We start from the raw sequence: 72,089 nt of genomic DNA, 5'->3' as shown, positions 1-72,089 counted from the left end.
GGGGTCCCAGCACAGGAAGGACGTGGAACTGCTGGAGTGAGTCCAGAGGAGGCCACCAAGTTGATTAGAGGGATGGAGCACCTCTCCTATGAGGAAAGGCTGAGACAATTGGAATTGTTCAGCTTGGAGAGGAGAAGGCTTCAGGGTGACCTAATTGCAACCTCTCAATAACTGAAGGGAGCTTTACAAGAAAGATGGAAAGGGACTATTTGCAAGGGCATGCAGTGACAGGACATGGGGGAATGGTTTCAAACTGAAAGCGAGCAGGTTTAGATTAGACACTAGGAAGAAAATCTTTACTGTGAACAGGTTGTCCACAGAAGTTGTGGATGCCCAGTCCTTGGAAGTGTTCAAAGCCAGGCAGGATGAAGCTCTGAGCAACCTGGCCCAGTGAAAGTGTCCCTGCCCATGGCAGGCAGGTTGGAACTAGATGATCTTTAATGTCCCTTCCAGCTCAAGCCATTCTGTGATTCTACAGCTCTGTGACACCTAAGCCAGCTGGCCAGAATCACTTGGGTGCACCATGGAGGACAAACACTGCTGTCTACACAACTCTCATACATGTTGATTTCTTTTGGATTGACTACTTCACACTGACTGGGGCATGTGCTGAACATCATCCTTTAATATGGACAGTGCTGGAGCAAAATGCCCAAGACTTGTGGTTCTTTTCATCTCCTCTATGAATATTTCATTAATGCCTTTTCCTGGTCTTAAAATCAAGAGGCATACACGGTTAGAAGGGGAAAAGGGATTTTACCTTGGTATTTATTCTTAAGGATCCTTAGGTGTACATGTCCAAGTCATACGCATTGAGATGTACCCCACCGAGTCTTTCCCTGTGTCTCTGTGTCTCTCTCCTCCCGTGTGTCCCCCCCAACATTGGGTATATCATTATAGGCTTTTCTAATTAGCATATCTATCAAAGATTCCCCAATGAGAGGTTCAAGTGAGCCCCCCCTCCCCAAGGAACCTTCCCCTGGATGGTTCTATCTTGGTTTACAGAATGTGTTCTGGAGAGGACCTTGGGGTCTGGGGCACACTGATCCCTAGCTACGAAGCTTCTAAGATGTTTAGTCTCTTAGCTTGACAAACAAGTCCAAGAATGTAGGCAAAAGCACTAGGAATACAGAAGCTGTAAAAAGGTATAACAGGGGTATAAAAGAAAAGGCAAAAATCTTCATGGCATCACATGGCTCCAGGTCTCTGTCAGAATTAATACTGCAAGTTTTTCCTTCTTGCTATCTCTACTGGGTTTGCACGGCCTGGTTTTTGGTAGCAGAGATTTTTGGTAGTGCAGGGGCCACAGAGATGGCTTATTTGAGAAGCTGCTGGAATGCCAAGCAGAGCCAACCCCTGGCAGCTCCAAAGACAGACATGCCATTGGCCAAGGCTGGCCCAGTTAGAAATGGTGATAATGCCTCCATGATAACATAGTTAAGAAGAAATCAAAACAAAAGTGGTGGCACAGTTTTAATTCCAGCCAAAGAAGAGCAGAATGAGAACATGTGAGAGGAACAACTCTGCAGACACCGAGGTCAGGGGAGAAGGAGGGGGAGGAGCTGCTCCAGGCACTGAAACTGAGATTCCCCTGCAGCCCCTGGTGCAGGCCATGGTGAGGCAGCTGTGCCCCTGCAGCCCAGAGCTCCAGAGAGAGGGCAGAGATCCATCCACAGCCCATGGAGAAGCCCCAGGCTGGAGCAGGTGGATGCCTGAGAGGAGGCTGTGACTCCATGGGAGACCTGTGGAGTCTCCTTGAAGGACTGCAAGCCATGGAAGAGTGACCCACGCCGCAGCAGTTTTGGGAGGACTGTTGCCCGTGGGATGGACTCACACTGCAGCAGGTCACAGAGAGCTGTTGCTTGTGAGATGGATTCATGTTGGAGAAGTTCATGGAGAACTGTCTCCTGTGAGAGGAACCCCACGGTGCAGCACGGGAATGACTCCTCTCCCTGAGCAGTGGGATAAACCGTGGGTGATGAATTGACCATAATCCCCACTTGCTGTCCCCTTGCACCACTGGGGCAGGAGGTAGAGCTTGGAAAGGAGGAAGCAGTGGGGAGGGGAAGTTGTTTTTAAGGGCTTTTTTTACTTCTCATTATCCTGCTCTGATTGTGCTAGCAATGTTTTCAACTCTTATCTCTAATTAGAGCCTGTTTAGCCCTGATGGTATTTGATGAGCCATGTCTCCTGGTCCTTATCTCAACCCATGAACCTTTTGTTACATTTTCTCTCCTCTGTCCAGCTACAGAGGGGAGTGAGTGAGCAGCTTTCACGGGTGCCTGGCATCCAGCCAGTGTCAACCTGTGACACTCTCAAAGTCATGCGAATGAAAAACTATATACAGTATTCTTTAGCCATTAACACATGCCATCCCCTTGCTTGGCTGTTTCTAAGGCTTTAACACATTCTTCTTTTAACACTTCAATCACACCAGTCTTAATATTTTTGGTATAAACAAAAATATTTTGGTATAAATAAAATACTTTGGTATAAACAAAAACCCCTATACATTCTGTAAGTTAATTATCTTTGTTTGTTTCCATTTCTTTTTCAATAATTTAGCCATCTAACCTCACCGGGGTATGACTCCTCCTGTGTCTGGCTACTTTCAATTGCAAGTTTATTTAACACAACAGCTGACTCTCACCAAAGGTATCCGGCTATTTGCTACATTTAATTATAAAACAGGAGTGTGTTCTACTTTCCATCATCTGTTTCAGCAAACACATTTCTACTGCACAGAGGGTTACTATTTTTGGAAATTATTAAATTAAATTATTTTTCAGCTTAATGAAACCCAGGTTAATCTGTATACAAACAGAAGACAACTGTTCAAGCCTACTAAAATTTTTGCAAGACTTGAACAACAGAGACTGTTCAAGATTGTACATGAATAGGTGAAGATCTTTAGTCTATCCACAGGATAATGCATTAATGAAACTGATCTCAGATTTCACAATCATCACTTTTGAAGAGACAACAAGGACTTTTCACTTCCTCAATCTGTCCATCCTGGGGGTTGTCTGATGTAACATTAGAACCACAGTTTGCTTCCAGTTGGTAAAGCTTGTGGTCTTTCGAGTTTAAGGGTGATGCCAGTTATAATTTTATCAGGTAGTTCAGTATCTTTTTGACATAACACAGGTGGTGTATTTTCTAAAATAGCTGACAAGGTCTCAGACTAACATCCAAGAAATGTGTATGATGCTTTACCCAAGCATTTGAAGCTCAGTGCCTTAAGGCACTTTCTAATTCAAACACCACTCTGGGATTTGTGGATGGATGTACTACTTCCTCAGCTAAGATTTTCTTCTATGACTAATTTCTCTTAGGAGTAAAGTGGTACTATCTTTTTACAAAGACACCTGCACCTTACAGTTCTCTTGAGACCATGATGGGAAAGCTAACACCATGAAAACAAAAGTCAAGATTTTCTGATATTTTTTACTATTAGCAGCAGGCTTTCTAGATATCTACGACTAGCAGTGACAGACACTTTCAGTCCCTCCTGCCAATGGGAATATCATCACAACCTTAGGCAATAAAGAAACAATGCAGTCAAGTCTTAAGTGATCAGCACATTTGATGCTCTAAATAGGACTGCTGTGTCAACCTTTCCTTAGGCCTTTAGGACTTCTTTTATGCAGGACAAAAACCACACAAGAAAGCATCAAGCCAACATTCCTTTGATAACAAGCATCTGAACACTCCAACTAAAGCGTGGGTATTGGCTACTAAACACTGTCATGTACTAACTGCTACAAACCTCCTCAAAAGTTGCATGGGCAGAAGAGAATTGTCATCTAAGGCCAAAATAATATTGCAGCATGAACAAATAAATAAAATATTTTTGCAGCACTGTAGTTAAAGAAGTGTATCCTATTGGAATCAGTTGCAAAATGGATACCTGAGACAGAGCAGTTGGAGTCTTCCATCTCTAAAGAACAAGTTCTCTGAAGCTGTAGGTTTTCCTCTGTTTCCTGTAAGTTTGTGGCACACAGGGTATCACAGGAAAATGGATATGTGAGACAGGGCTGAATTCTCTTCTTTGAAGGCCAAATTTCTCAGTTTTCAGAGATCAAGTTTTCTGTGCAGATTTTCTTATTAGCTTTTGAATCATAGGTTTAAATTCCAAAATTTAGGTATATTTCAGATATAACCTTTGCCAAAATCGTCGATCAGTGTCATGTCAAAAATATTTCATTTCAAAGCTAGGTCTTACATCAAGGAAAACACTTTCTATCAAAATGATATTAACAAAACTTTCTGCAACGAGTGCTAATCTTTCATGCAGCTTTACCCAGATAAAGCTTCCTCACCTCATGAGGTTTTTTATCAGGTTTGAAAATTCAGCTGGTTAGAAAGTCATGCTGTCTTCTTTCCTTCTCCAGTAATACCACACTATCTCAAATGCATTTTTAATACACTTACTTACCCTATTTGCACTCTGTCCTAGGTAGGTCAGCATTTCTGGTAATTGTGTTAGAAATACAATAATATAAGCTGAAACTCTTAGGTTGAGTCTGGAGTTTTTGCAATTAGGGAAAAATAAAATTCCTATTTTAAAAGCAAATTTTAAAAATTTACCTCAAAGGCAAACATGGAATCTTTACTGTTCCATTTTTTTTGCTCTTTCTCCAAATATAACTACGTTCAACACTGAATAAAACCAAATAAATTCAAATATATTTACCATGGGCTCCTTCCACAAACTTAGAGATAAGCTTTTATTTTTGTGTATTTCATAATAAAGTAAAAGACCTCAACCAATTGCTTGAGGCAACTGTGCAGAACTTTTTAGTATGATTGCTACATGGTAGCTTGATGTATTTTTCCCCCTAGAGATGGAAGAAATAGGGCAAATGAGTTGTTTTTACTACCTTCAGTTATTACCTGGAGTCATGAGTTGTTTTTCCTTTTGACAGACGCTGTAATGTCAAGGTGGCACCAGCCCACTCTTGGCGAGGCTCTATCCTAGGAAAGTGTTTTGCTCATAATAGGCTGCCTGACAGTCTGACCTTTATCACATTTTTCTTTTCTGTCACCTTCAGGAAGGGCAGCTGTGGTGATGTTGATGTATTTCATACACAGACAAATAATTTCAGAATTATTATGAAACACTAAAAATTAGGTTCTTCTCTTGATCTTGCAACATCTGGTTTTTGCGATTTGTACTAAAAATAAAGGAAATTTGAATTTGTTTTTGATTACTTGGTTCCAGGATCATTAAGAGTTTCTAGCACTCTGTATTTCCCAAGGCGCTTTCCCAAACACGCCTTCATGTCTGAAAAATGAAAGCTAACTCATTGGTAGGGAAAGCTTACTTCTTGAGAAAAAATGGAAATCTATTGTCCAAGAAGATTAAATCCTTAACCACTCAGTAAAAGTCACAAATTATCAGCTCTGCAAGCGGCTTTTTCCTCTAAGGACTGCACAGAGGCCTGCAACATCTCTCTCAGGTCAAAATGTGTACCAGACAAGGATATGCAGAATGCAATTGGCTTTAGGTGGCATAGTCTGGTGAATATTTTTATTTCTCAATCTTCCTTTTCAGTTTTATTTCTCTTTCAGCATTAAAAAATATATAATGTACACCTTTTAAATGTATCTTTAAATATTGTATTTAAAATATGCTACTATTCTATTTAAAGACATGTTTCAAACTTTCTGGAACTGCTAGCTGCATTGAATTAATGCTCTCAATGCATTCAAGCATGAGCACAAAGCATACGGATTAGGTAGCTGGGCAAGTTTGATGTTTCAGCTGTTTATAAGCCAGTTACAGATGATACCAATGATGAAAAAATACATTTTGTTTATTATGCAGGCATAAAGTAGTAAGACATCAAGAAAAAATTGCTTTTGGGCGTTAAGCAACATGGAAAGATGCTTAGACCTGCATGCTTTTTTTTTTTCAGCGCTTAACACTTCAGTCTGTTACTAGAACAATCTTGTCATGTTTGGTCTTTTTTCCCCTGCACTGCTTTTCAGAGGATGTTTGAATCACTGCACTGAGAAATGGCATCAAGTTGTCAAAAGCGGTATCTACATATGATAAAGCGGACACCCCCTTATATGATTAAGTTTCTCTGACAAAAGAGAATTCATCTGAACCTTCAGAAAAGACCGCAGTATTCTGCTGCAAAGTGTAAAATATGCCTAAAAATACTCTTCATCAAAACTGGGAGGAGGGAAAGGGAAAAAATAGTTGTCTGTAAAAGAAAAACTGCCTATAAAACAGATTTGCTGGACAAAACAATACAACCACAGCAAAGTTTTCAAGATCACCCTTTCCACGTATGTAGAAAAGTCATTTGTCATGACTGATGCTGCTTGCCTGTTGGTCACCACCAGTTTTCTTGCATCATCATTAAATAAGGTCCTGCTGAGTAGATTTTTGCCTACATTCAGATGAGCAGAGCTTGCAGCAGTTTTCTTTACAGCCTGTTTCTTACGCAATTATATTCATACATAAGCACTAAGGTATGCATCAGGCATCAATTAAGGGACACTTCAGATACAAGCAATTTCCTGAAATCCATAAGCCTAAGCTCTCACCGGGGTATGCAATCAAAAGTGGCCATTTTTTCACATCAACAGAAAAAAAAGACTATAAAAAATATTGACTTCCAAGCTGCTAACATGTAATGCAGTTAATTGCACTTAAATCACCCAGCTCCGTACTTCTCAGAGATTCAGCTAGTGATTCACCATTTACTTTCAAATTAAGGAAGGATTTTAACACACTTAAAGGTGCTAGTGCTGAAAGTGCAATACATAAAGGCACTTTTATACTAACAGAAAACAGACTGCAAGGGCAGCAGAGTAGCAATGCTAGGCCTGGGACTGTATCCTGAACTGTGCCCAACATCTTCCATTCTCTTAACTGCAGTGTTCTTTTAGGAAACAGAGCAAGATTATTCAAGGCAATGGGAGAAGACAAACAGTACCTTCTTTTCTGTAAGACTTGTTCATGAGAAATTGTTTAGAAAATAAAAAAAATATTTATTTTAGTTCTTTACACATGCTGGATTCAAGATTTTTACTCTCAAATGAATCTCACCACCAAGCTCCTGAAATGGAACCCATGAGACAGACTAAACAGAACTAGAAGTCATGCTCAGTTTCCTCAATCACATAAAAAGTAAGACTGTTCTGCTGAGCTGCTCATCCTGGTTCACCAACTTTTTCAGGTTGACCAGGAAGTATCTCATCTTAGCCAACTGAGCTTAGAAGATCCTGTAAGTGAAAGCTTTTGGACCACAACAGAAAAGTATGACCAGAATTTTTTAACAACTTTTTAAATTAAATTCTCTTCATGTTAGGAGACATACTGATGCCAGTATATATAACAGACTGCTTAACATGCTTGTTAAAACAATCTAAGTAATAGGTTTATTTATCACAGGTTTTATTATAATCATCTAGTATATAATAATCAAAATACAGTGTATTTTTCAATATATATACAATATATATAAACTTCACAATAAAGGCATGAACACAGCAGATCAAAATCTCTGAGGACAGAGGAAAAGGGAACAAGTTTCCCAAGTATAGTTTTCCAGATCTTTGTAGTGTTATCCATCATGTCTTTCCCTGCTTTCAGGGAGGGGGCAGGCAAGACAGTGTTTGATTTCTTCAATTCTTCTGAAAAAATAAAAAAAAAAAACAGGCAAGGTAACTTGCATCAGAACAACTGTAACTTTGTTTCTCTGGATCAGAAGCACAGCTCAACACAAATGGAGACCAGCAGTTGCCCCAAAGAAGCATGCCCATTACCACCCTGAGGAAGTGAGGCACTGTCTTACTCTTATTGCCTGTTCTTATATTGCAATAAGACATGCTCTGGCAAAAATGGTCTCCTACGTGGAGGCTGAGCACCCCAGGGGGTTCAAGGAAGAAAGTAAGAGGTGTTACTTATTTTTTATCTAAAAGTATTAAGAAAAAATTAAAACTTTACTAATACTTAACATGTCTTGACACTGCATCCTCATTTAGTCTGTATGCCAGGTGGTCACACTTTACAGTACATGAGGTATCCTTCAGGAAGACTGGGTGCTTCACAATGCAGAACGGGGGTGACAGTGACACCCTCACTCATTTTTTCACTTTCAGTGTACTGACATATTGACATTTACACGTGCCCAGTTAAGTGGATCTATGGATTGTATTATCTATTTGCAACTAAACTAATCCTCACAAAATGACCCAGTCTCTCAAAGAGAGTCTGGAAAAAAACCCCTGCAGATTGAAGGCAACACAAATAATACAAGCACAAACAGACAAGAAAGTTCCAGAGCTGATACTTCTGCTCCTAGGGCAAGTCTTTTATCAATCACTTTGCAGGGTAATATCAGTGACAGTGTAGTCAGATTTGACAAAAAGTTGGCCAAAAAATTTGAAAACTATCAAGGTAAGTATTTACATGTATCATTGTTAACAATGAACCTCTTTTTGAGTGTATACTGCACCTTTAAGACATTAGCTAATAGTATGGAGCCACAAGGATTAACAGGGCACTTACAAACTAGCCATCCAGGACATAAAGAACAACCTTCATAAGTTTTTTCAGCAATGTTTAAGTCCTGTGATATTCAATCCCGTACTTCACAAAATTTCACAGAAAACACTGCTGAAGGTTTGAAGATATAAATACTAGAACAAACTATGGGTTGTGGGAGGTTTGAAATTACAAGTGTTCCTAACCTGTCTCAGTTTATGGTACTTGCTGTATTTTTTACACTATAAAGTACATAAAGAGCAACTTTTTGTCAAACCCTACTATTACAGCTGGTGGTGGAGTCCAAGGCTGTGACCCAGGAAGAGATGACCGGTCCGGGGAGATGGTCCCGAAAGGAATCGCCTTCCCGGGGTCCAGTGTCTTCCTCTCAGCTGCTGGCAGAGGAGCCCTTGCAGAGACTGTCAGCTCTTTAGTGATACCAGCTCGTGGTTCCAGCTCAGCTCTGCAGGGCAGCCTCCAGGCCAAACCAGACCAGAGAGAGAGACGAGAGGACCTGTATGGCTGGTTCCGCACGAAGGGAGCTTTATTGTGGGTTCCCTCCGGCGAAGGGAAGAGCCAGGGACGAGCTCTCTCTCTCGGGGCTCAAGGGAGCTTGCCTTTATAGGGATACAGGGGATCAGCAAGGGGACCAATGGATTACAGAGGGTCTGGGACAGACCAATGGGTTACAGAACGATCTGCATAGGGTCTCCCAAAGGATTGTGGGTCTGCCTTTCCTCACCATGACCCAAAAGTCGTTGCCTTTCCAGGGAGTCCTGCTGGGCGATTGCAAAATCTTTTATCTCAGCAGACATCCCTCCAGGGCAGTGGTTGGGCATATCCCACACCCTACTAAAAAGATGTAACAGAAAGGTAGCTGCTCGACAGCAAACTGTTCCTCTATTAAAAATGCTGTTTTATGAAAAATCTGTGCAAGTGTAACCACTAATGAAGTGGTGGCTTTGAACAGAATAAAAAAGGCATCTCAGGATGTAAGTTACAGCAACAGTGAAATTCATTTACTGGATGACTCATGGAGAAGCTAGTGCAGGAAATAAACTGGAGACAAAAGCAGACAATGTCCTATATTGTCATCCAAGTGGTTCATTTTATAAAAACAAGACCTTTCAATATTAGAATCTTTACAATACTTTGGAAACAGATGGGGAGTTTCATGAAAGTCCACATGGGACTGGTTATCCCATCTCAAAAGTGCTCAAAAGAGCTGTCAAACTTACATTTTTCTTTCACAGAAAGAAAAGCAATTGTTCCACATCTCCTGACCTTTTCTATGATGAAAAGGGCCTGCCAGTACTATGCTAGTATTTTTGAAAAATAAAAACATTTAAAGTGTCTCTTCAAGATCAAGATGTTATTTTAACAATGAGCAAGAAAATTTTTCTTTTCAAAATAAAGTTACTGTATGGAAGGAGCATTTTGAAAACAGAAACTTGAAAATGTTTCCATCATCATGCAATACTGTTGCAAAAAGAAGGGTAGAAGTGTCACCCATAAAAACTTCTAATATCTGTACATTCGTACAGGGAAGTACTTTCTAACCCATTTTAAAAAAATCTTCCAAAGGAAGGTTTTTCAATCCACTTGTTAACAACACAAAAATTCAAGACCACTCAATTAGTGTGCAAATCCAAGTGACTGACGTCAGAGAAAATGGAAACTTACTACTTGAATATTAAGTTTAATAGTAATACACCTGTGCATAAGCAGTCAGCAGGACCAAAAAAAGGAGTATTGTGATTTAGTAAGCACAACCTTCAACACACTTTCTATTTGGATTAATATCTGAGGTATCTTTTTCAGTAATGACAGATATTAAAAATAGATATTAAATGGATAATAAAGATCAAAATTAGATAAATTGAACTTAGAACCAAATCTTTGAATCTCTGTACCACAGTGTTGAACAAAAATTTCTAAAAATAATGAGGCATCAGGTATTTCTGAGCATCACTTATTAATCTTCTACTGGGAACAGAAAAATACTTTGTACCACTCATAAAAAAATATTTGAAAATTGTTTATCTAATCTATAGCTTAAATTTTTATATTTTTATCATGTACTTAATTCGCACAGAAGTACATATACATATTTACAGTAAGGGTGCATGCTTAAAATGCTTTTTTTAATCCAGCTGTGGATTCCCCAGCACAGGAAACCACAAACCTGTTGGGAGGGAGGAGGCCACAAAAATGACTGGACGACTGGAGCACCTCTCCTGTGAGGACATGTTGAGAGCGCTGGGGCTGTTCAGACAGGAGAAAAGAAGGCTCTGGGGTGAGCCCTTCAGTGTATAAAGGCGGCTTGTAGGAAAGGAGGAAGCATTTTTCCAGGGCATGCAGTGACAGGACAAAGGATAAGAGTTTTAAAATGAAAGGGTTTAAGTTTAGATTGGACATAGGGAAGAAAATAAAGATGGTGTGGCACTGTTGCAGGCTGCCCAGAAAAGCTGTGGATGTCCCATTCCTGGAAGTCCTGGAAATGTTCAAGGTCAGGTAGGACAGGGTGGCTCTGAGCAACCTGCTCCAGTGAAAATGTCCCTGTCCCATGATCTTTAAAGGTCCCTTCCAACCATTCTGTGATTCTGAGATTCTACTTCAAAAATCTGAGCCATTGCTGGGATACTATTAGCAGTAATATATTTGGCAACTGCTACTTTTAACACTAACATACTGTAATTAATTCCATATATCAAGTTTAAGACATTCTAAGCTGGGATCATGTAAAACCTACCCAACTGCACTCTGGCCTGCAGCAAAAAGAGTATCCAGCATAAAAGCCCAGGCTTGAATTACAAGAAATTCAAAGAAAAACAGCCACCTAAGCCTTGTCAGAAAAAGCATTTTAATTCTGCGGTACTGTTCAGATCACAAATTATTCTCAGGGGTTTTTTTGTACTTTCCTTCTCCACTTCTCTACCCCAGTGGATACCATGTCAGACACCAAAGGAATTTCTAAGCAAAGCAGGGTTTTCACCACGCTTGATGACACAGACACAACAGAAGAGGAATTCAGGTACTGTCATCCAGCACCAGGATTACCCACTTCTGTTCTGAAGCAGAGAAGGCACAACAGTGAACTTGAAAGAACATGTACTTACTCACAAAACCTAGAAAGCTTAATATTTATATTTATTATGCATTAGGAAGCTTATTAACTTAAAAACCAAACCGCATAGTACAAAAGGTTTCTTATCTGTGTTCAATGTGGAACAAGTTTCAAAATATGTATTTTTAAAATTTGTTCAGTCAATACATAATCTTTTTTAAAAACTGTATAACTGTCCGTACCCTCATTACATTTATAAATACATGATTTACACAGAACCCCATCTGGAAAAATTAAAACTCCTTACAAATATCTACATTGCATACATATAAAACATTCATAGGAGTACTTCATTAAAGTTGGGTTTAATAGTCCATTTACACTGCAGCAAAATACATATAAATCTGTGTATTCTTCATAAAATGTCTCTAAAAATTAGCACATTTGTAACCATTTGTAACACCTTTGAAGAATCTTTTAGAAAAAAAATCTGATATAAATATATCCATGATATTCAGTGGGTAAGACAGTGATATGAAGGCTAAATATGATTAATAACTGAACACTAAAAGCAGTTAAGGCAGGGGTGAAAGGAATTAATAGGAAAAATTATTTTATATGGCAGATAAAGTGACAAAATGCAGTACATACATATATTTCTTGATGTAAACTACTCTGGCACCCACTCAAGTGCCTGTATTTCTGACCCTGCTCATTTTAAAATTAAAATTTTATTTTTTTATATGGGAAACATTAATGGGACCTGGCTCTCAGGTGTCATCTGGATTTGCTTTTAACTGCACAAAACCAATTACTCCAGAATGTGGGTTTACAGTTTCTGTATGACCTTCAGTATGGATAATTACTGTCATGTGTGATCACACACATTCAGAATTCTGCCATCTCAGTTTCATCACTGCTTTCTGGTAACTAGTGGACTCCTTGTTAGTAAATAATATTTGAGGATTTCACTGATACCCAGTATTTCAGGTACCAAAACTATATAGAGATCAGTGCCTCCAGTACCATGACGACTACATGTGGCATAGATGCAGACAGAAGGCATAACAAATGCAAAACAACCTGTAATAGTGATGGCAGACATTGTTCTGGCTCAAACCTGTTTATTTCACATTATCTTGCAATTTTGGGAACTGAACACTCAATCTTTTAAAAAAATTCTATCTGTACATTCAGGTTTCTACCCAATATCGGAATTTGGCACAGCATTTGCAGTCCAATATTGGGTAGAATCACACCAGCTTGTGACTTGCTGTTCTAAAAAACCACTCCTGCAAGCATGACATCAACCTCAAGTATCGTACAGCAAGTGACCTCCTGTCACAGCTGCCTTCCTCTCGAAGGCAAGATACTCTGTACCTCCCACCAAGCTCCCAGAGCCACAATTCAGGGCATGAATTTGCTCCACAGACCCCTCAAAATTTAGCCTTCATACACTGCTATCCTGCAGCAATGGTTCAATGTCCTCTTCATTACTTTGGTCTAGGTTGTTACTCCGACTACTGCTGATGCTGTTGCTGTGTTTTTTGGTACTGCTGGCTTTGCTGTTCTCAGGAATAAATAAGGCGACAAGAAAAGCCAGAAGAACAATGCACGCTCCAACCAGGAAGGGTGGACCAGGAATGATCGCTCTCTACAGGAATACAAGCATAATAAAGAATCCATGAAGTTTCAGACATTGACTTCTGCATTATGAACTACATCACTAAGGCAGGAGATCATGAGAGACATATTTATGGTGACTATAAAATTTTTGCAAACAGGTTCCTATCTGCATCTACAATCCCCACAAATTCTCCACCTGATCTCAACACTGATCTAAAAATCAGAAACACATAAAATTGTCAATTGACAATATGACTGCCTAGCAAATGAAACAGATATTGACTGATGCTTTTTTGTATTTTTTTTCTTTAGACAATGTGCCTATTAAATCAACAAGACTCTTCTGAAGATTAACAGAATAAGGTTTCAACATCGAGAAGTACAAATACTCAATAAATCTTAGCTTCACTTTTCCACGGCTGAGATACTCTAGAAACAAGTTAAACAAGCATCCCGAAAAAACAATAAATGACTACGCAAAGTAATAGCAGGCTATGTAGTACATACCATTCTCACTGCAGCACATTGTTCATGTATGATAATTTAGTATTTGGAGTTATTCTCTCTTGGTTCTAAGCAGTTTATTTTAAAATTTAAAAACAAAACTTACCCATATTTCATAGCCCCAACTAAAAACAAACACCAGAAAGGTTTTAAGATAAATTTTAAATCAGCCAAGTTTGATGACAAACCTCTACAAAAGAAACGTGTCAACAACCCAGCTTTTTTTTCTAATCTTTAACAACTTTTCTTTATCTGTGTAAACTAAAACCAGATAAAAATCAGAAGGTGAGATTTGTCAATCCAGCGTACTTTCATTCTATGAAATGAAATGTAGGAAGCTATTCTCAAATGAAGTGGGAGAGTAGCTGAACGTAAGTATACAGTAACAGTAATATGTTTCCCTTGCCTCAATTCTCCTCTGTTATAGAGGCACAAATTTTCAGCTGATGGTAACACATCAAAAATGTATCTTAATGATATTGAATCTTCAAGAGGTACTACACATACAAATACTTAAAGAAGTAATGAACTTGCACAAATTAATATGCCCTCATTTGTAGTACAACAGCTAATTGATCTGAGCAGCTTTTGAGTATTACAAGATTGTGGTTTCACTGAAGGGAGTAAAAATCTTTCAAAAGCTGTCCTTGCTCATTGCATTGCCAAGTGTTATTATTACTCTACAACATAGCCTACAACTCCACTATTCGGTGTGATTGCTTCCTGTGGGGATAATTATAATGATGCAACCTCACTCAAACTTTAACTCCAGTAAATTTACATCAAACAAAATTACCTGGTACCATTACAATACTGAAACCAATGGTGCCACTACTGTAGATCTAAATATTACTATCACATTTAAATTAAGAGCTATCTTAATAATTTAATAAAAGTGAAAAGTGAGAATTAAGTAGTTTAAGAATAAGAAATAAGATACGAATATTTTAAATCAACCAAAAAGAAGATAGATTTCTGACCTAATGAGTTCTACACTGAAAACTGCACACCAGATTTTGAACTTACCTTATCACTGGGATTTTGCTTTGTTTTTTTTTCAGAAGTGTTATCAGGTAGCAATTCATTGAGTTCCACATGGAAGAGAAAGAAAATAAAGCCATACAGTGCTGGCCCCAGGCCATTGCACAGTCCTCTTACTCCAGTTATTATTCCTTGGACAACACCTAATGAGGAAAAAAACCCAAAAAGAGTAGGATTGGTTTTTTAAGCAAGAAAGAAATGCTCAAAGCCAAGAGTTCTGCGTGTACTTTAATAAATTTTTCCAAAATATATCACATCATAATTATTTCTACATTCTAAGATGTAAGAAGTACACTGAAGACAAGTCTGTTGGATTAAAATAATCCTCTGCATCATCACAGTTCTGTCACTATACCTGCAGATTACTGGAAGCATTATGATTTTTATCATTATATAATATTTCATTATTATGATTATGAAATTTATGTGCAGGTTTAATTTTCTATATTAGAGTTCTTCCACCTACACCTAAAGCCTGAAATGAAGATAGCAAAGACAGCAGAGCTTAAATGTGGTACCCATTCCATTTATTTTCACGTGAAATTTAGAGTAATGTACCTAAGCGTTAAGAACTCTGCTTGGGAAAATAGGCACGAATTGTGACCAGCATTTATTTAAATACCAATTAACTTACTCAGGGCAGTAGATTAAGTGTATAGCAGCAAATTCACAATACATGACTGGCTGCAGTTTTACACTGGATTCTTTTTAAAGCTTGATTAATCAAAGTGCTATGGGTATATTTCTGTTTCGACTTCATTAAGTGATTGTGACAACAGTGCAAAAAGTGTTTTGATGATATTAACTTTATGTAACAAGAGTCTAAAAATGCCAATTTGCAATATTAATAATCTGCCTTGTTCTTAAGGCAGTAACTTGTAAACTGGGAGGAAAGAAAACATGCAAAAAAGATAGCTGTCCAAGTTTTTACTTCATGGATTGATGACATCAAAGTTCAAAATCTTCATGCCACTAGGTGGCAAAACCTCAGTCCTGAAACTATTGAAAGCCTTAAGCTATTAACGCCAGTTTCTTCTATGTAAAATCAAAGTTCAGTGGCTTCTGTCAGCTTAACTGAACTAGTTATTTCCTGATATAAACAGAAAACAAATCTTGAAAAATCTTTAAAATGTCACTAAAAAAAAAAAGAGGGAGAGGGGAATAGTCAAAAAAAACTATGTAAAACACTCTATTTTGTATCTTTCAACAGAAATCCACCTCCTGGAACAGCATCTCGTTTGTACTTCTCAGATTAACTGCATTTACCTAACTTCATGTTGTACAATGCTAAAGTATAACTAATACTTAAAATTTACATGTACAGCAGTTTTTAAAGAGAACACTAAATTCACTTCTTATATACCAGTGTTTTAATTTGTGATGACTCCTACTCTCATCTCACTTTAAAGGAGGAGTACTTTCTGACTTGCACATTGCTTTTCACATCAAAACCAGTAAATTTTGTGTTTTCTCAGATTAATTGCTTCCTTTCGCTTCCTTTTCTATTCCTTGAAGATCTAAAGACTGTATCAAATACAAAGGACCAACTTTTCTACAAAAAATAAAGCTTCTTGAATACATTTATTTCAACCTGGTAAAATGTGCAATTAAAAAGGTAGTATTGTTACATTAATCCTCACTGTCTACTTAGAGAATGCTGCATGTAATAAAAGGAAAAGAAAAAGAGATAAAGTTTTTGTTGCTTTTGTATTACTTCTACAGGAAGAAAGACAACAAGTAGCTCGTCAGAAATTACGTATTTTACAATGCAAATATGATGAATTTGTGCACTTCCTTCCTCTCTACATAGATCTGCAGGCTTCCACAGGTACTGCCAAGTGAAAACTCACAAAGATAACTTGAAAAGTACACCTAGATAACTTCTGCTTTCTAGACAAAAAAGCAGTCTGATGCGTAAACAGCAACTGATCCAATACTCACCTTGTTGATCTGCCTCTGCATTTCGTGAAACCAGAGCACTAATTGCTGGGAATGTAATGCTTGACATCGCTGCTACAGCTCCCGCGGCCCACATCATCCTGTGTTAAATACATAATTCGGATTAAAAGTGAGACTGCCCTTATAATTACTCCCCATACTCCCAAAGAGCCACAAGGGCACCCTTATTTAACACTTAATGCCCTTTCAAAATGTTTTTATTAAAATACCTAGAGACTGGAAATTATCTGGTTATCTTCCTGCTCCCCTCCCACATATTATTCTGAACTTGTTGGAACAGAAGCACATTGGATTTGAGTCTATCCTAGCAGAGAAAAAGACAGGAATGGGAGTGAAGTAGGCTTTCAAAACTTTCCAAACGCTGTACAAAAGAACAATTTCCCAGGGTGTCCTAATGAGGCAATTCTCTAGCTTCTGAAACTACTGACTGGGAAGTGTTCTGATGAACAACAAGCACTCATCCTTCTAAGTAGGACTTCCTCCTTGGTAAAGCAGAAGTTGTTCAAGCTTATGGTTCTAGTTGTCTCCACTTACATACAGTTTTTCCAACAGAAGAAACTCTAGACAGTTTCTAAGACCAAATATAATTAGAGTAGGAGAATATGTTAGAAAAACAAAAACAAGTATAGGTCCAGTACCTAATGGATAAAATAGCTCTAGTGGAATTACTAGACAGAACATGCTACTTACTAGCTTGTGAGTTCAAGTAAAAGTTTTAACCACATTCATAGACTTAACACTCAGTGGACCAAAATGTTGCCAAGACTCCCTTTGCAAAAGGGCTGTATGTACAGGAAATTCTACCACTCCTACATATGCAAAATACAGACCAAATTTTGGTAGTGTAATGAAAATGGGAATGCTTATTTCACAGAACACTTAAATACCCATGACAACAAAATTAAATAGTAGCAATTCTTGGAAAAAACCCTTTCAGTTCCTTAACAGATGTGTCCATACCAAAATGTATGCTTACCAAGGCTGAGATCCAAAACCATACCAAGCCAGCTGAAAGATCTGAAAGCCAAGGCCGAGGAGAACTGTGTTTTTGTTCCCTATAGATCTCATCAAGATACTGAGACACACAGTCTGCAAAAGAAATTGGTTCAACCAAAAGTTGTTTTTAAAAGTCAGACTGCTAAAGTAATTTCTCCCATGCACAGTAATTCAGAAGACCTTTCAAATAATGAGGAAATTAATACCATTTGTCATCTTACTTCCCCTGTATGAAGTCCAAAATACAGGTAAGTAATTTCAACATGTAATGCACAGGTATTCTTAATTCTTAAAGGGCTACTGCTTTGGGACATCAAGAAGCATACATACTGCCTTCTCTATGTGCATTAGATGACAGTGTCTATTTCCAGTGTAAACAGGCTTTCATTTCCACCTCTACAAAGCCATTTTATTACAGACTAGAGTGTTCCCCAAAATAAAAGCTGTTACCAAGCTAAGATAGTGCAGGCTGGACATGACTTGAATTTACCAGTATCTAGAAATACTAGAGAAAAAAAGACTACTAGCTCAGAAAAAAGTAAACTCCTTAGGTAATTTGAATTATTATGCAAATTTACATTTAAACTTACAGGTAAATCTTGCTGCTTTGTCATCTTCATCATACACACTGAAATTTGGCCAAGGCTGGTTCCCAGGCACCATTAATTACATTTTCTACTGACTAAAGCTTTACACCACTGATACAGCCTTTTCATTTGCACATGGAAGCTAATCCTAACCAAAGATCAGTGTTTCTCTTTGTTAGAACTGTTACTTCTAAGGGGGAAGGAGATCCCAGTTCAGATACAACAGCAAGACACTCAGGGCAAAAAGCAGACACTTCCTAGTAAAGCGAAGTCGACATGGACACTTGACTCAGTTAATGGAGGACAAACTTTCCTTAAAAGGAGAAACTCACCAATGCTTCAGTGAAAATACAGAGAAAAGGAACCAAGACTGCAAAGCAGAATACACCTCCTCTCTTGTCTTGTCTCTCTTCCTGATTGTATTGGGTCTGGCTGAGATGGAGTTAATTTTCCCGTAGCAGCCCTCACAGGTCTGTGCTTTGTGTCCATAGCTGGAAAGGTGTTGACAACACACCAGTGCTTTGGCTACTGCTGAGCAGCGCTGGCAGAGCACCAGTGCTCTCCCTCAACATTCACCCACATCAACAGACTGGGAACGGGCAAGATCCTGGGAGGGGGCACAACTCAGCCAGCTGACCTAAACTGACCAAAGGGATAACTCTTTCCATATGACATCAGCTTGGGTATAAAAGCTAAGGAAAGGAGGAGAAATGGGGCATTTGTTATTTATGGTCTTTGACTTTCAGAAAAAGTGGTACATGTGCTGAAGCCCTGCTTCCTGGGAAGCAGCTCAACACTGCTAGCTGATGGAAAGCAGAAAACAAACCTTTTTTTACTTCCCCTCTTTGCTTGTGCATACCTAAACTTTTGCTTTTACTTTAATAAACTGCCTTATCTCCACCTAGTTGGTTTGTACCTCAATTTCTCTTCCCTGCCTGGCTGGGAAGGGGAATGCTGGAGTAGCTGAGTGCAGTTGGCATCCACCTAAGGTCAGCCACCCACCCCAGCTTTCTTGCTTTTCATTTTTAGTCTGAATGCTACATAGAAAAAACCACAGTAATTCTACCTTCATGTATTCAGTTCTTTCTGGAGATATCCAACATGCCAACACAAATCAATATTTATGAAGCAAAGATTATGTCAATAAGCAAAGATTATTTCAGTAAGCTGTACTCTTCAAAGAACTCAAAAATCAATAGGTTTTTCTCATTTTAATACTGAAAATTATAAACCAGAAGGGAAGCCATCTTAGAGATTTTTAGCAAAAATACTGGTCTGCATAAAGTATGACTGGCAAATGTGAGTGCACACAACAGCCTCAGAACAAACCACAGCACGAGGATTAAAATAATGACTTGAATTGCTAATGAAGGCCACAACTGACACCAGTAAAACTGGTAAACATTGATGAATGTGTTCATATCAAAATAGTAAGACCTTCATTCTGCTAAGAATGGCAACAAGGTTAGAACATACTCTCTATGCCATTCCCCTGCTCGTTACCGAAACAGGAAGACAAACTGTATCCATAAAGATACCAAAGATCTTATCATAAAAACTCTTTGATTTACAAAAGACATAAAGGATCTGTTGAAAAATCAACACATTATTGCCAATTAAGAAATATGACAAGAAGATACTAAGGCCTCACAGCTCCTCAGCCTCCAAGCTGAGGAGTAACTCTGGAAAGATCAGGTCTTGCTCGTATGCAGGTTTGATAGGAGAAGCCAATTGAATAGGTGCAAGTAGCATGACTTTTATTTAAAATAAGGCATTTTCCTTTCAGAATTCCTCTCATTTAGTAACAAATTTCCTGCACCATTTTTATGATTTTAAGTCAGAATTCCAGTGAATTTACTGATCCAAGTTTAGCAAATTTTGTTTTTCTGATGTCCAGATCCAGTATTTCTAAGGAAAGCTGATACAAAGCAAGAAATTTACACAGGCTGTATCACGAATACAACGTTTAGTGAATGCAAGATACACTGGCCTATTAGAGCATATAAAAAGTTTAAGACAAGCTTAAACGAAGCACCATAAAAGAATAAAGCTTACCTGAGCTATTATGGACAGAATGCCCACCACAGCTATAAATGCTGCAATGCTAGCAGATCCAAAGCCTATAATCTGTAGAGAAGCAGAAATTGCGTAAAACAAATGCCGAACACAATCCAGGACAATTACTAGCAGTGAGTATCTTCTCAACGAAAGCACTCATCCCTGCTTGTACTCTAGATCTAAACAGGATCCACACAGGAAGTGTCCACTTTGAAGAATAATCCTTAACTTGACTCTTTGCCAAGAAAACTATAAGGAAAAAAAAACCTGCCTTAAAAGAAGGAGACAGAGGAAGTCATGGATCTAGAAACTGAAGTTCTCTATCCCTCCCACAAACGCCATAGGTCTTCAACAGGCAAGATCCTTGAGACAGACCCAGAAACTGCTGCACTGAATGAGAACCAAGGCCTGCTTAAGGTTAACATGTGCTTAAGATATTGCAGGGTTTATACATCAGGAGTCAAGTGCTACTCATTTCTTGGCTTAGCAAAGCACCCTGCCTTTAATTTTAACGCTTTACTTTGCCAGAAAGCAGGTCTCTGAGCAAAGTCTGTAACAAAAAAGAGGTCATAGGGAATACTTATTTAAACATCCTTAGTAAGATGTGAAGACACCAACATTTACCTGTCTCAAGTACAGAAAGAAACTAGAATACTGGCCAGCCTCAGGCAAATATGAGAGCAACACTGTAATGCAGATTGGGAGAACTGTAGGATCTTTTCTAACCTTCTTCAGAGACTGTAAAAAAAAAAGAACAAACCAGGTATTGAAACATTTGTACAAACTCTAATGAAAGCATAAAGAAAGAAGGTAGATTCCCTTTTTTGTGCATGCATACACATCAGAACAATTACACATGGAAATTGTTAAGCTGAAACTTAAGTCACACACAATCTCATTACAGTTCGGGGGATCCAACTCTTTGGCAAAGCTTCCATTAAGACTTTTGAAGCTACTGTTCAGTGCCAAATCAACTATTCCCCAAAAACAGTATTACGTAATAGTAAGGGAAATGCATAATGTCTTCCAATGGATTTCCATAATAATAATTTGTTTTGAAAGATGCTAGCAAATAATATACATTTCTTACAATTGTTCACTGATCATATTATTTACTTTAAGGAACAAATAAATTGTGGAAAACAAATTCTGTAACTGCAGTTTTTCGAGCATGTCATTCATCTCTCAATATTCAAAAGCCGTTCCCAGCAGGATGGATCTCATGAAGAAAAATCACTCCTCCTTTTCTTAAGATACTAAGGTGTAACAAAAATGTAAGTTATCTGAGTAAGTGAACAAGACTGCATGGTATGTTTTAGCCCTTCCTATACATGCCTATAAAAAAATCAGGCTTTATAGATCCATTCTCTATTAGAAAGAAATCACATATAACCAAAAGTGGAAATCAAGAGTGGGGAAGACACTGCCAGAAGTACAATTATAAAGTGAATATGTAAAGCATTAAAATACTGGCTTTTGAGGTGTAAGAATTCAGCATTTCTCTTTGCAATAAAATAGAGTACGTAAGTTAGAAAAGTAAAGTATTGTCCCTTTGGATTTCACACCAAACATTATTTTCAAATCTAGAATTATTTAATCCACAAAGTTTGGTTTGATTTAGTTTTTTAAATGTAGTTAGATCTTTACAGGCAAGAGCAGAGAACAGAGACTATGGTATACGGCAGTCAAGGTACTAGTAAGATTGAAGATTTCTCAAGTTTACAAACTGCAACTAATAATTATTACTCATTAATCATCAAATATTTAATAATTACTTATTGAAGTGCATCTTACTGCAAAAGGATCTGCCTGTTCCCATGATATAGATGATCCCCACGAAGCAGGTCTTATTTTTTCTGGCAGAGATTCTGGTACAGCTATCAGGATGAAGCAGATGTCCACAACAGCCACCAGCGTGGCCACCAGTACAACCAGACTATCTCCGTAGCTGGCAGACAGGTATGCTCCAATGGCAGGACTAGTTACCAAACTTGCTGCAAAGGTGGCAGATACCTATGTACAACAACAGTTTACAAACTCATCAAAGTGGTTATTCTGCCATTACAGAAAAATGAAGTAACTTGCCCACCACCACCACCCCTCCCCAAAAGTGTGATTTAAAAAACACAGCAGTAAAAATTCAAGTAAAAAACCCAAACCAAACATAAAAAAATTAAATAAACCACACATCATTTATGACAGTAAACATGGGCCCAAAATAAGTTTCCATAGCCTCCTCAACAGCACACCATACTAGACAGGATTTGCAATCCAAAATCAGGTTTGGCTCAAAGGAAAACAGCTCTTACTTTCAAATAGACTGAAATCTTTGTTTTCTAATTATGAAGTGATTTGACTGAAAAAGTTGTCTGTACATTTAAATGCTTGCCTAAATGAAGTCCAAAGGCTGAGGACATCTACCAATGGACCTCCAAAACCTAAAGTAATATAGATATTAGGAAAGTAAACTAAGCAGGAATTATTTTAGCATTGAAAGGGCTAGTTGGTACTAACTAAATTATTTTCCTCATCTTTTGATAATTAAGAAAGGTCATGACTAAGTTACTAAAAATACTGTTTTATGTATTTTCATCCTTCCTCACTGTTCTGACTTTGGAAAAAGCCATTCCATACTAAAAAGAAGTCACATGAACTTGAAGTACAACTTACAGGTGACGGAAAACTATTGCTAGATTACATTACCTGCATTGTCTTTAACATTTAATGTTTTGTTTGCAAAACTTAAAAGACATTCTTTCTTACACATGCCCCCTATGCAAGTTGTCAAGTATTTTTTTTGTTCCCATAAGCACATAGCACTCTGTTCACTGTCTGAACTCTAACCCAGTGTCTTGAGCCATGGTTCATTCCTTTATCAACATCTTTACATTAATCAGGAAACAATCTGTACATCAAAACACAAGTTCAATATGAAGGTCATAATCTGGCCTTCTTCCCAAGGTGAGCATATCTTACCAGTCCATAGGCTGTAGTTCTTTCATGTTCTTGTGTTACATCAGCTACATAGGCAAATATTACAGAAAAGGTAACAGAAAATATTCCAGATACTGAAATCATAGCGAAGTACCACCTAATAATTTAAAAGCAACAATTAGAGAGTTTGAGCTAAGATCTCTTGCTTTTTATCTTACTCATCAGCAAGTTTGCGTTTAAGCGTAAAAGGGGTGTTCCAAGAGAACTAACACAGAACTTTAGTGAAGATGAATGAATGAATAAATGACTGTGCAGTCTCACTTAAATACTAGAAAACAGCATTTTAACTTTTTTATATTCCTCTGTTTATTTTACATCAGCCTAAAAGAATAAGTGGCCCCTTGAGGACATGGTACCTATAGATTTTTACACACTCAAGTTTAAGTTATGAAAAATGAACTTAGAAGTCATTTCGTCAGCCAGTTAAGGAATAAACTATCATATATATAATGCTGTGGGAGCTGAATTCTGAATGCATTCAGTGTACACAAACTTCTTTTGTAATTCTTCCAAGTTTCACAATTAATGTAAATGAAACTGAAATCTTACTTAGCAGTATTGACTTGGTCTCAAAGTCCTAACGAAAGAGTTAAAAGATCTCACGTGCAACAATTATACTTTTCTGTGGCAAATAGATGGTAGGCTCATTTAGCTTTAAAACATCTTTACTACTGTCAGTCACCAAGGGAAAAAATTAACAGCTGATCTTAAAACAGAGTTAGACAGGATTATCAAATCCTTGCAAGTACTGTTTTACTTGTGTGACTATAGTTCACATTCCATTATTTCTACTTCTAGGATACATGGTTTGAACACATCTTGAACAGAAAAGCTCCAGAGTAACACCAACATGGTCTTGAAAGGAAAGATGCTTTCTTCTTGTCTTACTGTCTCTCTTCCATTTCCCCAAACTACTCCTCTGATTGAACATCTGCTCTCCTGACAAGCTTGCTACTGCAGTTTGTACCACTTACCATGGGCTTATTCGCATTAATGGAATTGGGACACAGGTGAAGAAAACTGTAAGAAGAAGAAAAGATTTCCTTCCCCAAGCATCTGAGAGAGCACCTATTAGTGGAGCACTGAGAAAGGACAAAAAACCCTGTGACAGAAGAAAAACAATTAATATGTCTGTATCTACATTTCCAAGGCTCACTTTATCTACAATACACGAAAGGAAAATTTAAAGTTGATTTACAATTAAACACAGAAGTTGTAGATAACTGAAAATGTACACAATTTGTTCTACAGTCTAATTTGCTGTGATTCTGATGGTTTGTGCTTCAAATCTATTAAACCTGAGTGAATTTAAAAAAAAGACAGCATAGATTTTTTCAAGATCCATTTGATTCGATATAGAAGTAATACAGACTGCAAAATCTTCTTTAAAATCTCCAAAATACAGTCTAGTTCCACAAAAGACACTATCTTAGCCTCTATCAAGAGATTCAGTGCTAGATTTCAAACCCAAGTTGCCCTCTAATCTGGACTGTCCCAAGGGAAAGTTTTGGGTAACGTAACCACTCTCTGAAACAAATTTAACAGAACACTTGCTGCTTTATACTACATATTTATCGCATATTCTGTACAGTGCAAGAACTATGAAGACCATTTGAGCAAGTCTGACAACTTGAGATCATGGGACGCTATAATGAGATTCTCATGGAGAAGGTCAGACTCACATGTACAGTAAAAACAGAAGGAATTGACTAAGGAGCAAATACTAGATTTTCCAAAATTTCCTAAAGTCCTAGAACCTAGGTCTCAAATCTGTTCTATTACACAGGAGAATTAAAATAAGTAAAGGATTTCACGGGTTTGTGAAACAAACTGGGAACTGGGAAACAGTTCCTCTGAATTAGTACATTCTTCACTTATGAATTCAACTCTGCCGAGAGTCCAAACATGAGTAAATGCATGGTTCTGTAAGCACCTTAACACACTGGAAGTCTACTCTGGCTAACTTTAGCTTACCTCTCTTATTCAAATATAGTCACAAGTTTAACATAGGCGTACAGACTGCTGTACTAAATAACTGTTCTGCTAAATCCTTACAACAAACTGATTTCAACATTTCAAGTAAGGAGACTGAGAACAAAAGCCATAAAGCCAGACTACGAAATCCTCAGAAGGACATATGTCTTACTCAGTTGAAATTAATGTTTCTGCTCCTTAGAATCAGATTTCAGTACCATATGAACTAACATATTTTGCAATCACCAAAGACACTTCCGATGTTTCATAAACAAAATTTTAAAGAAAAAAGAATGGACGTACAAGCTCCTCCATTTACTACACCTGTTAGAGCAATCCAAACGTTCATGACATTAATGCACTTTTCTACAGATATCCTCTGTACAAAATCTATGGGAACCCCTCTATTTACTACTATTTATACACAGTTACATTGCACTGTGAGTGAAAAACTTGAAAGAAAACAGGAAGAGGAACATGAACTTTGTTTTTCTATGAGAACAATGAGAAGATAACTTCCTCTTTCAGTCTGAGATAAACCAACACCCTGAGTGCATTGTGTTCTGCCAATCCACCATAAAAGACAGCAAGACAGCAAGTCAGTCCTAAAGACATCATGTTCTTACAACTAAAAGCAATGCTTTACATTTGTTACAGGACATAAAGATAAGTAATTTCTGAGTGCTATAAATTATCTTAGTCATAAGTTACAGCAAGAGCTTTGCAGTCTCTCAGTACAATAGTTATCAAAGAAAAGACTTTACATTAGTTATCTTAGAAAACTCTTGCAAGCTTTTTTTGTGGCCACAATCCAGCATAATCACAGCGTGAATGCAGTGGTGTAAGTAAGCTATAAGCTGTCCTGAATATCTTGAGGATCATAGAATGTTAAAAGAGTTGATGAAAAAAGGTCCAGTAAATAAAACCAACCTGATGAAAATTAGCTCTTAGGCCACATTTTAAGACAAAATCCCAGTGTTTAAGTGCTTCATTTTCTATCTCAATGGTATCATCATGGTTGCATTAATTTGCCTCTGATATAAATCATTTAACATTAGGAAGCAGACAATAAAAACCTAGCTCTATTCTCAGACAGATCCTTATCAAGATTACAATAGCTACAAGTGGTACCTATTCAAATGAGAGGAATTTAAATTTCTGAGAAACATTCCATTTGTTTCAAGATGCTGCCACTTAGCAGTAGAACTTGAACTGAGCCCAAGAAAGAACCCCTACAGTGAAAAAAAGGGTTTAAAATTAACTACATTCTCAGTGTTTTGTATGTTGTTATTGAGAATGCAGGTGAGACAAGTTAAAATATGAGAACACACAGAATATTTAGGTCAGAGGTTTAAAAAAAATCTTACCTTAACACCTTGAATAAGACCATTCATTAAGAATGTATGATGGGGAAATGTTTCATGTAAGACCTGATGGGGGGGGGGGGAAAAAGCATTATTTTCATCAGAAGAGACAGGAGAAAGTTGATTCCCAGTTTAAATTTGATTTGTAAAACAGGATAGCTCTATGAGGACTTGTTAAGAAAAAGTATCCCATCCCAAAATAAAAACTAAAAGAAGAATAAAAAAAACCAAAACCCAAACCCCTGGAACAAGCAGAAAAAAAAAGTATCTTCTACCTCTTTTCTGTCTTCACAAGAAAATGGAAACAAGATTTAAGATCAATTTATTGGCATAAATTCCTCTGCTGGCAAAGACTGTAATGCAGAGATAGTCTGGGACACTTTGCTCAAAAAGAGGATCAATGTAAGCAAAAACCATCTCCAAGTGGTACAAGTCACAAAATTTTTACGCAGGTAATTCCTTCAAGAGGTTGACTCAAACATCGTTGATATTTAGGAGTGAAAATGAGATTCAGCTAACTTGCACTGATGAGGAAAAAACAGTGCTACATTCACAATGGAACAAATAGCAGCTATTAAATAGCCATACAGTTAGAAACACCTCCAATTAACAAGCAGATGCTTAAAAATACCAGCAAGAATTCTGAGTGTTTAAATACAGCTACGAATTCATGTAAGGTGCTTTACCAGCAGTCTTAATTCAAGGGCAAGAATGTTAATCTACGCTAAACAGATTTACCATAAATATGCAAGAGAGTTAAGGGGCCTCAGAGGCGCTACCAGGTTGACTAAAAAAAGTTATTGTGATGTTCAAAGCACGTATGCACAAAAATTTACATTCAAACAAAATTCACATTAATTTGCTCCTGATATTTATAAATAAGTGCCACCAACTACAAAAATTACTTACATGTATACTGAGAAAGTGTCACTGAAAAGTACCAGCATTATTTTTCTAGGAAGACTGAGATTCTCAAATCATAGGTTTAATAAAAGTGGTGATTCTCATATTAATTATTGGGCAGATAATTCTCCTTATTTACATCACTTTTCCCTTCTGGTATCGTATTTTGGTTAGATATTTGAAACAAATTTTCACCTATTAGAACAGTAATCTTATGATACTAATTAAGGAAAAAAAAAGTCAGTATTCAAATTACAGATCTAAAGCAGGTGTCTTCTAAGTTAAAGGAAAAAAAATAAACCAAAACAAACAAAAATAGGAAACTCAGAGAGTCAAATCTAATTACCTGTCAACTGTTTTCTAGTATTTTTTCCTGAAAGACAACCACTTAAGTTCAAGTTTTCGAGATTAACCTGTTACTTTATAGACAAGAGAAATGCAAGTTGACAGAATGGTAGAGGGAACTGCTATACTCAAGTTCTACCAATAGATACATATTCCAAAAAAATACGTATTGAAGACAGAACGTGTCATTAAGTAATTAATATTGCTTATGGTAATTTTCTAACATTGGCATAAAAGTCCATAAATAAAAGTAATGTCCATAAGCTTTGGGCAGTCTTTGACCAGAACAGCCTTTGTGTGCTTTATAAACACCTTAAATCTTTTCTTCTCCAAGTATAGTGTCAAGTAACAAACAGTACAGCTTTGCTGACATATGTCAAAAGAAGTGAAAAAGCAATTTAAAGAATGAACTTTAAATAATCTCAGCTCTTAAAAATACACACGATGTATTTTCATAGTATACAACATTTTAATTAGATTGAAAGTTGACAATGACCTGCAGAATCATGAAAAAAACACAAGAATTGAGTAACCACAAGCTTTGACCAACAGGCCAGCCATTTCCATTTCTGCCCTTCCTACATGACAAACCTGCTTGAGCAGAAGTGGGCAGCTGGCACTTCAAAGGCTGACCTTTGCTCAGAAGAAATCTCTACATGACTTCTAATACTGCTGCCTGATAACCAGGCCAATGTAAGCTACCACAAACACATCATAAGACAGAAAGGTGCACAGTATCAAACCAGACTTGAAATTATATATACCCAACAGCAGACTTTCAGTGCATGCAAAGCTGATTACAAATAAAGATGAACACCCTCAACCATGGACCTATTCCAATTGGAGTATACTACTGGAAAACTATTGAAGAACCCACCTAATATACAGTATTATTAAAATGGGTGGGGGTTTGCAGATCTGTAAGAATTATAATTTGCACATTTATCCTTTTAAAAGAGAAGTGTCAAACTTGGGCCAGTTGAAATTGAGCACTTTGGTTAAGGAAAAAAGCAAAGAAAAAGAAAATATAAGAAAGACCACACAGTAAGCTTCCCCGTATTTTGACACCAGGAAGACAAGATGTCAGGACAGTCATTTTGTGAGACACCTGCTTTATGGAAATGTGTTAACTCTTTATGTGAACTTTTTTATTACTAAGTTATGTTAAGAAGTTCAGTGACTGTCTTTGGAAAGGTTAGACAAACACATTCCAAGAGTTATGTACATTATTTTATTTGTAGTTTGGAGAAGGAAAGAAATTAACTCTTTCGATCCCACAAAACTTTGCCTGCCATGTATTCAAAGTGGTCTCAGATACCAGCTGATGAAAACCTGGACTAATAGACCTCTTGCAACTGCTCCTAGTCAGGCCCTACTAAAATAAATGAGATCCATGTCTTCAAACATATCCTATTACCAAGCACTCAAATTTTCTGTTCATCTGGAAAATAACCAGAGCAGATTAAATACTTATGAAATCAATTTCTTACATGAATGCCTTTACATTTTACTGTAAACTATATGCTGGCAGAACAGTCAGCCCACAGAAGTATACACAGTTAACAAAGGGTTGCATAGTTTATTCACTTGTTACAACAGGAAGATGAGTTGAACTACGAAGACTTTAAAAAGCCAGAATTTGCAGAGATACTTGTGATCAATAGACTAAACTGGTGTCACTCTAAAAGGCAAATAAGAGTTAAAGACTAGTACAGAAGAGTTAATTTATTTTTCCTCATCTTATAGTCTTTCAGCAGTCCAGATCTCAGGTGTTAAGGCTTCTGGAATTCAGATAATGAGATACGCACTAATGTAAAGCAAATTAAATCCCAAATCCCTAGGAATTAGCAAATTAACATTTGTCACTATCACCAAGATTAACAGTTGATGAATGATACTTACTGTTAGCATTGGAGTTGTCAAGAGCCCCCAGGCAAAGAATTCTAGAAATATGACCACCACGGCATGGTATACACTTGGCCGACCGATACCCTGTTGCTAAGAAACAAAAACATATGCAGTGGTTGTACCCACCCGGGTCGTTACATAAGCAAGTATCTCTTGCAAACATGTTTTGAGCATAACCAGTTTGCATGACCTATTAACCAAGCCCTTGGGAACAACAATAAGCCAAACAAGCAAGGAGAAACTGTTCTGTATTACAAAACAATTAAAGACCTCTAGGGAACTTGAAAAAGTTTATTCCCTTGAACACTTGCTGACTGAAAACAATTATTTACCCTATTCCTGACACTGCGCTGTACTGCTCTCACCTCCAACATGCCTTTAGGCTTCCTCCCCCTCGAGCATTATTCACAACCCTTCCACAACAGGGTGACAAATGCTTGCTGCTTCCTCTGATGCCATGACGGTTTTTTGCCTTTTCTCTTATACCCTTTTTATATACCTTTTCATAGCTTTTTGTATTCTCAGTGGTTTTTAGCCTACATTCTTAGACTTACTTTGTTAAGTCAGGAGACTGAACATCTTAGAAGCCCCAGACACCAAGGTTCTCTCCAGAACACATTCTGTAAACTAAGACAGAACCATCCAGGAGAAGGCTCCTTGGGGAGGGGGGCTCACTCGAGCCTCTCATTGGGGAATCTTTGATAGATATGCTAATTAGTAAGACCTATAATGTTATACCCTATCTATTGTGGGTGTGCACTGCAGTGTGCTTTTCAGTGCATTCCACCTGGACGTGGTGCACCTAAAGATCCTTAAAATAAATACTGAGGTAAAACTCCTTTTTCCCTTCTAACCATGCTTGATTCTTGATTCAAGACCAGGAAAAGGCATCACTTCCACAAGTGACAACAAGACAGATCCACTTTATTAAGTCACAGCGTTGTTTCAACAAAACTATGACAATGTCCATAATCAGAAGAGCAACAATTTTTGTATTTGAAAATGCCAAAATATGAGAAAATAAGGATCTGCTTATGTCATCTGTACAACTGTTTTCTGTTGATTGCTGACCAATTGATTCTATGCTTGTGTCTGCAAACACAGACTACCGACTGAGGAACTATTCTACTGGTCAACAAGTAATTCCAAAAAGAATTAGCAAACTATCAAAGTACTCATGACTCTGTGAAACTGCTGCCACTGAAGATCAAAGGACTTGATCCCAGATGAGATTAATGAAATCTTTTTATTTAGATGAAATGGACAGAAACCCTTGGGAAAGGCATATTTAACCAGAACTGCTGCTTGCTTGCTTGCTTTCTTCCCAGAAGAGATTTAAGCAGAGGTGCTGAACAATCTAGTGGCCTTCGGTACAGTGACAGCAATGGCTGATAGGGGGAGACTGACAGGTGTCATTTACATAGACTTCTGTAAAGCCTTCAACGCAGTTCCACATGACAACCTCATCTCCAAAGAGGAGGCACATGGATTTGAAGTGTGAGCTATTGGGCAGATAAGGAACTGGCTGGATGAATGCAGCCAGAGAGTTGTGGTCAATGGCTCTGTGTCCAGGTAGAGGCTGGTGACGAGTGATGTCCCCCAGGGCTCTACTCTGGGATCAGTGGTCTTCAGTATCTTCACTGATGACACAGACAGTGGGACTGAGGGCAGCCTCAGCAAGACTGCAAATGGCACAAAGCTGTGCGGCACACTTGACACAACAAGAGGACAGGATGCCATCCAGAGAGAGCTGGACAAACTTGAGAAGTGGGCCCATAAGAACCTCATGAAGTCTTAACAGGTCTGGGTTCAAGGTGCTGCACCTGGGTCAGAGCAACCCCAGACATGAGCACAGACCGAGAGAAGAACTATAGAGCAGCCCTGAGGAGGACTTGGGGGTTCTTGTGGATGAAAAGTTGAACATAAGCCAGCAATGTGCACTCACAGAGCCTAGAAGGCCAACTGCATCCTGGGCTCATTAAAAGCGTGGCCAGCAAGTGAAAGGAGGGGATTTTTGACTCTCTACTCTGCCCCCATGAGACCACACCTGTAATACTGGGTCCAGCTCTGGAGCCATCAGCATGGAAAGGACATGGACCTGTTACAGTGGATCCGGATGAGGCCACAAAGCTATCAGAAGGCTGGAGCATCTCTCCTATGAAGACAGGCTGGGAGCGCTGGGGCTGTTCAGCCTCCAAGCAGAGAAGAGAAAGCACCAGGGAGACCTCACTGTGGCCTCTCACTGCTTGAAGGGGTCTTTTTAAAAAAGAGTGACTTTTAAAAAAAGGAGAGTGACTTTTTACACAGGCAGAATGCGATAGGAGAAGGAGAATGGTTTTAAATGAAAAGAGGAGAGATTTAGATTAGATATTGAGAAGAAATTCTTTACTCAACAAGTAGTGAGGCACTGCAACAAGTTGCCCAGAGAAGTTGTGGATGTCTCATACTTGGAAGTGTTAAAGGCTAGACGGATGTGGCCCAGAGCAACTTATCTAGTGTGTGGAATCTTTTCCACTGGTGCAGGGGGTTGGAATTAGATGATCTTCATGGTTCCTTCCAATCAAAAGCATTCCATGATTTTTTCACTTCTAACTACCCCTTGGCATAGTAACTGTTTTACATAGTTTCTGTGTTCTAAAATTACCCTTTGCCTTTCCCACAACAACTGTTCTGCAAAAGACTGTTTTTCAGTGTTTCCAGCCAATCCAAAGCCATTACGCTTCAACAGAAGAGTGCAATTTAATAATGCAGAATTCAGTTGAAAGGACATTATCCAGTGATAAGTATCAACCTGACTCATTTCAGGAATTGGAGAGCAGGGCAAGTGTGAAACTCAGGTTCTCCCACTGAACCCAAAAAAGTCAAGACAATCTATGATGAACATAGAACACAGACACCTATGGTGTTTCTCCCCGGCCCAAAAATTTTCATCCAAATGGTAGAAATCACATTTTGAAAATGCTTGTATTACAAGACTCATTTAAGCTTACTGTCTATAGTAAAAACTTTGAAGAAATTCCTATTGTTTAAATAGTAAATGCATAAATCTCTAAGAATTTTTAGGTCTGTCAGTTTATCAAAACCTGTAGCAACAGTGTATTCTAGTTACTAAGATTCAATTTATTTTCTACATTGCAGCTTGCTTCAAAGCATGCAGATTTGAAGAAAACAATTCTCTTTCTCCTGGGAAACAATATAATATCACAGATCAAAGACTATCTCTGGAAGGCTGATAATTTTCAAGCATTAACATTTCTCCATAGGTTATCATGCAATTTTTAATTTCTAAATAGTAAAGATTGCAAAGGCTAGAGGGGTAAAAAAAAAATCCTCCTCATATAAGAAGTCTGTAAGTACTTCTATATAAGCTAATAGGATAACAATTTTATGAATTTTTTTTGCCAAGCCATATGCCACTTAACACCAATTACAATGAAGTCTGAAGACCCCTTCCAAAGCAGTTTCCTCTGAAAAAAGGAAATTTTACGGTAGAATAGGTAAGGGATGCCCCAGACCTTCTCCTGCCTCTATTTTACTTCCCTCACACCTTTTTATCACTAAGCAAGTTGCTGCACCATACATATCTGGTCTGCATTTAGCAAACATTTCTAATGCTACTAAAAATGAAGTTTTGGAGTGTTTGAGGTTTTTTAATAATGTTTCTATGACATACAAATTTGACCTGAGATTTATATGGTTTAGCAGAAAGATAATACATACTCAAAGACATGCATGAAGATTAAAACAGCCTGCATATCATTTCTAGCAGTATCATGCAGCTTACAGTTAGCTGCACTGACCTACTAAAAAAAACAGAAAACACCATAGTCTTTTTGATTCAAGCCATGACCTGGAAAAGTAAAATTCAAATCTTGAAAGGAACGTGTACCTGTTAAAACTAAGACAAGCATTATAGGTCAAATATACTAGCACTACCAATCTATGATCCACATAGACTGCAGTTGATGATTTTCAGTTTTCTTGACAGCGTACTAAATGCCTAGATTAATTAAAAAACCACAGATGCAAAAAACTGCATTGGAAAACTGAGATCATGAAACCAGGAAAATTCACTATCAAATGGACTGATGCAGACAGTTACTTCCGAATGTTCATCTTTTCTCTAGTTCCCAAATACTCTCTCACAGAAGCTTTCGATTTTTAATCAAGGATCAACTTATTTTTTAAGGAAAGAAAATAGTTTACGGTCTACAGACTAAAAGAAGCAGTAAGAACTCCTTACTTGGTTCAAAATCAGTTTTCTAAAAACACCTCACACTTGCCTTTACCATGAAGTTGTATCAGAAGTACTGGGTGTGGCTCATTTCCACATTGGAAAACACCCTGCAACAAAACTCCACGCAATTTACATAAAGAACTTTGAGTAGGCAAAAACGGTTAAAAACTTTTAAACACAAGCACGTTCAGGCTTCTTGAATAAACAATATCAGAACAACCTACTGAATTCCTTATGATTAAAAAGATTTTAAAAGGATTTCAGAAATAGAACAGATATGGTCAACATACAAGTTGCTTGCATCGTTCACTGCCCTCGAAATTGAAGTGTTGTAAGTAAGTGCCCTCAGGAAAGCCTTAAAATTGTTATGGGCTTATTTTCTATTCACATGGATCATTTTCATGGGACAGACCTGTGTGTGGGTTAAGAAACTACATATGAACACTGCAACTGCCTTCAAATGCAGCTGTTTGTCAAGGTTTTATACTTGCACAATCATTACTGAGCAAAACATTACTTAATCTCAAATGCTTAACAATACGAGTTTGAGGCCACCCTTGTAAAATCTTAAGTCCTAGAAGTTCTAACAAAACATCTGTTATTTCTTCAGTTTTACACTTTTGCTCCTTCAATGCCTCTTTTCACTACCCAATTCCAAAAAAACATTTTTTCTTCTGTCTTTCCTCGAGTCAGAATAAACCCAAAAGTTAATTTGAAGGAAACTGGGAAGACTACAGGGAAGCAGTACAATTTCTTTTTCAAAGCAGAACAGCTGTTGAGTATTAATAAGTCCATGAAAGAATGTCAAAATGATAAACCCAGCTGGTAATAATTGCTCATAGAAAAGGATGGGGGGAAATGCAATATAGCATTAGTAAGAATACCTTAACTTAGACATCTTTCTGAAGAACAGCTAGTACAATTCACCCTAAAATACTCCACAGCAAGATGCAATCTTATAGCCAGTCCCAGGTCTACAGAGCAAAGCTAGAACTGGCACTATTTAGTTATTATTTATAGGTAACTGTTTATCTGTTAACTCAAAACTATAATGTAATAATTAAAATTGTTTGAATGCCTGCAAAAGCACCTCAACATCAATTTCAAGCATGCCTAACTATTTATTTCTCTGAAGAAATATGCTTATTTGAGAACAAAATCACTTCCCACTGTTCAAATCCTGAAGTCCTCTGGAGACTTCAGGACCTTTTTAAATTTTTCATAATTTGATGAGGGCCACACAATCCTGCTAGGCATATTAAGCAAAAGATTCAATTGGATAAATACAGCAGGCTTTTTTTCCTCCCATAAGGGTGAAGCAGCCGAGCTGGACATGAAGGGTTTGTTTCAATATCCAACTGGAAAAACCTTAAGCAACCTGCTCAGGCATCACAGCTGACACTGTCTTGAAGAGGAAGGTACTTCCCTAAAGTACCTTTCCAGTCACATAATCCTATTACCTCTCAGGCAGAAAACAACCAAACTCAAACTGAAGTTCTGAACTGACAAACCGTAGGAGCTTGCCTTTGTCCCCCTACACCATCCTCTGGGAAATTCTTTCCCACCAGGCAGTAGGGTCTCTCAGGAGAGCATACTAGTTGCTTGTTCTATTTGCAATACAGACATACCTTTGCAAAGAGCACCCACTGCCCTACAATATGTAAACCAACATTAAAATGCATTAGTGTGAGTTGTATTACCTTTTTTTTTTTTAAGTGTCTACAGAAACATTTTCCCCTATAAAGATCAACTGGTTCAAATACTCATTTTTTGTAGTACCACCTGTACTGCAGTACACGATGTCAACTCTGATATTTTCAAGAAAACAAAGAACTAAACTCACAGAATCAGTAAAAGACTTCAATAAACATGCTTTCATGTATGAATCATTCAGATCTCAAAGTTCATGACAAATTATAAAATTCATTTCCTTTACATATTTACCCCCACTACTATTTTGTTAGTTTCCCCCAAAATACAACCATTTCAAATGCAAACTTTTCCTGGTATGACCCCACTACAGGACTATTTAATCACTTTAGCTTATTCATGCACTAATATTATGCCACCAATCCATCTCACTACATGATGGATTCCCTTTCTTCCACACATATTACCCAGGTAGCTCTCTAGGCATATTGCATGTTTATCTCTTTCTAGTAACTATTCTCTTTAATTTTCAAACAGAAGTACTTTGGATCCACCTTAATTCCAACTGTTCACCACAAATGCTCTATTTGTTGGAACTGGCAAGAACTCAGTGCAAAAATACGTAGAACACAAGAGAAAGTGCTTTCCAATCCAGTACAGCATTTTAGGTATGCCTTGTAAGCTGCAATATAAATCATAATTAATTCAGATTATACACTGTCCAAACTTGTAGTTCAGTTGCAAACAAACACCTTAAGCAGATCTGTATCTGGACTGGAAGATCATGCATATTTTCTCAACAGAAAGCTGCGGTAAATCATATTGCACGTCTCGAGTATCAGAACCACAATTCATTCAAAATGGAAGAGCCTGTGAAGATTTTGCAAAGAGAAACTGTGCATTAAAAAGTTCCTGGAGTTCTCAAAAGAAAATGTATAGATAATGTAGGTCACATTAATAAGTCTTCTGATAATTCAGTAAGCATACTCAAAGATGCTCACCAAAGGCTCTTAAAGCCAGCAAACTCTTCACAGGACTTGAAAAGAAAAAAAAAAGTAAACAAACACAAAAAAACAACCCACTCAAAAACTCCCCAAACATACATACACAAAAACCCCAGGACAATTTACAAAAATAAACCCACTGCAATCTGTTCATACAGCATAGCAAAGTTACCAGATGACGCCTACTGCTCTGTCCTAGCACCTATTGTTCAACACATTCAGAAGTGAGCTGTAAAAAAGGAGGAAAGTGAAGTGATGAAGTTCACCGATGACAAAATGCAATTCACTCTGGAAGAGTTATAGTGCAATGGTAAAGAACAACAAAAGTTCATGGAATCAGCAGAACAAATTAAATGGCAGACTGAAATTTGTGTATATTAATTTAAGCAATGCAAACAAGAAAAACAATTTTAATTCCACATATAGGGTGATTACATCATAGGAATGTGATCCTGGAAAAAAAGAGTTCAATGAAAGAAATTAGTCTAGCATTCAGCAGAGGTTTACTGAAGTGTGTATCTTTACTAAAGATACAGCCTGTTAGGAAAAAGATTATCACTATACTACTGCAAGTGATGTGCCTGCCTTGCTAACTCTCTGCTTCTGGTGTTCTGACCATTTTTAATAGGTCTACATGAAGATCCTGCTCTTATCCCATGACTGTTTTGTTCAGAAGCTTTAATCAATATGCATTGTTGAGTAGTCTATTATACAGAAGCACAAGAGGCCCACAGAAAGAAGAACACTACCAAAGGTATGGAGGATTGCTGAAGCAGCTTCCTCCAAACTGTGATCAAAATATCTGCAGAAAGATACCAATGGGATTCATTGAATTGGGAGTGACATGAAGGGTGTTAAGAAAAAATTGCCACTACCTCCTTATTCTAAAATACAAGAAAAAAGCGGCACTTCATGAAATTTATTCTTGAGGTCTAAAATGTCTTGCCATATTGTATTTCCTTCCGGGGGAGAACACATTCCTGTTTAATTTTAGACTGGACAAGTTTAGAAGCAGAAATCTTCTAAGTCACATAAAACACGAAGACCATTTCTGGTTCAGTCTTCACAGCTGAGGCCACTGAGGTACGAAGACCAGCTAAGTAAACAATTGCCATACACCCTGCCACATTCTGAAAGCTCTGCTTCAGACAGTACTGCACTGTCTAATTAAACTACTTCTTACAGAAATAACATATAGCCAGCATATTACACTAGAGCAAGCTGGAAGCCAAGTTATCTGTTTAAGTTTTCTTTGTAAAATGTAGAAAGGTGTACAAGACTGAGAAATTCCTCTAAAAAGCACTGGCTGCTCAGTTAATACACATGCTTCTCCATGGGGCAGACAGTTACTCAAACTCCTTGTCCAGTAGGCTAGGTTTGAATCTTCGGAACTAATTATATAGCCATGACTTGATAATTTAAGTTTTTATTGCTCTAACCTACAGTACTTCTCTTGGAAGGCAACACTATTCATATCTGGAATAACCTGGAGCACCAGTAACAGTAGCCTTGCAACAGCAGAAGTGCCCTTTCAGCATAAATATACACTGGAGTTATTTGTTTTTAAACAGAGTAACTAAACATTCCTGGTAACAGTGCACACTTAGCGTCAATTTAACAGGATGGGAAGATTCAAAATGCCATTGGCAATCTTGGGAAGGCAATATTGTTCATCTCTAATTATTCGGATTTAACAAGAAAAATACCCCGTGTGGGAGAAAACAATGCTCCACCAAGTACTGAATACCCAAACTGACAAATGAACAATGTGTTTACTACTAGCAATACAATTTAAATTCTACAAGCAAGAAATTTAAGAAACCAGCTTATTGAATTGAGAGCTGTTTGAGTAAAGTCTCATAACATTACATCATGCTGCCTTAGTTTAACTGTGCTGTATTTTTTATGAAGTATAAAAGAAAAATGTGAACACTAAGGGCAAGAACATGTAATTCTTTGGGTACACAGAGTTGTGCTTCACTGTGTAAAATAGTTTAAATAATAAAGGCTGGCAAAGTTCCGAGATGTACAGTTCAGAATGCTTACATTATCTTGGGCTTCACAACAGCTGAGGCATTTTACAGTGTCCAAGAACATGAAACTAACATCTGATTAACTCTCAAAGAGGTACACAGGTGTGACTTTTCTTTTCATACCCTATTTAGGCTTTCTCCCATAAGAGCACTTTATTTAGACAGTATGACAGTGTATTTTGCTGAAAAGATTCCTTAGTGTTGACATTATTTTACCCCCAATAGGTTGCACAGAAATGAAGTATGTGGCACAAATATTCTGAATGCCATGCTAAATTTTATTCTACCAGTATTTGTAATTCAGATGTAACAAGACTGCACAACAGGCTAACAGAATGTCCCATGGCATCATTTACTTCAATTTCTGAGGCTCACTGAAGTCATGGTAATACAGCCAAAAAAAATTATTTAATTCCACTGGAATTTACTTAAAACATATCGTTCTCATTAATTTTGAGGCAGTAGCTCAATTCATAAGAAGTCATTTGTTCAACATTTGTATTTCAGCTCTTCAATTCAGTGAAGCCAGTGCATTCAACAAGGTGAAGACAGTTACAGCTACATCAAAAAACAGAAGCTTCTTACACCCAAGCTGGAGGGGTAAGAGGAAAAAGTCTTGCACAACCTGACAGACTTGGTCATACTCTTCCACTTTGTCCTACTGATCTGATGTGAAGAAAGAGTAAAAATAAAAATGAAAAATTAAGACATTCTTCACAGACCAAAGAAGCAGCTCACAAAAGTTTCACTTTTGCATTTATTTCTTCAGCAGCAGTCCAAGCAGCAAGCTTCCCCTTCCAAATGCCAGGGAGGCACTCCTCCTGATACCAAACAGATCTCTGCAACTACATCTAAAGCCATTATCCGGCCCCTTATATTTTATTGTGAATAAGCTCTTTCAATAAAGTCTAGGCAGAGAGAGTTGTAGTAATATGATAGCCACATGAGAATCACAGGGACGTGCAGGAATTGCTATTACAAAACAGACTGCTCAGTCAGGAACAGATGCAGACCCTAACATGATATAACAGCACTACTGCTATATCAGTGTACAGAAGATAAAGCTAGAGCCCTTCTCTCTTGAGATGCTTTAGAGGAACACAAAGTCCTCGGAGGGCACAACTAGGAGGGAAGGGACAAAAAATACACTCAGAAAACCAAACCTCAGATCATTTTATAAAATTAAGAATGTATGTCATTTTGAAGCTAAATTTTCGAACTTAAAGAAGAGCATATATTAAGTACTCAAAAGCATTTTTCTAACACTTAATCCAACATTACCAAACATTCCATCCATTAATAAAAAACCAGGCAGTTATGGATTTAATTTCCATTTGAGCTTTACTTTTCAAAGCTAGAGAAAGAAGGCAGTTCTTTGATTTTTTTTTTCAATTTCCCTACCTGCACCTTCCATTTCCTAGCCTCTGTTCATACATTAAAAAATTCAGCTGTTTTTCTTCTGTATAGTGAGATCAATCCTCTGTTTGTTTCACCACATCATCTGAGCTGATAAAACTGAAAGCTTATGTTTCTTGGCTAAAACATTCACTTTTCAAGACTCTTCTTGGAGATATTTTTGTAGTCAGACTTCAGACTGGGTTACTGCATCTTACACAAACTAGACTCTTTATTGGGAGGTGCTTAATACATAAACCTGGAACAGGAATTCTACCATACAGCACACATCAGATGCATGTCTTGAGGAGTCCAACCTGCTTTTGAAAGACATAACCATTTCTTAAAGACAACTGAAACACTCAAACACAGAAGTTATGCATTACAAGAAGTGTGAAGCAGCCATTTTTGAATTAACTTACATAAAATAAATTACTTGACTAATGAATTCCATAGAACAACAATTTTTCTACATCTTCTCTGTGTTAATCATCTACTAGAAGTCCCTTAAAATCTTCATCAAGTACAAGTAAGGTAGAAACAATGTAGGTGCATCAGATGGTTTCAAGATGATTTTTTTTTTTACATTCTTCAGCTCTAGCCATGATATCACATTAATGCTACACTAATAATGCTCAGCTAAAAATACTTCTTCACATTCACATAAAACAGCACGCTCTGTCATCTCTGATAGCAGAGATACTTGTCTGTGGGAGGACAGGTAACACACGAAGGAGATGCCGGCTCCCTGACAAACTTAGCATTGTTTTATAACTTTTGGCATATTCAATGTTTTCAGCATACCCAACTTTGTGAGTAAACTAATACTAAATTATTTAAGTACACATGAACATTAACAATACCCCACGAAAAGTTATTAATAGCTTGTAATTCAGACTGCAAAAAAAATTTATGTGATTTCAACTTGCCAGAAGAGATTCGGCATGGTAAGGCATTTCCTTGTTTTGAACCTGGACCCCTGCAAAAACTGTCAGTGCCGGGATCATCTTTTTATTACTTTATGTCTTCCCCTGAGTTCTTCTACTCCATCGTGACCTCTGGGCTAACTCCAACAAAAAAGCATGGGTTATATCGCCTCAGCCAGTATCATCCTGCCCGAAACAAGTTACCTGTCTCCACCTACTGCAGAAAGCTCAAGGGGTGTGGTTTTAATGCACCTTTGTGAGCACACTGACGTACTGAGGGAAAGGCTTAAGCCTTTTCAGAAAGAAATTACGCACCCGCTACCACATTTACAAACGAAACTTGGCAGCGAGTGCACGGATTACTCCCTTCCAGCTCCATTTTTTGCACAAAAAGATCTCAGTGCTTAGTATGAAGAGACGAAACAGGCAGCACAGCAACTTAAGAAAACTGCGGATCATAACCCCGTGGGTTCGGTTCAACAAGGAGCACCTCCAAGAGCTCCTAGGGAAAACTTAAGTTTTACCTTCCTGGCACCTTGGATTCATGTATTTTAAAAGAAAACTTATTTACAGCCACCTGCTCACAGGTGCGATTACTCCGGTTCCTCCGCCCGGGACAAACTCGTAACGAACGTACCGAGGCTGTCAAGAGACGGGCAGGGCAGGGCCTGCCCGAAGAACCCGCCGCACCCCAACTTCCATTAGGCATCCAGGGGCAGGACGCTCCGGGAAGCCTCTCGAGGGGCAGCTGAGGGTGAGCCGGCCCCTCACGAGCAAGCCGGCTGCTGATCCCCACGGGCCGCCCAGCCCAGCCCGCAACGCACGGCTGCCCTCAGAGCCCGCACGATCTGCACGCAGCCGCCGTCGCCACCTCCGCGGAGCCCCCGCTCCCACCGTGCACTCACCGCGTTGCAGCCGCCCGCCGTCAGGCCGACCCTCTTTACCAGCATGATGCAGCCGCCCCACCTGGCGGCACCGCCGCCGCCCTCCCACGACGGCGACGGAGGCGGCGGCTCCTCTTCCTCTTTTGCCGCCCGGGCCCGGGCTGGCGGCGGCTCTGGCTCCGGCTCGGGGCTCATGTCGCTCCGACCATGGCCCCTCCCGGAGCGGCCGGGCCGGGCCGGGGGAGGCTGCCGCGGCCGCCTACGCCGGGCTCACGTGACCGCGCGGCCCCGCCCCCCTCGCGCCAAACCGCCCCCGCCCCTGAGGCGGGTTCGAACGGAGGCGCGCGCGGCCGTCAGTTTTCCTCCGGGAATCACTGGCTTTCTGAGGTTGGAATGGGCTTCTGAGCTCATCGAGTCCAACCTACGACCGAACACCACCTTGTCAACTAGATCATGGCGCTAAGCACCACATACAATCTCTCCTTAAACACTTTCAGGGACAGTGACTCTACCCCCTTCCTGGGCAGCCCATTCCAATGTCTAGTCACCCCTTCTGTGAAGATATTCTTCCTCATGTCCAATCTAAACCTTTCCCGGCACAGTTTAAGATTGTGTCGTCCTGTCCTGTCACTGGTTGCCTGGGAAAGAGGCTGGCCCCCACCTGGCTGTACCTCCTTTCTGGCAGCTGTAGAGACGGATAAGGTCAGCCCTGAGCCTCGTTTTCTCCAGGCTAAGCAACCCCAGCTTGCTCAACCATTACTTACAGGACTTGTGCTCCAGACACTTTACCAGCTCTGTTGCACTTCTCTGGACATGCTCCAGCACCTCAATGTCCTTGAACTGATGGGCTCAGAACTGGACACAGGATTCGAGGTGTGACCTTACCAGTGCTGAGTACAGGGGACAGTCATTGCCCAGGTCCTGCTGGACACACTATTGCTGATCCACAAGGTGAATCTCTTCCAAACTACCGTTCTGTGTCGCTCAGCTAAACCTTTCTGAAGCCCTTGGTCCTCTGTCGCCGGGCGGATGTAATGGCAAGCTCAGTTTTCTCTCACTGAAGTACTGCAAGACCAGCTGGTTGTTGTTAGCAGTGTCCCAGGTTCATCACTAGAAGCAGAACTGGTTACCTCCCCAGTGCACCAGGTGCGCACAGAGTGCTTTGAGGCAGCATGGTGCTGACAGTAAAGATTGTAGCTACTGACAGACACTGTAACATCCATACAGCTGACCAGTTGCCCATCCGGAATAAGCTTTTCACCAGAGAGCTCAAAACGTCCCCTCACGGCCAGCAACAAGAAGCTTTCATATCCTGCAGAAGGACAGGCAGTAACACATCCTTCCATCCGGATGTGCTACTGGAGTCAAGCTGCTGCTTTTCCTGGTTCCTCAACTGTTCTCTGCTAAGTACCAAGCTGGTTACAGGATCAGAACTTTTCAGTTTGCTAGAACAGTAAAGGTTACTTTAAAATGCTGTTTGCTGTAGTCTATATACCTCCTAAATGTGGTGCGTTGTGAAATTTACCTTTTATGGTTCGTTATGCAGTAATTTAACAAACATTCTTTTTTATCGAAGTAGTGTGCACTGACTTAAAAGCTTTTCTTTATATGAACTTCTTTTAAAGCTCTATTTTATTTAAAGAAATCACTATTTCAGGAGGAACGCTGGTTACTATGAACTAAATGGATACACCAAGTTTTCTTTCTTATTATATAGGGATTAGTAAATAAATACATATTCTTTACATTTCCTTGGCAGCCCAAGCCAGTTGTGTGTAGAATTTCATGCTTACTTTCCACCTTTTTTTTTTTGTTCTGGTCTCCTAGAAGCTCTTACAAAATGTTTCATTTCTTCAAAAATAGTCATCATGAAATACAGTAATGTTTTTGCTCTTTTCAAGACTTAATGATTTTTCTACTGACTTGAAAGCCAAGGGACTTTATCCTGTACAGTTTTCAGTGTTGGGTTTTGTTGCTATCTTTTTTTTTATTAACAGGCTTCCAAATAATGAGAATTTTAAAAATTCAAACAGATTCCTCAGTCAGAAAGGTATGAATTTATAAGCTTGGTGTATCAGCCAAAAACCTGTTCACCACATGAGGTTAATGTAAAATGTATTGCTTTAATTCATCATTGTATTTTGAAAATTTCACCATTAAATTACTTACATATATCACTGAAATTTTTAATCCACTTCATATACAAGCAAATATCAAATGGTCAGCTGTAATGGCTATTGACTTGGGCTTAATAGACCACTACTTTATGTCATTATGTCCTTGTTGCATACAGAATTTAAAGTTAGAACAGTTTTGTTCACATGCTGAGCTACATGTATAAACCTTATTAGGAACTGGTTATCCAAATAAGTGAAAACAAAGTGAAGGAATGAATACTCAATTTATGAAGAGATGTTACTAGTACAGTTCCTCTCAGTTCTGTGCTCTATGCTTTTTAAAATATTCTAAGCAATATTTCTGAGCTATCTGGAGGGGTCATTAGTAATGAAGATATAGAGTTTATTAGAGAATACTATTCAGCTTGATCAAAACTATAAAGAGTTGTAAAAATACAATGAACTTGAGTGACTGTTGGAATGTCAGCTGAAAGTGTTGGTAAATGAAGATAGGACATCTGGGGGAAAAGAATTGTAATTAGTGATTGGGTTTGTAGATCTCTAAGTTAGCTATTTCTCCTTTAAAAAGATACTAGAAACTCTATAGTTTTCTGAGATAATTCTTACACCTGGCAGTAACTAATTACCTGCTTAGAGATAATAAAAATATCCTCTGAAATTTAAAACTGTACTTTATCTCAGCTTAGGTACCTGCAAGTTTTTTGTATTTTAATTCATTTTTTGTAGTTAATAGAGTTAAATTGCCTGTTTTATTGAAGAAAAAGTATAAAATATTGACAAAATATTCATGGTAAAAATATGAACCAGATCTAATCTTTTTTTTTTTTTTGCATAGTTTAGAGAGGTTTTTTTAAGTGTGAACCATCTGCAACACTGTTTGAACAAAATATTTCTAAGAAGCAGAACAAAGTCCAGGATTAACAAAATTCGCAATTGAAGGTGAATCATATGTTGATATCAATAAACCGTGGCCAAGAGTATCCCAAGGGGGATGCCCTTGGAACAGCTGGATGCCTGAGGTGCTGTCCCTACATCCACCCCTGCCATGCCTCCCTGTGCTGCTCTCTCAGATGGACACTGCTGCTGTTCAGAGCAGTCATCTCCAGGCTCTGGGCATGGCGCTGGCAGCCAGGCACTGCTGCTCCCGTGGACCACAGGCACCAACAAATGCCCTACACACAGCCCCAAGTGACCTCCTGAACGTCAGGAGCGTTCCTGCTGTCATGGCAGGGTGTAAATGCCAGGAGGCTGGATGGCACTGAGAGGTCTTCCCAGGGAGTGGTAGAGATGGCTCATGGCCAGTGTTCGTGTGCGTGATGCTGCTGGCCTGACCTGGATGCTGCTCTCTGGGACAGCCAGGCCAGGCCTGCCCTTGCTCGGGCAACGCTCGACTCTTGGATATGGCTGGGTCATCCTTGGCATCCCTGTGACCACCCAGGGCAGGGATGTGCTCTGAGGGTTGCTGATTGCTTCTCTGTGGGAGAATGAACTAAACTGAACTGAAGCCACTGGATAATGACTCAAAACATTCCCCGTTTGTGGAGACCAGGGAGCTTTGTTGAAGCCTGGCTTGAAGATGGAGGAATTGAGCTTTTGAGTGTGTAATGGCTAACCTCTGATGTGATAAGACAGAGTGACTGATAGGCTATGAGTGAGATAGGACATAATCCTATGGAGACAGGATGATGCCTCTTGTCCTGCTAGGTTGTCCTCCCTTGCACAAACCACCATCTGCCCCATCTCTCCACACACATGCCTTCCTCTCCCCTCTCCCACCACCCCCACCACCATCTCCCCAAGTACACATTCACATGTGTCCTGAGGGTCATATGGCTGATGGGTCATAATGGGCCATAACTGACTCAGCTGCCCTGATGTGGTGGGCACCTGTGTTGTCTTGGACACCTGTGTCGTCTTGGGTAGCTGTGTTTTCTCAGAAGGTGTCAAGGGCACCCAAAGTGTCCAATGATCCACAAAATGACATCATCCAGTGTGAAGCTCCCTGCCTCAGGGGAGATACCTGGGCACCTGGGCATTCCCACCTGAACCTGACTATAAACCAAACAGATTTTGTGTTCTGCAGATCTTCCTGGGGATTTTTCCCCACCACTTCTTTGGTATTTTCCCCACCACCCAACAGATCAGTTCTGCAACCACAACTTTGACCAAGATTGCTCAGCAACCAAGTCTTGGTGCAGGGCCTATCGGTGGTGAGAGCTTCACACTGTTGTGCTTTCTCTTCTTTTTTTGTTCTTCACACTCTTGTATTTTCTCTTTCTTTTCGCTTTTGCATTTCCTTGGGTGATGTTGTTGCATTTTCATATTGCAATGCTTTCTTGTTATATTACTAGAGATAATACCAAGAAAAACTGCTACATACCTGTTTTCCTTTGCAACCAAATTGTTCAATAATAAACCCTACATGTGTATATTTACAAACACCAATCATTCACTGTCGTTTCATCAGTGTCGTAATCCACCCCAAAGGATGTATTAACCAGAACTCGGGCTGACCTTGCCTTCTGCAGCACTTCTGACTCTCTCCTGATGCTGCTGTGCCCTCATCATCTTCATGTTGAAACAGGTCTTGGCCACTGTGGTCTTTCAACACATCTCAGGACACCTGGCTTTTGCTGTAGTCTTCCCACCTCTCCAAGGGCGCTGGACATTGTTGGTCCTCTTCACACATCTCATGGGACAGCTCTTTGTCGATATTGCATTCCCAGTCCTCTTCCTCGGCCAAGGTCTCTGGCTCACTAGAGACATGGGCTTCAACATGCTCCAGCACCTTCTGCATGCTTGGGATGGCCTCTGTCCCCTCCAGGCCTGTCTGCTCTGGCTGCCTAAGGTCGAGAAATGTGTTCACCTGGCAGATGGGAAAGGAGAGAGGGAGGAATTATTGAAGAGTTCTTCATGTTCTTTACATTGAGGGTGGCAGAGCACTTGGAAGAGGCTGCCCTGGTCATAGAGTCTCCCTCTCCGGAGACATTCTAAATACACTTGGACACATTCCTCTGTAACCTTCTCTAGGTGACCCTGCCTTTGCAGGGCAGTTGGACTAGATGACCTCCAGATGTCATTTCCAGCTATTCTGTGACTCTGACATTTTGTTGCCTTTCCCTGGTCTTAAAATTAAGAACCAAACATGGTTTAAGGGAAAAGGGGTTTTTACCTTGGTATTTAAGGATCCTTAAGGTGCACCACTTCGTCCAGGTGGAATGCTCCGAAATGCACACCAAAAGGCACACACACAATAGATCACGTATACAGTTTATAGACCTTGCAAATTAGCATATCTATCAAAGATTCCCCAGTGAGAAGCTTAAATGAATAGTGTGGTATCCTCCCATCCCAAGGAATTCCCCCCTGGATGGCTTATCTTAGTTTACAGGATGTGTTCTAGAGAAGACCTTGGTTTCTCAGGATAGTGTGGGACTTTCTGGCGCAGACTGCGAGGCCTCCTGTGAGGATGTTTGGTCTCCTGACTTAACAGAATATTAGGACTATGCTAAATTTTCAGGCTTAAGGAATTACAGGTATGCATGCTAAAAGCCCTGAGGATACATAAAAGCTATATAAAAGGGTATAAAAAGCTATATTAAAGAAAAGGCAAAAAATCATCATGGCATCAATTTGTACAGTTTGTCTAGCTCCCACCAGCAAAAGTCTGCTGGGGACCTGGCCATGGTGGCTGCTGGGACAGGAGATGATGGGACTGCAGCCATGTGGCACCACAGCTGGCTCCAGGAAGTGGAAGGCTCGTTCCCCTTTCCCATGCCATCCCATCTTTTCCTCGGCACTCACCTGCCTGGATCTGTAATCGAGCTGCTAAGACCATGGCAGGGAGGCAAGCTGGTCCTCAACCTCCTGCTGCAGGACCTCCTTCTCCAGACTGTCCAGCTGCTCCTCTCCCACCTCTGCAGAACTTTCATCTGCAGGCTTGGCAGTGTTCTGCAAGGCTGGAAGCTCGTGTTCTCCAAAAGGACCTCCATTGCTGTCTTTGGCATCCTCTGCCACAGACCTCACAGGGGCACCCAGGTAAGATGCTGTCTCCTGAAGGAACTGCTCCCCCTAGAGTGGGTATCCCAGGCCTCTGTGTTCCTTCAATATCCTCACAGCCAGGTCAAGGCCCTACGGTATCACAGTGATCTCCAGGCTTTACAAAGCCCTGGCAGCTGACCCCAGCAGCCACTCCCAGTGCAGGTGTTCCATGGCACTAAACCCTAGACACGGTGTCTGATAACAGTTGCCATGGCACCCAATTCATCAAAATCACCAAAGTTCCATATTTGTCATTTTCACAGTATAGGAGATCATGCCATCTTGAATAGGAAATCATGCTACCAGCTACTTTTAGAAGTGCAAAGGTTCAAGATGAACAGGATGACCTTTTGCACCGTGCAACTTGGCTGCTGGGAAACTTGACTGCTGCTATCTTACTTTATGGAGGGGCTTTACCAACATTATTTGGAGCACCTTATAAAAATATTGAAGTTTTTGTAATGAAAACCTGCATTCTTACACGTATTAACCATAAAGAACATTCATTTTAGGCAGTGAATGGTTTTGGTTTCAGAAATAATCTAACAAGTATGTAGACACAAGTGAGCAGACAACAAATAGAAATCTACAGGCCTTGTACTCTTTGAAGAAGGACAGGAAAACTGATTTACCTGTGATTAATGGAAATGCAAAAGAAACCTTTTTCTCTCAAAGATTTTCATGCTTGTTTGAGACGCACAGTACAACTGTGGTTGTAGCCAAGTTGACGAAGCTGCGTATGGCCTGTCTCTGAGCATGTCCAATTCCTATGGCATTCAGTGGGAACTATGTGCCTGGGTAGGCAGACATAAAGTTGCACTGTGATTGGATTCACTGCAATTGTTTTCGTGAGGGTAAGAGGAGATTCAGCTCAAATATTCTCAACTTGAAAGTAGTGATTTTTGGAGGTGGAAATTGGTAACTGTCATGTAGAGCACAATGCTTTATATGTAAAAAGAAGTATGATTTTTTATTACTTCAATTACCTCTTTTAAAAATTTTGTTGGTGTTATGTCATGTATAACATTCATTGAAGAATTTGCAGAGGTTTAATACATGTATTTGGACACGTGTTGCCACACATCTTCCCTCTTATTTTAATACAGAAAAGAGACAGAAATCTCCCTTTTCCTTCCAATTCAGTTTTTACATTTATACAGGAAACTGCTTCCAATAGCTAAGTCTTCTGGTTTCAGAGACCTTATGCTGTTACACAGAGATCAAAATAAAGTTGCTGCCTTCAACCTGTGAACTGTCCTAGCAGAGAGAGAGAGAATAAAACAAGGGCAGCACAAGCACCAGGTCAGATTGACCTGTCTGCTGGTGATAAGGACAGTAGAACAGCATTTTACTCACCTGACAAGAATAGCAGAACAACCTTTACTTTTATCAAGTACCACAGGACACAACTGCACAGCTTTGGAGAAATAAATAAAGGATGTAACTTAGGGAAACAGGAGTCATGAAAAATGCTAGCAGGATGCCAGCTTAGCTCTGTAAGGCTGACAACATAGGAGTTATGTGAAACAATGATATTGTGCTTAAAAGCAGGGGGTCAAGGAACAGCTGCCTAAAATGGACACTGGACATTGAAGACAGATCCCAGAGAATCATATAAGGATTTCCAATAATGAGTGTGACTTTGTCATATAAAGTCAAGGAAGTGGGGATAATTAATGAATATGTAATGTGTGTATGATAAAATCTCTGCTCATCCTACACTTGTGGCACTCAAATGGCGGAAGGATCCCCCAAGTGACCAGCACACTGTAATAAAGAATTCCTGCTTTCTAATACTCAAAACTGTGTTAGAAATTTTCTTTCTGGCTGATTTCAGTATCACTGGGAAACTCCTTGTGTGCGAGTGAGGTGATGGTGCTATGGCAGCTGGCGAGCTGTGCTGCTTTAGAGTTGCTGATTCACCCAGCTGCCCATCCCATCCCATCCCATCCCATCCCATCCCATCCCATCCCAGGAGGCTGTGCATGGCTCTTACCGCCATTTGGGGCATCCTGTGTAAGAAGAGCTTATAGCCAGCAAGGGCACGGCCAGTGAACTCTTGCAGGCTGGAAGTTGAAATGTCCGTGTGTGTGGTTTGCTCTTGGGTTGGATTTTTCAGGTACAGTTTTTTGGGTTTTTTTAAATATTGCGGAATAGTTAAAAATATACAGATTCACATTGGTCTTACTGGGAACCTAAGAACTGCACGGATTCACCGAGGGGAAATTATGTTTTACCAAATCTGATAGCCTTCGATGATGACATGGCAGATGGATTGACAAGGGGAGAGCAGTGGATGTAGTCTGCCTTGACTTCAGCAGAGCTTTTGACAGTGTCTCCTGTAACATCCTCTTAGGTAAGATCAGAAAATGTGTGTTAGACGAATGGACAATGAGGTGGATCAAGAACTGGCTGAATGGCAGAGCTCAGAGGGTCGTGATCAGTGGAGTACAATGCAGTTGGAGGCCTGCAGTCAGTGGTTTTCTGTTGCAGTGGCTAAGTCCACTTTACACCCCTCAAGTTGCCTTAAAAGTGGTCTCTCCTTGCAACACTGTGCTAGAAAGTTCTCCCTTTGTCTAGATTCTGCTGGTCACTGGCCCTCTCCCCCTCCCATCCCTTTTCCCATTGGCCTCTGTTATGTCACTCAGCCTTGTCTCTGCCCCCTAGCCCTCAGACTATTGGTTTTGGATGTTCTGCCCGCCTTTGGGAGTTTTCGGGATAAAACGGGTGCGGGCTTTCAGTAGTTGTTCTTTTTCTTGACTCTGTTCCCTTCGGGGTGTTGCCATCAAACGCCTCGGAATTGCATGCAAAGAACCCCTCTCGCCTCTTTGTCTCTGGTTCATGCATACTGTGTGTGTGAGCAGCTGTTCGCAACCACCTGCGAAGGTGAGATTGTGTGCACATGTAGGTGCTGGGAGAGTGCTGCCTAAGCGGTCCACGAGAGACCCAGTAGGAACAAATGCAGCATCGATCCACCGAAGCCCTCTCTTCTTTAGTTTTCCCCTGGGATCAATACTGAGTCCAATCTTATTCAACTTATTTATCAACAACCTGGACGAGGGGATAGAATGTACCCTCAGCAAGTTTGATGATATGAAACTAGGGAAAGTGGCACAACTCAAGGTTATGCTGCCACTCAGCAGGACCTTAATAGGTTGGAGAGTTGGGTGGAGAGAAACCTGAGGAGCTTCAACAACGGCAAGTGTATGGTCCTGTACCTGTGGAGGAATAACCCCAAGTGCTAGCAGCTCTGCAGAAAAGAGCAGCTCTGCAGAAAGGGCTATCTGCAGAAAAGGACTTGGGAGTCTTGGTGGGTCACAAGTTGACTGTGACCTGGCAGTGCCCTTATGGCCAGGAGGACCAATGGTATCCTGGGCTGCATCAGAAAGAGCGTGGCCAGCAGGTGTAATGATTCAATGGATGTTAAAGTCCTCTGCCCAATTTAAGGTGCAAACAAGACCAAATATCCAACATCATCAGTTCAACAGTACAGGCTTTATTTTGCAAAATTGCTTGAATAACAAAAAGAGAGAGAGAGGAGGAGGAGAGAGATAGTGCAGGTAGAAGATGGTTACCACCATGGATGCAGGATTATCCCATTAGTCATTCAGTGCACTGGGCTTCATCTGGTGCTAGGTACCCACCCCCTGGTTCACTCCCTGAGTAATTTTATACAGTACCTTATTTGCACAAGAAGCAAAGGAACTTAAAGTGGCTTTAAGTTCCTCATTAGTGGGAGCAATTCTCAGTTCCTCATTAGCATGAGCAATTCTCAGTTCCTCATTAGCATTAGAGGGAGAGGATGAATGGCTTTGGCTATCACGCATGCTCGAGTCTTAATTCAATGGTCATTGAGGTCTACTCTGGCAGTTATGTAACATACAGCAGTAGAACATTGCAATGAAAAGTGTCGGTTTCTGTCCTGCCTAGGCAAAGACAGAGCTGAAACATTTTTTCTTTTGCTGGTTGTGCTTAGGGACTGCTGACGTTTTCTGCAATAGGTTTTACAACCAAGTGTTTGTTTAAGGCATATACTACAAATGTCATTAACTCTTTCCTTACTGCAGGCCAAAGGAGGTGATCCTGCCCCTCTACTTGGCCCTAGTGAGGCCACATCTGGAGTGCTGTGTCCAGTTCTGGGCTCCTGAGTAAAAGAGAGACATGGAACTACTAGAGAGAGTCCACTGGAGGCCACAAAGATGATTTGGGGTCTGGAGCATCTCTGTTATGAAAAGAGACTGCAGGAGCTGTGTGGGGAGAGAGCAGATAGAATTGAGCTTCGGGCTGCGAGACACACCTGCAGAATGCCATGGCAGCACAGAGAGGCTTGTCTCTACCTGACCTTGGGGGGAAGAAATGCCACTCAGCAGAGCCCTGCAGAGAGGAGCCTGCCAGAAGCTGACAGACACCTGAACAGCATGTGATCACCCCCATATCAGGACATTAAGAAAGTGTGTTACTGACATGGCAATGTGTGATAGGTCACTTGGTGAAAAATACCATATTAGGAACTAAGGGTCTGAGGGCACGGGAGTGGTACTGTGTCTTGAAGAAGTGTATAAAACCAGCTCGTTTCTTTGAATAAATATCTCAGATTCCCTGCTGGTCTGAGTCCATGCCTTAGTTGCTACATCAGAACTGGGCTTGTTTAGCCTACAGAGGACTGAGAGGTCATCTCATTAATGCATATAAATATCTCAAAGGCAGGTGTCAAGAGGATGGTGCCAGACTTTTTAGTGGTGTGCAGTGACGGGGCATGGAGCAATGGCCTTAAACAAAAACACAACAAGTTTTACCTCAACATGAGGAAGAAATTCTTCACATTGAGGTTGGCAGAGCACTTGGAACAAGCTGCCCAAGAGGTGATAATCTCCCTCTCTGGAGACATTCCAAATCCACTTAGACGTTTTCCTCTGTAACCTTCTCTAGGTGACCCTGCTTTTGCAGGGTGGTTGGACTAGATGACCTCCAAAGGTCCTTTCCAACCCTAACAATTCTGTGATTCTGAATGCTCAAAAGTGTTCAAAAATGAAAATACACATTTTGAAAATATTAGGAATTAGCTAGATGAGAAAGAATTTGAAAATACTACGGTATGTCACGAATCCGTGAAGTCTTTATGCTGTTGTCATCCCCATCTCAAAAAGGAAGTAATTGACAAAAGAGTCAGGGAATGGCTTTTGTACATGAGAGATAACAGAGGGAAGGGAATGATACAATAGCAGTTACAAAATGCTGAGTGGCATGGAGAAAGTGCTGTCATTGCTTGATATTCTCTTAGACAGGAAAAGGAGGCATTAAATGGGATTATCAAGGAACAAGTTTAAAACCAACAGAAGGAAGTGTTTTTCCAGTCAAATTGTCACTAAATCATGAAACTCATTTCTACAGGATATTTTAGTTAAAAAAATACAAGTGGTTTAAAAGACAGTTACAGAAATTTGTGGAATAAAACTCTATTAAGAGCTATTAACCAGTACAAAGTCTTCCAAGCTGTTGGCTGCACAAAGGTGGGGGAGTTTGTCAGGAGTGCCTCTGATGTTGCTTGTTTTTTCTTCTGTTTGCGTAAGTGTACACTGTTGTCTCAGAACAAGGATAGGTGGAAGTTTGGTGTAGCTCTCTACATACCTGCTCTTCAGTCTTAAGTCTCAAGTCTTGGCAGTCTTACAGACTCAGAGCCTTTGAAACAGAGACCACACTTGCACTGTCTGACCAACTTTCCAAGTATGCAGCTGCTGGTCTGACGGAAATATAACTGCCCCATTTGTTTCACTGGATATAGTCTTTTGAAAATTGGTGAGAAATTGTATGTTAGGGCTGATGACCATTATTACTGATCAAATAAATACCAGAGATTACAGAATCATTGGAATGGAGAAGATGATGATGTTTGGGTCAACAAAGTTTGTGAAAGCAATCTTTGCAGCTTGTGAGAGTGCTCCATCATGGCAGGGTGCCAAGATGAAGATAGCCTAACTCAGTGAGCTGTCAATAAAACAACAGGAGGGTTTCTATCAATGACACAATAGTGTGTGCAGGAGGTGGGCCAGCTTATTCTGCAGGGCAGTCACTTGCCATGGTTTCTGCTTTGAGTCTGAGCTATATGTTACAATAATGTGATGAACTATAAATACTAGGGACCAGAAACACCTTCCACTCTCTCCGTTCTCTATACATCATAGTTCCTAGTGAGAAGAATTTAGAGCTGATGAGCCATCTTTACTCTTCAATTTCATTGTGTTATTAAAGACAAAGAACAAAAACAGTGGAATATGTTCATACTGCAATTTAGTTGTGTGCACTGCAAGAATTCATTATGATTTTGCTCACATTCATCATAGCCTAGTCCCCAACATTCACTACAGTACAATTACATTATTTTATGCTCTTAGGTCCCCTTGTAGTTTATTAATTTCTATGAGGGAGGACGACTTTGAAGGAAATTCAGGCAGGCTAAGTACTCTAGGGACAACTGACCAATACTCTTTCTACACTGTACTTTTCTACTTGTAATCAATTACATCTCATAAACCATATTTTTTCCACAGTCTTGCACTAAGCTTTTTTCAGAGCTCATCCAGGTAATACAGTAGATAGCTCTCTGCATGTGCCAACCCTTTGCAATTGATGAGCTAGTCATAAAAGTAGCAAAAATAGAATCTTCTAAGGAGAGATCTGGTGCAGACAAAACCTGGGAATCTCCCATTTTTATTTGATGGTCTTTGCTAACACAAAATACTCAGAGTAATGAAAAGATCAAATCCTATCAGCTATTAAAAAGAAGTCCCACTAGATGGGGTTATAGTTTCAAAGGAAGAATATTTTCTCATCTGGTCTGAGGAGAAGCATTTTTTTTGCTTATTTCTTCAAATTGGCAAAATAATCCTGTGAAATTAGAATATATTGTCTTTTTGTTTTCAGTTCAGCAGTAGATTTTTTGACCATTTCTACATTCAGAACAAGCTATTGTATCTGAGTAAATTATTGATGTGTTTGGGGCAGTGTTGCCACTGCTCATAGATTTCAGTGGCTGAAATTTGGTTTTTTCTTTGCTGTCCCTAGCACTGCATCAGTAGCATTTTATATGCTGCCATGTAGCAGTTACAGAAGAAAAAAACTAGCACAAATCATCTTAATATGGCATTAGTAACATCATTGGTGCCATAATCTATGAACTGTTTGGAACAGAGGTTTTGGTTATTTATTTATGTGAAAGTGGTTAGAACTGGGATGCTGGGTAAAACTGGGTTTAAATTCTCCTGAAGTCAATACTAAATAATTACATTGAATATAAGTAATAATTAATCTAATAATTGTTCTCAGGTCCTTGTTACTACTAAGTTTTAGAAGAAGTTTCTCAAATGAGAATTCATAAAATATAGTAATAGCCAAAAGAAAAAATTGTATGCACAAAAATCCAGTGAAAACAAATTAAAAGACAAAATTAATTTTTGACGTTGTCTGGTTTGTGATTATTTAAAAACTTAGATTAATATTCTTGAACCGTATTCATTGTTGTTATGCTCAAAACGCTTTAATTCCTACATCAGCTTAATTAATATTTATAGGAATGCCTTGCATTTTACACTTTAAGAATAGCGATAGGAATCTCAAGGGTCATCCTTGTTCTAATGAATTTAATTGAATTAGATTAGTACTAAATCGTTTCTATCTACAAGTTTTGGTACAAAAGATGACAAATGAAATTTAACTTTTAAAACCACTGAGGGGGAACTGGGCAAGGACAGGAATGCAGGGAAATTAAAAGTAACCTAGCACTAATATTAAATGTTGTGAATTCCATTAAGAGGTATTAGAAAATCAACGTCTTTAAAAATTATCTAAAACTTATCCAAACTCTATTTTTGGAAGTGATTGAACATCTCCCTTTCCTAGCCATAGTATGAATTTTAATTTAGTTCAAATTCTGAGAATGGAATTTCTGACTTTATATTGAACCTACAGATAGTCAGTCATTACTCTACGAGTGTAAACAACAGGTGCAGCAAATAGGACTATAGGGTGAAGGAAAAGAAAAAATAACAAAATGGGGCTCTTTTACTTCACTTTTGGCTCACTGACTCAATATTTGAACTTCATCTTTTTTCCAGTAAAAGAGACTTCTAGCATGGGAGCTGTCAGGAGTACTGTCATTTATTGTATAAAATCAAAAAAAGCATAATAAATATACAGTGGCAATTTGTTTTCTTCTGAATTCTTTAGGTGAAATAATTGAGTTCATTAACATAATTCTGAACATTCCTACTGAACATAAAAACCCCCATTGTTCAAAGATGGCATTAGTAAGTGGAAACTGGATTACACACTGTTAGAGATTGTCTAATACTAAGATACATTATGTTAATTTATATGGTTCTTGTCAAATGTCTTCCAATTTCATGTACGCATTACACCATAATTCAGCTCTGATGAAATTTTGTTTGTTTGCTAATTTACTTAACTCGTGAATAAGAAATTCAGCTTTTGCTTATATGTAACATTTTTGTCTTCTCTGTGCTTGAATCTTTGAATTCATGAGAAGTCCCTTTTTCAGGTTTTTTTTTAGATCATACATTTAGTGCAGTTATAGCACAATTTAGGAGTTTAGTATTGTGGTTCATTCAAATCTAGTTTTGGTTCCAAAATTTACCTGCTCTTACCATTACTCAGTTTCACTTGCATTGTGAAATAATGTATATACACACATCTAGAATAAATGTATGAAGTGTTTGTGTAGCGGTTTCAGTCTTTTTTGAATGAAGAATCTCACAGCCACGTATTATTTTACTTTATTGGTTGTGGCAGAATAGATACACTAGCCTTCAGGGAAATTAGGTTCAGGAGAAACGGCTTACTGAGTCAGAAAATTTGTGTTTAAAAACTTTTTTTCACTCTGTGAAGCAAGAAAGAATGTGGATCCTGGAGAATATCTTCTGTCCACAGCTCTGGGGACCTTCCAGCTTCCTGTAGGACCATGATGCTATCTATCACAGCATACTAGGCAAGATGTAGAGGCACAGGATAAGGTGTTTCTTTATGGTTAGGTAAATATCCCTGCAGAAAGTTGCAACACTCCTTGGCTGAGTGGCGAAGGAAGAAGAGGACAGAAGATCTGCTCATGTTTCTGTCCAGGGCTTCAGCTATCACAGACAGGAGAGCCACCAGCTGAAGCAACCACCCTCTGATGCTGCCAGCCACCCGTGCCACTGTGCCCATGGCTCTCCCAGCCTCATACCAAAGCTGTCCATTACATGCCTCTGTGATGGCCAAGACACACCAATCTTGAGGGAACTGTGCTGGCTGCCACCAGCATTCCACCCACTCTGACATGGCCATTACCGCACTAGAGGTCCTGCCAGCAGCTCAGCCCCAGTGAAATAAAGGCAAAGAGATCTCTTTGCCCAAGGATTTAGGAGGCTTCAGCTCCCTGTGAGAGCACTACAGTATAGGTGTTGGTGCATTCTTATCTATCCTGTAGATTATTGGCAGCTGTACAGCTCAGTGGCAGAGGAATGCGAGGACAGGAGTGTGCTGTGGTCTGGTGGCTTCCGTAACTGCAGTCCAAAGCAGCCACCCTCCATCACCGTGGGCAGCCCCTACCCCTTGTGTGTCCTTTCCTTATTTCACTTGGCAGCTCCCCTGCCAGACTGCCCTTTTCGTACCAATCCTGCACTGTCACTGTCAACAAATGCTACTGCCAATGTTCTGCATGCTATGGCACCACCACCACATCTCCAGGGCTGGTGCCAGAAGATGGAAGCTGCCTTCTGGGACAGCACCAGAGCAGGCACACTGACTTAGTTCTGCAACACTATGATGTAGCTATTGCCTTCCACCTGTCAAGATAGAAGGAACAATTAAATAATTTATATTTTAAGAAATGGTAATACTGGAAATGGAAAATAATTATCTGTAGTGGTAATTCAAAGAGCAGCACATTCAACAAAGTTCAAAAGAGAATTAGAAACACTGGGTCCTACTCACTGCACTACCATTAAATATTTGTGATAGCTGATACTAAGACTTTTGTGTTTGAAGGCTAAATTTTGGAAGAAAGATGATTTTTGTTTTTGACTAAAGGCAATACTTCACTCCTTTGGAGTTAAAGGCATGTAAAATGACAACCTCTTCATCAAGAGTGGTTGGCACTACTGATAATTTTTCAGCATGAATTATAAGATTCATGTCTTTCTTTTTCTGAGAAGAACCTAATGTTTTTCCAGGGATTCTCCTGAGCTACATATTTGAGTTGGACACTACAACAAAGTAAATATACCAGCTTACATCTATTTGATTTTCTGAAGACTATTACTTCCTCTTTAATGGACAGGGCAAGATACAGTGGACTGAAATCTGAAATACTCCTGAACATCAGAAAACACTTTTTCATTTTGAAGATGACTGAGTATGAGAAAAGGTTGGCTAGGGAAGTTCTGCAGCCTCCTTCCCTGGAGATATCCAAAAGCCATGGGGACATGGTCCTGTGCCTGCTTGATTACAGAATTTGGACAAGACAATCTCCATAGTTCCAGCCTCAACCATTCTGTGATTCAGGAATTTATTTAGAAATATTTAACAGTCATTATTTGTGAATCTGCTGTATTCAGATCTGCTTGTAAAAATATTCTATGTTAGCCAGAACAGTTTGCTGTTAATGCCAGATATAGAACATACAGAGTTTCTTCTTCACGATCCCTTTTAAAATGTATCATTGAGTTTTGGATTTTTATGTAATGATGTTGCAGAGAAACTTGACATGTTTCAGCAAGGATGGGGAGGAAGAACAGTGAGCTGCAAACTCAGGAACATTTTCTTTTTGTTTTATTGGTAGTGCATACCTCTCTAGAAGCATCTATGTCACAAGATGTAATGTGCTGTTTTCAAAATAAAAAATAAATTATTATGTGAAATTATTATGGGAGAATAATGGAAGTCTATGATGTAAATTACTTATTTAACATTCCTATTTGTCCACAGTTCCTCATACTGGATTCCCTATCCCCATCCATCTGCAACTTTGAGGAAGAAGAGCATATTGCTCTTGTCTGAAGAGGACACACACATTGGTTGGACCATCTCTTTAATTATGTAGACAAAAGGTCAAAATTATTACATCAAGCAGCACAGGCTGCTATTACAGATAAGATGTGTAACATATAAAGACATACAGCAAAAATTAGTGACAAAAATTGAAACATTAGTCCATGAGAGCACCTGCAGCTGCCTTTATTGTGTGAATGTTTGAGTGGTAACTTGCAACTGTTCAGGTTAACATGCTTAAAGGCAATTTTGTGTAATTTTTTCAACCACCGCTGCAGCACATTGGTAATTTCTTACTTTTTGCCAGCAGTTTTGGAAGCAAATTTCAATTTTATTAGTGTTTAATTTGTATACAGCCATAAGAGTGATATACATGAGTATTCAAAAGGTTCATAATGGATTTGCTTCAGATTTATCAGTGCAATGTTGAAGATGTGCTCTCCATCATTTCTATCAATACTTTTCAAGTAGATCATATGAAAATATCATAGCCATTTTTCATTCAAGATCAAAGTTTTATTCTTTGTGAGTTAAAGAAGGTGATATGCACATATTACCCTTGTTTTTTTATAGCAGTATGTCAAGGAGTAGACACTAATTTAGATTTTCTGCTCAAAGTAGTCTTGGGATACTTCTTTACAAGGTTCTTTATGTTTAAGTACCTGAAAATATTTAAGCTAATTTAATCAAATTTAGGTAAATGTCACATGGCTGGGTCATGTCTAGCCTGTCATCCACCAGCACCCCCAAGTCCTTCTCCCCAGAGCTGCTCTCCATCTGTTCATCCCCCAGTCTGTGCTGGTACCAGGGTTTGCCCTGACCCAGGTGCAGCACCTTGCACTTGGTCTTGTTAAACCTTGTGAGGTTCTCATGGACCCACTTTTCGAGCTTCTCCAGGTCCCTCTGGATGGCATCTCATTCCTCAGGAGTGGCAACTGCACTACACAGCTCAGTCATCTGCAAATTTGCTGAGGGTGCATTTGATCCTCCTGTCTCTGTCACTGATGGAGACATTATTAAATATTCTATTAAAACATTAATAATTCTAACCATCCTTTTATTGATTTAATTAAAATAGTAGTTACTTTTTGCAAAGTCACAAATAATTTATTTAATCATAAAATGCAAGGATTAGCTGAATATTTGTATTATTAATGAACAAATCAGATAAATGAATCAGATTGATTCAGATCATAGCATACAGTCTGCTAAGTCTGTGGAACAATACTGAAAATTAGCCCATTATAATAGTCTCAGAGTAATCCATTAGGAGGATTAAGGAAAGCAGGAAACCTATTTGTATGTCAAAATGGTATATGCTTTCAGTCTAAAGAGGGATGTTGGCATCAAGGAGAATGCATACATGGGCCACATGGGAAATCTTGCTGGCTCATAGCAGTATTAAAAAAATTGAGCCACTATTTTGAAGTTCAGAAGGTCATTTAGCTGATTAGAAGAAAGTTTCTCTAGGTACTTGTTTCTCTGTTTACTCTGAGAGGGAATAACACATTCAGTGATGCTTTGCACATGCAGCAAGGTTGACATCGATGCCATATTTCAAAGACACTCATATATCAGTGTGCTAAGCCTTTGCATGTGTTTAGATCTTGGGATGAGTTGGTTGTCAAAGAACAAGAATTGCTGTGAAAATTACCACATTATTGAAATACGGCTTCATCAAGTGAGACCCAGTTTGCAACAAATACAGAACATTTTTAATTTTCGTTGTTCTCTATTTTAAAAGTATCTCTGCCAAATACATATATACCTCTCTCCTGTGTTGTTTATGCCATTTAGTAGTAGAAATAAATTATTAAAAAATGCCACCAGATTAAAATGTTGAAGAATCCATGTCAACAGAAAATGGCAAGTTAGTTACGGTGCCTGTGCTAAAAACTCAGATGAAAGACTTCAAACTTAAACAGAAGAAAGAGAGACGGTGTTTGACCTTTATCAACACAGATCCTACTTCATTTAAGCTGAGTTCAATCATTTAAGATTAATTTACTGGATACATGTGGGGGTTGGAAATCAAAGCTCAGCCATAACTCTAGTGGGTGTTGCTTCCTCACTTATATTATAACTATCATTCAACCACAAGTAGCTGCAGTTTAACAGTTTTCAGCAGCTTGTACAATTTAATAGATAAACTAAAGAATATAGGGCAGTCAGTTTCAAGTAAATGAAAAATGCCAAGGTGGCAGAACCTACTTACCTAAGCCTGAATTTGTTCAAGAAACAGAAAATGTGAATATCAAAATTCCAACATACACAGCCACATACAAGATACCTTCTCTATTGAAATTTCAGCTGGCATTACCCTTAGCTGTTTAACTAGACCTTTTGATGGTGCTACTGCTCCTCTGCTTCTCTGATGTAAAGCAAAAGTTTATTCTACTCTTATTAAGTAGTACAAAAGCCATTCTTAATGTTTTGACTTGTCTATATCCCTGACCTTACATATTACATATGTCCCCAATTAATAAGAAGAATTAAATTCTCACCTTTTATCCTTTTTTACTAAAATAATGGAATATTAACTATAACAGATATTTAATTACTTTGAAAAGGCCTAGAGGTTGAAGCATTTGCAGCATTTCTCTTTGAATGACAGATTCATATATCCTCAGGTATTGTAGAGTAGTGTTTGGTAGCTTCCCACAACAGGAATGGTCATAGCAGCTACTGCTGCTCACCCCTTGACTCCAATTTCTCTGGCAATGCTCCATTCAAAAAATAACTGGCTCTAGTTTTCAGTTTCTAGTGCATGATCATATAAATACCTTGCAATATACATCTTCTGCTTTTTTTTTTTACTGGAATTTTAATACCATTCTTTAAATTACTGATTATTTTTAAACCCCTCTTTCACTTGGAGGAAAATGGCTCTCAAAATACTCACCAGACAAAAATAATCACTAGTAGCTAGTGATTAGCAAAGTCGCATTTTAAAGAATCAATGTAATTAATGAAAATGAATGGGTAAATTCACAGCTTACTTAGTAAGTATAGGTGTATAACTTCCAGGTACAGGGAAATTGTCAATTTTAGTGTATGACCTATTATAGCACTTTTTGAGAAACTTAGTAGTTAAGAATATGTGCCTCCAGTACAGAGAATGTTAAGCTTTAGTAGAGTCAGTTATTTGCCTTGCAGATGTATTTACACCTGTATCAGACCTCAGAATTCCCCCTTGTGTAAATATTTGTTTCTCTTTCACATTCTTTTGCAATTTTTTGTTTATTTTGAATATGCAGTCTTAGATCTTGCCTTCTGAGCTTCAGAAAGGACAAAAACCAAAGCAGTCATAGAACTGCTTAAGTATGTGTATATTTTAGAATCTTTTCAGAAGCATTTTCCTTTCTGCACAGAGTTTGAGTCCTCTCTAATTTTGCACAGGTATAATGAAAGAGAAAGGAAAAGCAGACATTTTGCACAATGTGTTCCCCTTTCCCACTTGCAGTTCACAGATAGTCATGTAATAAATGCTACAGCAGCTCAGCTTTGCTCCATGCTGCTTCCTTTTCAAGTAACAAATCAATAATGATAATGCTTTTTTCCGGGAATAAAACTGCTGTTTCAAGGGTTTGTTTCTTCTTCACAGTCCCCCATAACAAGAAATGCAGAGGGGCAAAAAAAACGGGCATTTGTGACCGTTTTCAAACAAATGAAGAAGTAGTCTATAGCCCAAGTGACAGCACTTTTGACTTCTTTCCTTCCTGAGCAAAAAGGGAACAAAATTACAGTACTTGCTTTTATAAATAGAAGCAGGGAATCTGGTGCCCATTTGGCGTGAAAAATTGCAAAGGATTCCCTTTCCCCATAGAGATTTCAAATGTGTGCTCTCTCTGCTAACATGCCAGATGTACGCTGCGTGTTACAATGTACACTTTATGTCACAGTAGACCTGACTTGCCTCCAAGGTCCCCAAGAATCCCAGGAATTGAACCTGGCATTTTGTACAAACTAATAGGATTTATAGGCTGCAGCCTCAGGAATTTCCCCTGAGGACACTAATTCTTCCTCTAGGTGGAAGCACAAGCCAACATGTCCTGAAAACTGTGGAGCCATAGTGCTGTCTGCTGAACAACTCAATGACTGCAAGGCACCAGTATGGGCCTTCCTTAAGCAAATGCGTATTGTTTATAATTGTCTCTCTTTCCCCATCTCTCTGATTGGCTTAAACCCTTCTCCCCACTCCCACCTAATTCCAGATGCTATCTGTATTTTCTATCTCTCATTGGAAGCTTGTTAGTACATCTGCAGTGTTACTTATCCCATTTCTATAAATCAAATGTTAATAGTAGGGCAGGAGAAGATAATCTATAAAAATATTGCAATCAAAGAAACAGCGAGTGCCCTGAAGGAAGTTGGGAGTTAATGACTGCTGTGGGTATCCTCTGGCATTCCAGACCAACTGTCACCTTTCTTTTGTTTATTTGTTTGGTTTTTTGTTGTTGTTGTTGAATTCTATACTTACTTGTTTCTACTTTTGAAATAAAACACAATTTAATACAGTAATAACATTTTGTTTACATGCATGACAAAGCAGTGCTCAGGTCTCTTGCCTGCTGCTTAAGACACACAGTTGTGTGTGTCTATTTCAGAAAGGTTAGGTGATCTATCAGTTAAAAATGTTGAAGAACAATGGGGTAAGGAAGTAAAATTTAGATGATGTGGCATGAGGTTTCAGCTACAAGGAAGTTAGAGACAGTTGTCCTTGAACAATCATATTGGTGTATTCCTGAGCAAATTTCTAGTGCAATGTACTGCATAAGGTGAAGCAGAGCTTTTGCTGGTGGAACTGTCTCTGAGCTAAACAAAGCTCTGGCCTCAGCATGGGGCTTCTTAGGAAATGCACATCAAGAGAACTGCATATGTCTGGGTATAGAACACAATCTGTGTGCTAAGTGGAAACACGCCACAGAAAATATCCCACAGCAAAAGATCACATTTCTTAACAATTTTTGAATGATTTGTAAAGGTCGTTAACATTACCCTTGATTTATGCCATTGTCTTCAGTGCCTCTTGCACAGGCTTTTCCCATATGGAGCCAATTAGTCTACTGGAGAGACATACATTCTTAAAGAAAAAAAATTGAATTATTAATCTTAAAAGAAATAATGACATTTTGTCGCTTCTAAGAATACTAAAGTTCTTTAGCATATCAGGTAACCAAAACTTGCAGCATTCCTATGAAGTTGCTTAGTATTATTTTCTTTTAAAAGCTGAGGAGAGTGAGAAACAAAATCGGTTTAGTGCTTTTGCAAGTTTATGGTTATATAAGGCCAGAAGCTTTGACCCTCGATTCTCAGAAGTCCTTTCTGGACTCTGCATTTATTTGTCATTGTAATATGTTTTCTTTTGAATAACAGAGTTGTAGTAAGAGCTGTTTTGGGGTGACTTTGTGATGTGTATCCCATGTCGCTGCCCTATGCCCAGAAATTAATTCTGATGCCTTTCTATGCCTTTAAACTGAGCCTGAGACGGGGAAGGAAAAACTGAGCAAAACTTTCTCAAAGCAGTTTGCAGCTTGTTCAAGGTCACACAGAGAGAGCGACTTTTTTTCAACTGCGGCAGGGGAACGAGGAGGCACCCAGCTTGCTGCTTTCCAGTCAGCTTTTAGCCAGTTGTTCAGCTTCTTTTTTTTCTCTGGAGAGAGACTGAGAGTTGAACTTTGCTTTTCCTTCCCTGGAATTTCAGATTTTCTCCCTTTTCTACTGGACTGCTTTCAACCTCAGAGCAAATCAGGAGGACTTTCCACCGGGCACAGAGTGCCTGGCCCTGGCCCAAGCCCCAGCTCCGAGGAGACCAAAGGGAGGACTCTAACACTTTCCCAGGTTTTTTTCTCCACAGTGAGAGATTTTATTATTTAGCATTATTATCCTTTTCCTGTGTGTTTGGTAAATAAATAGTTTTATCTCCTTCACTTTCCTTCGAGGAAAATTTATTTTTCCCGAACCTGGTGGGGGAGGGGTGGTTGTGCCTTCTCTCAGAGTATATTTCTAAATTTGTCCAAACCAGTACAGAACATAAAACTCCTGACAGTTTTCTGCTTTCAAAAATATTTTATTTTGTTGCTTGGAATTGATTTTATGTGGTGCAGTCACGAAACAAATGAAAAACATGAGAGCCAAACAGTTTCATGGCAGGGAATCCTTAACCATAAGAGACATACAGGACTGTCAGGAAGACAGCTGACATCACTCTATTTTGAAATAATCTGTTTCTGAAGCACATATTTATAATCCATATAATCACTATACCAGAGACCCACTTGGCCTGTAGCATTAGTCTGTAAGAATGCCATTCCTTGCAAAGACTTCAGATTTCTATTGGATATAGGAAAGACATGTGAGATGACTCTTATAGGTTAAACTTTCTATTCTCAAATGAAGTAACTATCTGGATTTTTGCTCTCTCTACTAGTGCATCATTATTTTAGAGGCAAGTGCTTTAGTCAGAAAACCGTATCAAGTATTTATCTAGCATTTTCAAAAGCAATATAAGGGATATGAATATTAGTGATGCCTTAGGTTTTAACTTTTATATTTTTCAAATCCTGCACTGCCTAGTGTGTAACTCTGAAGTTTCTTGTGGCCTGTTAGCTGCTGTTCTCTCATCCTGGTTAGACATAACAAACCCCTCTAGGTTTCCACATCAAAGACACCAGGCCCCAAAATGTGTAAAATAAAAGCCACTGAGAGGGGGGCAAACCTGGGGTAATTACATCATGAACTGAGGTTATAATTGGACAATTAACCCTAATATGCAAATGAACCAAACTTATAAAAGTGTGAAGAATCCATGACCCAGGGTCCATCTTGGGTGGAGCCTTTTGACTGCCAGGGTGTCCTTTTGAAGGCCCTTCAAATAAATACCTACTTTTATTCTCTCATTCTTGTCTAGTCTCTGTGTTTTAGGTGGCCACCTCAGGCATCATAAGTGTATTAAAATGGCATATGCATCTTTTAAACTATATACCTACACGGAAGTCCATAATGTTTAATGAGGAAAAAAGTATCCAATGCTTAGATATGTGTAATACATAACCTAGAAGAGTAGCACAAACTTCCAAAGTAAGAAAAGCTTACTGAAAGCCTCCACTAATGTACTTAAATTTATCGATTGCTCCAAAGCACCAAATATAAAATCTTGGTGTCAAGAAGATGGTGTGAAATATCCAAATAGGTATCCATTCTAAAATGAAAAATGTTAAAATCAATATAAAAATTAAACTAGAACAAAATCTGGGGAAATACAGCTAGAATTGAAACCTCCACATCCGTTAAAATGAAGAAAAAAATAACACAGTTACATTTCAACAGCACCGATCAATTACAGGTAAAGAAGCTTGCATCAATGTACTTTTGCTTTCTAGGCGTCTAATCTATACTATTTTCTTTAAATACACTGTCAGATTTATAGCTTTGAGATAAGAGGCACTGCTTCTACTTTTCCTTGATTTCAAAATACTTTTCATTTTTTGTAGTGCTTTTTTGGAAACTTGGCAAGAAAATGTACTTCACATGTTTCCTTACGGACACTGTCATGTGTGCACTGGGGATGCACGCTGCTTAAATATGTGTCAAAAAAAACCCACTTTCTTTTAAGTTACTCAGTAATGAGTTGAAATGCATTTTAATACTAAAAAATTAAACTAAAAGTTTTTTCTGTAATACTTCTGAAGTTTGTAAAGTTATTTGAGGTCCCCTTTTAACATAATGAAGAGTAAACTGGAGCTTTAGTTTCAAGCAGTGTTAGAGTTCAAATTTTCATCAGATTATTATGCCTGAATCCAATATATGTTCTATGTATTTGACTTACTACAAAGAACAAATCTGAAAATATGCTGGATTTTATAGATATTCTACTTATTAACTCCGGAACTGCACCATTAATCAGTCATTCCAACCTCCCACCAAACTCTCTCCCACTCCCCCTACTCAACAGTCAGGTGAACAAAATACCAAGAAAAAGCCCATGGGTTGAGATAAGGACAGGGAGATCAGTCACCAATTACCAGTATGGCCAAAACTGAATCTACTTGGGGAAAAGTAATTTAATTTATTGCCAATTAAGAGTAGGGTAACAAGAAATAAAAACAACACTAAAACCACTTCCCCCACCTTCCTCTTCTTTGGGGGCTCATCTCCATTCCTCATTCCTGACTCTACTCCTCCACATGCAAACACACACAAAAGCCATGGGGACAGGGGCTGTGGTCTGCTCATTATGCTTTGTCTCTGCCACTTCTTTCTCATCATGCTCTTTTCTTGCTACAGCAAGAGATCCCTTCCATGGGGTACAAACTTCACAAACTTCTCCAAGGAAAGTCAAAGACTGGTGAAAGGCATATTCCATACCATAGAACATAATGCCCAGTACATCAGCCAGCGGGAGTTGGCTGGAGTCATTCAATCCTTATTTTACATTTCAGTGTAGTAGAAGAAAAGTTACATTTATTTGCAGGTTGTCCAGTGCAGGATGGTGAGGGTTGTCAGGAATCCACAGCTATGATCTTAGCAAAGAAAAGTTCAAAGTGAATGCTATTTATCATTTAACAAAGGTAGTAGCAAATGGAAAGGGTGGGCCTCTTTTTTTTTTCTTTACAAAAAGATACCATTTTTTTCAGTGCTGGTTTTGTAATGTAAGCTGGTGATGAAGACAGTTATCTATTCAGCTTGTTCCCTAGTTGAATTCCCTATATCCTTATCACCTCCACACTCATCAAAGGCATGTTTGAATATTATACTGGTACATATTAGAATATCCTATGTAAAATAAAATATTAGATACTTACAATGTGGATTATACTACTGTCGCGGGTTCGGTTTGTAACCGGGCAGAAACACCAATTTAGTGTAGTGGTTTGGTCCAAAATACTCATTACTGTTTATCTGCTGTGAGATAAGAATTAGGAGAAATGCAAAACAGGCACCAAACTTGAAAGAATATAAAGAAGTTTATTAACAGACCTAAAAGAAGAAAAAAAAAATTATACCACCTTCAGAACTCTCCTCCTCCCCCCACCTTCCTCCCTTCTCCCACTGACAATGTGAAAAGACAACCCTTAAGATGTTCAGTCTGTTTACCACTTCCATAATAACCTTGTTCAGTCCATTTAGAAAGAGAAGTCTCTTCTTGCTCATGCTATGAAAACATTATCACAACGAGACAGCCGCCCACTTCCAAATATTGTTCAGTCCATTTAGGAAGAGGAGTCTCTCTGCCTGCGTGTGAGTCCTTTCCCCCGACTTGCAGCTTTTCCCGCAACTGCTTTCGAGGGTCCACTCTTGAAGTTTTTTGGGGTACAATTTTAAGGTTGAGCCGTTCAGAAACAAAAACAGAGGCCCTTCTCCTTCCCTGGGAGCAAAGGGTCTTCATCATCTTCATCTTTAGGACTATCTCTGGGAGCATCTCTAGGAACGGAGGTTTTCTCCTTTCCCGTTTGGAGCAAAAGTCCTCATCTGGTTCATCTCTCCCTGTCCAAACTTCTCATGAAATTACAGCTGCGTCAGCATCTGCCTATCTCAGCGCAGGTGCTTTTGCTTATGAGTTGAACACTCCACCCCCCATATCTTCATGAAATTACAACGGGATACTCTGATATATCATAGCTTCACAACAGAATTTCAGCTTTAAGCATCTCCTCTCTCTCTTCCCTCAGGTTTTCAGCTCTTCACAGCAATAAAAAGGGTTAATCTCACCTCGGCCTTGCAGCTTTGCAGCTGGAATGTTGAATTTTTCTTATCGCAGTGGAGAGGGGGGAGAGCCAAGCCGCTCCGGCTGCCCACGGCAAGGCAGTGGGGGGGGGGTTCCATGGCTGGAACAGGTCCATTGGCTTCAGGATGGCCGTGGCCCGGCCCGGCCTGGCCCAAGCAGGGCCTGGCCGGGCCCGCTGGCCCCCACACGGGGCCCGCAGCCACCTGTCCCAGCGCCGGAAACGAGAGAGAGCTTGGAGGGGGAGTTTGCCTATTCTTAAATGTGGATCACAGAGGTGATCACAACTTTAAGTGGCTTAGAGAATTGTCCATATCCAAACTGGCCAGCTGATAGGTTCTATCAGTTCCCAGAGGAAACTGTAAGCACCCCTTAGCAAGGACGTCCCTTCCGGGACTATGCTTGCTAACCTATGACAACTACATGGCAAAAAAGTCTACCAATTGCCTTAGAGTACCATTGCTTTACAAATATGAATACTTAACAAAATCCATTTTGGGTTCTGAAAATATGGCACTTGCAGCAATTTCTTTCCATAAAAAGAATTCTTTCAGGCAAGTTAGCTATCAGACTTTAGACATGTCTACAGAGATAATGTGTTTCTTGGTGTTTTAAGTGAGTGTAGATGGATATCCTAACAGGTTAGCTTTCTTTACGAGTGTAGCTGCTTCTGTAATTCTAGAGCTTATTTCCCAAGAAGCATAGAGACCTACCTGGAATGCATCTTCCTTGGAAATGCCTTTTTTTACTTGCCTCCTTACTTCATTCTCTGCAGGCAGCTTGGCTCAGTGGTTGAGGTTCCTTGTAAGCTGTATGAATAAACAACTAATTCTGTCCCAAATTTAGTTCTTGGCATACAGCATTTCAGGTATCACTTCAGACTTCTTGGCTGCACAGAGGAACATAGCTTCAAACAGTGAACAAAATGCAGGCTCAACACACTTCCTTTAGCAGTATCATTCTCAGTGGTCATATAAAAACAGGAACTTTAATAAATACACATTGAAAAGTGTGTCCAGACATTGTGTGTAGATGTTGGTAGAAGAAATATCTTAATAATTTCCAAAGTATTGCTTCAACATCAGGAGAAACAATATATTTTGAAGTTTCCCTTACCCTCATCAGATCCCTCGAAAAAAATCCCAACAATCTGAGGAACTAAGAATATGTGCTCCAGGGACAGGATATTTATTTCCATGGGATACCCTGGGAGAACAAGCATGTGAACCTAAGTGATCCATAGCTGAGGTACCCACCCACCAACTAGACTATTTATTCACTCTTTCTCTAATTCTCTGTGTGTAAGTTTAGGCCAATTCTGTAAATGGAACAACTCTGGTAGGAAAGATTAAGATAACTACCCTAGATCTATCCTAGAAATCTATCTTTCTGTATAAGAAAGGCACATACAAACCAAAGAAAAAAACTGACACTTTTTTGTATTTCCTGATATAGTGGGAAACAGAAAGGTAAAACAACTCCAGCAGGTAAAGTGTCACTGAACCAGGTAACTTCTTATCTGAAAAATGTGTATACATTTTGGACTGCTTCATCTATGGAGCAGTTATGGGTAAGATCCAGCTCCAAGCAATGCTCCAGGCTCCCATGGGTCTAGCATGAGACAGGAAGAGAAAGGTCACTGCAGATGCGTGTTGCTGAGCGGGCAGTCACAAGACAGGCAGTGTGATAGTCACCACTGAGGCAACTGTGAAGAAGAAACGGCAAGAGAAGGGCCAGAGGGCAAAATCAGGACTGCTATATGATTGCTTTTGTAAATGAATGGGAGGAAACATGGGAAATTTAGAACAAAAATAAGGCTAACCCCTAAAAGAACCCTTTATTCATTTCAACTTTCCTGATTTTTCAAGAGATGAATGACTTATTATTGCACATATCAGGATAAGACTACCAAATCTAGGTTGCTTCCTGTTACCATGGCTATTACAAATGTTGGTTGTGTTTACTCCCCCGATCATGAGCAGCATCAAAATTTTCCATCTCCTTATGGTGTTTGCTTTATATTACATGAGCAATGGGAGAATGCATTTTTTCAGCAAAAGAACAGCATGGATGCTTAGGCTGACAGAAAACCTCTCACACATTGGGCAATTTTATAATACTGTGAGTGCAACTTAGAAGCTTCTAATACTACAGAAAAAGCTGTGCAAGTTTTTTTGTTCACTATGTTTGTGATTTCTAGGGGGATGCACAATGCACAGAGTGTTTGGCCAGCAACTTAATTGGGTCGGTTGGAACTCGCTCCAAATTTTATTTTCTCTAATGATGAGCCAGATTAGAACTGCTGCTTCAGATGAGAGAGAATGTATTAGCTCATTTAGCTTTTGGGGAAAATGGGGAGGCAGTACACAAGTGTAAGTTTGGGGGCTTGCATTTTCTTGTTACTACTTAAGCTATAACTGCTTTCAGGTTTTTACATCAGTCTTTGAGAATAAGAATTTCATTAGCTTTGTTCATGCAAGGTGATATTTTGCACTTTTTTAAAAATATCCCTTGCTATGCTGTCCTCTATTTTTTTAGTTAATTATTATTTTGAGACTAAACAACATTTATCAAACCTATCATTTTCAAAGAGGTGACATAAAATTATGAGGTTCAATAAACTTGATGCATGATGTGTCATTCCAGTTGTTTATTGAGAATATGGTATTAAATTAATGTATCAGTCTCTTTAGACATATGTGCAAAAATATGCATTTGTGGAGAAGGAAAGATAGGCAGGTCAGTATTCTACAGTCATTTGCTGGGATCCCAAAAATTTCATGCTTGTGCAAATGCCATGCACTCTGCCTGACCAGATGGAATACAGACTCATCTTTTTATTTTTAGTTTGTGTCCAATGAAGTGTTTCTGTCTGATGTTTGCGTCTGACGAAATAACAGTGAATTGTGATTTTTGTAGAATGGACTATGGGATTTAAAAATTAGTCATAGGCATATGGGAAGTCACTGATTTTCCTTGATACAAGCTTACTGACTGCACTGTTGAAGAGCACTTCACGGTTTTGTAAATAGCATCTCTCCATCTTTCTTGTAGGCTCCCTTCAGGTACCAAAAGTCCCAGTTAGGTCACCCTGAAGTCTTCTCTTTTCCAGGCTGAACAATCCCAATTTTCTCAGCCTTTCCTCGCAGGAGATGTGCTCCATCTCTAATCAATCATCTTGGTGG

The 72,089-nt window shown here is 39.2% G+C and overlaps 1 protein-coding gene across 1 annotated transcript; it reads right to left on the bottom strand.

The window, feature by feature from the left end:
* Positions 1–11,635: 11,635 nt before the first annotated feature.
* LOC116437652 (hippocampus abundant transcript-like protein 1) lies at positions 11,636–42,224 on the bottom strand. Its single transcript, XM_032095627.1, has 12 exons — positions 41,983–42,224; positions 29,827–29,922; positions 26,680–26,742; positions 24,313–24,440; positions 23,321–23,435; positions 22,139–22,357; positions 20,969–21,082; positions 20,342–20,413; positions 17,680–17,792; positions 16,686–16,783; positions 14,730–14,887; positions 11,636–13,227 (listed from the first exon to the last, which is right to left on the bottom strand). The coding sequence occupies exons 1-12, from the start codon at positions 42,154–42,156 to the stop codon at positions 13,024–13,026; spliced, it is 1,554 nt and encodes a 517-aa protein (XP_031951518.1). The 5' UTR covers positions 42,157–42,224; the 3' UTR covers positions 11,636–13,023.
* Between the last annotated feature and the right edge of the window lie 29,865 nt (positions 42,225–72,089).

The sequence above is a fragment of the Corvus moneduloides genome, chromosome Z (assembly GCF_009650955.1).
Source record: "Corvus moneduloides isolate bCorMon1 chromosome Z, bCorMon1.pri, whole genome shotgun sequence".
Taxonomy (NCBI): domain Eukaryota; kingdom Metazoa; phylum Chordata; class Aves; order Passeriformes; family Corvidae; genus Corvus; species Corvus moneduloides.
Note: the sequence above shows the minus strand (reverse complement) of the source record. Positions and strands in the feature narration are given on the sequence as shown.

Coding starts and splice junctions, on each gene's coding strand:
- LOC116437652 (XM_032095627.1), bottom strand. CDS start 42,156: ATGAGCCCCGAGCCGGAGCCAGAGCCGCCGCCAGCCCGGGCCCGGGCG. Junction 29,923..41,982: donor CGGCGGGCGGCTGCAACGCG/GTGAGTGCACGG, acceptor TTTGTTTCTTAG/CAACAGGGTATCGGTCGGCC. Junction 23,436..24,312: donor TTAATGCGAATAAGCCCATG/GTAAGTGGTACA, acceptor TTAAATTATTAG/GTGGTACTTCGCTATGATTT.